This window comes from Pogona vitticeps, chromosome 2 (assembly GCF_051106095.1).
Source record: "Pogona vitticeps strain Pit_001003342236 chromosome 2, PviZW2.1, whole genome shotgun sequence".
NCBI lineage: Eukaryota > Metazoa > Chordata > Lepidosauria > Squamata > Agamidae > Pogona > Pogona vitticeps.
Window position 1 is genome coordinate 220295 of NC_135784.1, and position 60948 is coordinate 281242.

Sequence of the window (60948 nt, forward strand, 5' to 3'; positions counted from 1 at the left end):
TAGGCAATTTTTTAGGCAGTGGAACGATGATGGAAGCCTTGAGACAGACAGGAACTGCACATAATGTCAGGGATCGATTAAAAATTACAGTCCATATCCCGGCTAGCTGTTCAGCACAGCCTTTTACCACCCGGCCAGGAATTAAGTCGGGTCCAGCTGCTTTTCTGGAGTTAACCACTGTCGCGACTGCCACCTCCTCCTGCGTCACCACAAGAGATGACAGGTCACGATCCTTCACACACACACACACACTACTTCGCTGCCACCAACCACACATAAACCTGACACTTCAGACTTAGTATGGATTTAAAAATAAAAATGATGGTTTATTGAATACAAAATAAAATGTAAATCACTGAGTAAAAGAATCACTTGTCAAACTATATTTCTCAGACCTTAACCCTGCACAGTTCTTTATTACTTGACACTCAGTTACTCAATTACCTAACCTATATCTAACCCTCTCACTCTCCAACTCTCTAATTCCCCAACAACAACCTTCTGAACCCTTTCCTTTGCACTCCCCCCCTTATATACAAAAACTCCACCCCTTTTAGACCCACCTCCTGCCTTGCCATAGGCCAGGAAACTCCAGCCTTAGCCAAGACAGGCAGGTGACGTCATGGCATACGTCACATACCTTCCCCCTTTAATAAGTTGTTTTGTGGGGGAAAGCTAAGGTGCTTTTTCCCCAAAACAACTGCAACCAACATCAAGCATTACATTTCTTAACACAGTTTAATACAACTACAGTATTCAAATATACTTACACTTCCGCCATACAGGTAAATACAAACATGCAATGCATAACATTCATCATAACACAACACATAACTGTTCAAACATTTTACATTGCCATATACCATTTACAGAGTCCATAAGTTCTTCAGATGTCGTCTTCCGGTCTTCTGGATAAGGCGTCAGCCACACAGTTTATAGTCCCTCTGACCACCTTAACCTCGAAATCATAGTCCTGCAAAAGAAGCGCCCACCTCATCAGTTTACTGTTCTGTGATTTCATAGTCCGCAACCACGATAGAGGTGAGTGATCAGTGCACAAGGTAAAATGTCAACCCCAGACGTAAGCCTTTAACTTCCGGATCGCGAAGATGATCGCCAAACACTCTTTCTCGATGGTAGAAAGACTCTTCTCCCTGGGAAGCAACTTCTTGCTCAGGTACGCCACTGGATGTTGGTCTCCGCTGTCATCCTGTTGGCACAGTACCGCTCCCACACCGGCATTAGACGCATCTGTGTAGATGATGAACTCTCTGTTGAAGTCAGGAGCATGCAGCACTGGATGGTTGGTTAGAGCATCCTTCAGCTGTCCAAACGCCATCTCGCACTTTTCCGACCAGGAAACGCTGTTGCTGCTCTGCTTCTTTGTCAGGTCTGATAAAGGTGCAGCAATCTCACTGAAACCGGGTATAAACTTTCTGTAATACCCTGCCAGACCTAAAAAGGATCTCACTTTCTTTTTAGTGGTAGGTCTGGGCCAATTCAGGATTGCTTCTACCTTGGCCTCTAAAGGTTTGATTAGGCCTCCTCCCACTATGTGACCTAGGTACTTCATCTCTGAGTTACCTAGCTGACACTTACTAGCTTTAACGGTTAAGCCAGCCTTTCAATCTTTGTAGCACTAACTTTAGATGATGTAGGTGATCTTGCCAGGTGTTGCTAAAGACCCCTATGTCATCGATATAAGCTACTGTGAAGTCACCAAGCCCTTTCAGAGTATGGTCCATGAGCCTTTGAAACGTTGCTGGTGAATTTCGCAGGCCAAAGCTAAGGACTCGAAATTCAAACAGGCCAAATGGACTACAAAACGCAGTCTTCTCTTGGTCCTTAGGATCAATTCTCACCTGCCAAAAACCTTTAGTTAGGTCTAAGCAAGAAATGTACCTACACCCCCCAATGGTTTCTAAGAGGTCATCAAGCCTGGGCATAGGATATGCATCAGGTTTGGTTACTGCGTTTAGCTTTCTGTAATCTACGCAGAACCTCACACTGCCCTCCGGCTTGTCCACCAAAACTATCGGGGCTGACCAAGCACTAGAAGAAGGTACAATAATCTGATCCTTTAGACATGTGAGAATCAAAATCAGAACTGAAAATGGCAACATCATCAAGATAAGCACTTGCAAAAGGTAAACCTTGTAAAAGTTTGTCTATCATCCTTTGAAATGACGCACCGGCATTCTTCAAACCAAATGGCAATCTGCGGAAACGGAAAGTTCCCACGTGCGTGATGAAAGCGGTCTTATCTCGTGAATCTTCAGCTAAATCAAGCTGCCAATAAGCATTCTTTAGATCGAGAATGCTGATAAACTTAGCCTTTGAAAGATGTTCAATTAAATCATCCATTCTAGGCAATGGGTATGGATCTGGAACAGTAACACTGTTTAACTTTCTGTAATCAACACAAAATCTTACTTCCTCGAGAATTTCACCCAAAGCGTTACGTTTTGGCACCAGAACCACCGGAGAAGCCCAAGGGGAGAATGACGGTTCAATCACCCCCAAAGATAACATCTTTTGTATCTCTTGTTCAATTTGGATAGCATGATTACCAATTGCTCTATATGGGCTAGACCGTATGGGCTGGGCATTGTTCTCAGTAGTTATCACATGACTGATCAATTTGGTGTAACCTGGTTTATCTGAAAACACATCTTGGTATTGTTCTAAAATTTGAAACAACCTTTCTTTTTGATCAACGGTACCTGTTAAAACAAGATTATCAGACCATGTACCTGCATCTTGCAATTCAGATAACATATCAATAGGCTCATTTGCAGCATGAAAATATTCAGCATGACATTGGAAAACCATTGCAGATCTATCTTTGTACAGTTTCAAACTATTGACATGGTAAAGAACAGGTTTCTTATTAGAATCCAACATTTTGACAAGATAATTGACATTTCCCAGTTTTTGAACAATTTCACCTGGACCTTCCCAGACAACTTCTAGCTTAGAAGGTCTGAGTGGGTTCAGAACAAGTACCAAATCACCCACAGAAAATTCCCTGTGTCTGGATCTCTTGTCATGGAAGAACTTCTGACTTGCTTGAGCGTCCAACAAATTGTCTCTGGCTAACTCCTGGACAGCCAAGAGTTTCTCTTGAAGTTTTCTAACAAAATCAGCAACTGGCACAGTACTACTTTTAACCACACCTTCCCAATTGGATTTCAGGAAGTCCAATGGTCCTTGTAGATTTCTTCCAAACACCACCTCACTTGGAGAAAAGCCACCTAGTGAAGAATGGGCTGAGCTACGGTAAGCAAACAAAGCAAAAGGCAAAAGCTCATCCCAAATGTTTCCATATTCTTGGGTCAAAGTTTTAATCATCCTAAGCAAAGTTTGTTGACCTCTTTCCACCATACCATGAGACTGAGGATGATGGGCCGTGGAAAAACTGATGGTTATTCCACTTATCTCGCAGATCTTACGCATAAGTTCACTTGTAAAGGCTCCTGCTTGATCACAAATTATTTTGGATGGTACTCCAATACGCGAGCACAAGTCCACGATGATTCTAGCTATGGTGGTAGCTGTCAGGTTGCTAATAGCGTAAGCCTCGATCCACCTACTGGCAGAACAGATGAAAGAAATGATGTATTTCTTCTTAGATTTAGTAGGAACAAAAGGTCCTAGCACATCCATTTGCAAACACTGGAACACTTGGTCAGGAATTTCCATAATCTGCATTTCGGCCTTTACCTTGTCAGTTTGATGGCCTGTGCGTTGGCAATAGTCACAAGAACTGACATAGTCCTTTACAGTTTTTGAAATACCAGGCCAGTAAAAATGTTGAGAAATCCTCTTTAGGGTTTTTTGTATTCCCTGGTGCCCACTACTCGGATGGTCATGAGCCATTTCTAGTATTCTCAGTCTATATTCAGTAGGCACGACTAACTGTTGAACAGGTTGGGCATCCAAGTTGGATTTGGGGAAATATTCTCTGTACAAAAGTCCATTTTCTCCCCACAGGAAACTAACTTGCTGATGCGCAGGACGTTCAGCATAGTTGTCTGCTTGTGACCTCAAAGAAGCTAGAGAGGGATCATTAAGTTGCTTCAGTCTAAAGTCCTCTGATCCCTTAGGTATCACCTCCTCCATTTTAGTTTCAGTTGTAGCTGCATTATCAGGTTCGGTCACAAGAGGCTGCTGTTGGGTAAGGTCTCCATCTGAGCTATCCTCAGTGAATTCCTGCTCCCGTTCAGGATCATGCATCTCCCTACTTTGAGAACGCGTAACTACCGACATTGAAGTTGCATTTTGACTCTGCATGTGATCCAAAAAAGCAAGATCATTTCCAAGAAGAAAATCAGGTTTTCCCTCATGGGTTAAAATATGTTTTACACCTGACCAAGACTTATACGAAATTTTGACATAAGCTAAAGGAATAAAACGCTGATCAGTCTCTATAGATCCATAAGTTTTTACTGGACACCTCAGGTTGTTCAAGATTAAGGTGGGGTCTAGAAAACGTTTGCTTATCGAAGAAATGTCGGCACCCGAGTCACGAAAAGCACTTAAAGCCATATCACCTCCAGGTGTGTGAAGAAAAACCACCTCAGAAAATGTGCGGGTTGCCCAGTCCCTTTGTGCAGTTGGTACTATGCAATCAGGATCCATAACAGAAAACCTCTCTCCTGATGCAGTCTCTTTTACAATTTCTGAGGAAATTGAAGCAATTTGTAAGTCCAAAACTCTAGGCACATATTGGTTTACTGCTGCCTGCATTCCACTGGCTTGCGAAGGGGTTACAGTTAGGTTAACTCCTTCCTGACTCTGTGAAGGCACAATGCTTGACTGGTGAGGCACAGAAACTGCATTACTGGCAGCTGGCACTTGCTGAGTTCCTGCTGGCACAGAACTTACATACGCCATCTTGGGTGTGCCTGCTTTAGATCTGCGTGGAGCTGGCACAGGTGTTTTCCTAGCTGGCTCCTTAACTTGGCTAGCTGGCACATTCAACCTTGGGCAATCTCGTCGCAGATGAGAGCCACCACATTCAAAACATTTAAGAGGCGTTTTACTCTGGCTAGGAGCTAGACTCCTGCGTTGCTCAAATGAACTTTGCCTGGGCTCTTGAGGAAAAGACTTTCTAAATTCAGGCTGACTCTGTCTCTTAGGCGCTACTGGTGCAGTCTTTGGCCTAACAGCAGGTTCATGCGTTTTAAAGGAGAGAATTTCATCAGTCTTTAAAGCAAGGGTTTGCAAGTCTTTGTATCCTCTCTCCAACAAAGTACTCCTTATTTCTGAAGGCACTAAATTAAGAAAATGCTCCATGTACAACACAGTTCTTAAATCCGCAAAAGTACTGGCGCCCAAGGAGCTCAACCACTGATCACCTAGATGTTCTATTTTGTCAGCTAGTGCAGAATAACACTCATTAGGCTGCTTTTTCAGTTTTCTAAAGTTCTGCCTCAGTATTTCCGAAGTGAAACCAAATTTTCTCTTTACCACCTCTTTAAAAGTAGGCCAGTCAGGGTCCTCATCAGATAATTTGGCTACCAAATTGGCAAGTTGCCCAGAACACTGAGTACGCAGTAGCTTGAGGTGCCAGGCCTCCGGTATCTTAAGGTCTCGACACGCCTGTTCATATATCGATAAAAATGATAAGATATCATCGCCATCATGGTAGTAAGGTAGATTGCTTCTATCAACACTGGCTATTGAGTTCTTAAACTCTTCTTTTTCCTTCAGCTCATTAACCAAACGCTCCACCTTTGCCTCTCTGTACTGCTTCAATAATTCATCAGCCATGCTCTGATTACGAATAGTTTGAGTGTGACAAGCAACAAAATCAGCAAACACCATGGCTAACTTATCCACTGGTGATAGACTCTTGTTAGGATCAGGACCCACAGCACCGGCTGCTGCTGCTGCTGCTGCTCCTGCTGTCCCATCAGAAATATCTCTGCCTGGCACTCCCCTCCCTACTGGAGTGCTGGCACTCGCCATTTCCTCTGCCTGATCCATCTGTTGCAATTTAGTCCAAGTCTGATCTGAATCAGATCTAAGTAGATCCTGGACGTCCTGTGCTGGGAGTTTAGCCATTATATCTCCCTTTTGTAATTCCCTTCTCAGTTGTGAAGAATCATAAGTAATCCTTTGCTTAGCACCACTTGGAGTCAAGACGTCCTGTTCAAGAGCCTCCAAAAGCTCTTGGTGCCAGGGCTTCGTATCTGTACTAACCAATTTAGCAGATGCACTACCAATTTTAACTTTTCTCTGAGTCACAAACAGCTCTCCAGGCAATTCCAAAAATTCTTCTGCTTCTAAGTGTTGATCCATATAAGCTTCAACCAACGCAACCACCGAGCTGACCCAAAAAGTAAAATCTCTCTCTGCCCATGTAGCCGAAACTGGAGGGCGAGAGCAAAGCCATAAAACACTCTGGCAGGAACAGCCCTAAACTGGAGCTTCAGAAGGGCGACCGTTTACTTGCATGAAAATGCCCACTCAATAAACAGCCCAATTAAACAGATTTTAATGTCTGTTAAAACCTAAGCGTTGTTTCTTATCAGACCTCACTGCAGCTAAGTCTTTCCGTAAGATCCTTAGCTGGAAAGAGAAAAGCAATTTGGCTAATTTACAGCCTGTCAGCATGCACGCACTCCCTCAGCCAAGGCTTCCGGAAGAATGCCTGCAGCTTCACTTACAAAGCAAGCACCATAAATCCATAAATCACACTAAAGCACGTGTTTCGTCCGGCCGCTGCCAACCATGTAAACAGCCCCGTATCTCCAAAGAGATTTATGGGGGTGCAGGAAATCGGGACGAGTAAGAAAACCAGACAAACTTCTAACTGCTGAGCAGAGCCAATTAAACTCAGCCAAGTTCTGTCTAAATTTTCTTCCTCAGAGGCCAATCTCCTTATTAAGAAAGCAACACAGACATAACCATGAGATATACTCAGAATGATTTGGCTCTGAAAGTTTGGTAGCAAACCCACGTGGCCAATTAAACATTCAGCTAGTCTGCTCAAGAAACAATGCTTCCAGATAGAAATCAATCATTACTGTTTTATTAAAAAGAATTACTTTAGAAAAGGTTTCAGTTGATAGTAAATTAAGTCAGTAGGTACATTTTCATTCAAGACTAACGGAACACACCACTCCCCCCACTCCAGCTAAAAAAATAAAGAAATGAAACTATGCTAACTAACAAAAAGCATAAATCATCCATCTCACGTGTCTTGGGTCTTCAAAGGCTGATGCTAGATGAAAACCAGTCCATTATGGAAAAAACACGTGTCTGCCCCTTTCTCAGGCAAACTCCATCTTTCTTCTCCTACTCCTCACTCTTCTTCTTCCCAGAATGCCTCCTGGGCCTTGTTGTCCCGCCTAACTTTCTCAGGGAGCTTCAGTTGTTTTCATTCTTTGTGGCAGAATTATTTTGACTACGAAACTCTCTGCTCTCTGCTCATCTTAGCAACGAGATAACCAGAGAGCGAAGCTTCTCTGAAACAGCATTGAAAACTTTCCTACTACAGAACAGACTTTAAATCAAAATGGATGCTATTGGGACAATCTTAGGACTACATATCCCACTCTAATACACATAAAAACACAAATCATCACAAGCATTTCATCCAGTTCCTTCCTTACTTTCTCTACATATGGCCCTGTTACTTTATATGGAGTTACAGATTGAGGGGAAGCATTCCCTGTGTCAATCTTGTGTAACACTCCCTTGGCAACACCAGGTTTGCTTGAGAACACTTCACGATATCTTGTCACTAGTGCTAAAAGACTATTATGTTGTTCAGTGGATAGGGTAGGGCTGATCTGCACATCCTGTGGATTATATTTTTGCTGCCCTCTCCCTTCCCAAAAGGGTAATTCAGGCTCCTCCTTGCCAGCGGCTTTCATTGCAAACAGCACATGGTTGGTCTCTCTGTAATAAGGCTTCAGGGCATTGATATGAACAACTCTCCTGCCTGAACCTTCCTCGTCCTCAATAATATAATTGAGGTCACTCATTTTCTCAACCACTCTGTAAGGACCATCCCATTTAAGTTGTAATTTGTTCCCTTTTATGGGCTTCAGCCTGAGAACATCATGTCCTGGGTTGAACTGACGTTCTCTTGCCTTTCGATCATACCATTGCTTTTGTTCGGCCTTTTTAGTGGTTAAATTTTCCACAGCTAAATCCATATTCCGCTTTAGGCAATTCATTAGGGAGTCAATATAGGCTACCACGTTTTGTGGATCATCTTCAAAGCATTGCTCCCAATTTTGCTTGATCAAATCTAGTGGTCCCCTCACTTGCCTTCCAAATAATAATTCAAAGGGACTGAAGCCAGTGCTCTCCTGGGGTACTGATCTATATGCATAAAGGAGCAGCTGTAACTTTGGGTCCGTTATTTGGATTCTCTTGTAAATATGCTCTGATCATTCTCATAAGAGTTCCATTAAATCTTTCTGTTAACCTGTTGCTTTCTGGGTGATAAGGGGAAGTTTCCAGGTGTTTGATCCCACAAATTTGCCATAACCTCTTCATTAGTCTGGATGTAAAAGAGGTTCCTAAATCTGTGATTATCTCAGAAGGAAAACCCATCCTACTCATGTAATTTACTAAGGCTTCTGCTACAGTCTGGGTCTCTATATTACGTAATGGGATCGCTTCTGGATATCTCGTTGCATGGTCTACTATAGTTAAAATAAATCTGTTCCCCCGCTTAGTGGCGTTGGGCAATGGAAATATGATATCCACCCCTAGACGTGTAAAAGGAGTTGAACTCACTGGTAATGGGCATAGCTTTGCTCTAGTTTTATCACAGTTAGAGCCCTGTCTCTGACAAATATGGCATCTTTGACAGAAACTCTTAATATGTTTACCCATATCAGGCCAGTAAAAGTTTTGGGCTATTCTTTGTTTGGTCTTGTTTATCCCCATATGAGCTGAGAAAATGTCTGCATGTCCCTTTTCCAGAATCATAGGGCGATATTTCTCAGGCACCACCAACTGTCTCTTAACTTCAGGCCCCCCTTTTGAAATATTATTCAGTTTTTCCCTATAAAGTAAACCACCCTTAATAATAAAACGTTCAGGGCACTCAGGTGATAATTCTTTATCAGACACCTTTCCAAAACAGTCTTTTAAGGTGGGGTCTGCTGTTTGTTCCTTGACAAAGAGGCTTTTCTGAGGTATTTCAACTGAGAATGCCTCAGGTTGTGGTACAAATTTCTCTGGCTCTTGAGAGTCTGTCTCATTACTGGCTTCACTTTGTACTGATTGTAAACGTGTTACCACCAGGGCACTCTTGACATGCTTTGTTAAGTCATTACCAATAAGAAAAGGGGTAGGAATCTCAGAAGACACCCCCACTCTCCACAATCCCTTCCAACCTTGATATTCAATTTTCAAGTCAGCTACAGGTAATGAAACTAGTTCTGACCCAATCCCTTTCACAGATAGAGTCTGGTCAGCAATCATACAACTTTGTGGTACTATGTCTGAGTGGCAAATAGAAATTTGAGAACAGGTGTCTCTCAAAGCAGTATCTTCTTCTTAGGCATCCTTCAGTCTCGAAAGACTATGGTAGCGTGCTCTGTATGGAGGACTTGGAACAGCGTCTAGTGTGGCTGAGGAGGCCAATTCGAGAGTGACAATCCCTTCCACACTGAAGACAAATCCAATCTGTCCCCTGTCCAGCTCCCTGGTTTTGCTGCTTTTGTGATTTCCTCTTTGCCTCGGCCTGCTGGGCAAGGGTCGCTTCAAATTGGGAGAGGCCACGATGCAGTGCCTGCCTCCAGGCTGAATGCTCAGATGTCAGGGTTTCCCATCTGTTGAGGTCTATTCCTAAGGCCTTCAGATCTCGCTTGCAGACGTCCTTGTATCGCAGCTGTGGTCTCCCTCTGGGGCGATTTCCCTGCACTAATTCTCCATACAGGAGGTCCTTTGGAATCCGACCATCAGCCATTCTCACGACGTGCCCAAGCCAACGTAGACGTCGCTGTTTCAGCAATGTATTCATGCTGAAAATTCCAGCTCGTTCTAGGACTACTCTGTTTGGGACTTTGTCCTGCCAGGTGATGCCAAAAATCCGTCGGAGGCAACGCATATGGAACGTGTTCAGCTTCCTCTCCTGCCGTGCACAAAGGGTCCAGGACTCGCTGCAGTACAGGAGTGTGCTTAGGACACAGGCTCTATAGACTTGGATCTTTGTATGTGTCGTCAGCTTCTTATTGAGCCATACTCTCTTTGTGAGTCTGGAGAACATGGTGGCTGCTTTGCCAATGCGTTTATCCAGCTCGACATCCAGAGAGAGGGTGTCAGAGATGGTTGAGCCAAGGTACACAAAGTCATGAACAACCTCCAATTCTTGTGTAGAGATGGTAATGGAAGGAGGTGAGTCCACGCCCTGGCCCATGACTTGTGTTTTCTTCAGGCTGATTGTTAGTCCAAAGTCTTGGCAGGCCTTGCTGAAACGATTCATGAGTTGTTGGAGGTCTTCAGCAGAGTGGGCAACGATGGCTGCATCATCTGCGAAGAGGAAGTCCCGCATGCATTTCAGTTGGACTTTGGTCTTCGCTCTCAATCTGGAGAGATTAAAGAGCTTTCCGTCTGATCTAGTCCGGAGATAGACACCCTCGGTTGCAGTTCCAAAGGCATGCTTCAGCATGACAGCAAAAAAGATCCCAAAAAGTGTTGGTGCGAGGACACAGCCCTGTTTCACTCCGCTTTGGATGTCAAAGGGGTCTGATGTTGAGCCGTCAAAAACTACAGTGCCTTTCATTCCCTCATGGAAAGATCTGATGATGTTAAGGAGACGAGGTGGACATCCAATCTTGGGAAGTATTTTAAAAAGACCATCCCTGCTAACCAGATCAAATGCTTTTGTAAGGTCTATGAAGGCCACTAAGAGCGGCTGTTGTTGTTCCCTGCATTTCTCCTGCAGCTGTCGGAGGGAGAATACCATGTCAGTGGTGGATCTATTAGCTCGAAATCCGCAGTATAGTCATTTTCAAAAACTTTTATCCTGTCCCCAGCAGATTCCAATAAAGCATAATTGGTCTCTATGTAATAACAGTGGACAACTTCAGCGAGAGGCAGCTCCTTCAATGTATCCAATTCAGAGCTCCTAACTGCCTCTGCCTGGGTTTCCATGGTAACAGAACTTTCATTAGAAGAAGCTTGAGGTTTACTCTGTACACAAAATACAGCCTTTGCTTCTTTTACATTAACTTTCTGAGGTGGAATTTCTTTATTTTGCCTTGTATTAAAACATTGTGCAGCAATGTGGCCTTTCTTTTTGCAAATGAAGCAGATTCTCTCCCCCCATGAGCTTTTCCCATCAAATCTTTCAAGTTTCTCTTTTCCCTCCAAAACTTGTTTACTGTGCTGGCCCTGTTCTGAGGGCTTTTCACTAAAATGGCCGCCTACTTTAGTCTGTCTCTGTGCTTGTTCCTTAGAGAACTTTGGGTCCCATGTTTTCCTCACACCTCTCCCCTCATAACAACCAGGACCCCTTATTTGAGAAATAAAATCAGCTATTTGTGCAGCGTTTCTAACGTCAGTTGGTTTCTGTTCTTGAACTAAATATTTAAGTTCCCCATGGAGTAAGGAATAAAACTGCTCCAGGCCCACAACATTTTTCAATTCCTGAAAAGTTTTTACATTCTCCTGTTCAAGCCACCGATCTAAACACTTTTCTAAGTTAAAACCAAGTTGGGTATAAGATTCATCTGATCTTTTAGTAAGTTTTCTGAACTTCTGCCTAAGATGTTCTGAATTAATGCCAAATTGATTGTAAACCATTTTTTTGAACTCTGAATAATCTTTACTGATCTCAACTGGCACATCAGCATACACATCAGCCATTTTTCCACTCAGGAGAGACCTCATAATTATCATTTTCTCTGTTTCCCTCACAGAAAAATCAGCACAACTTCGTTCAAAGATTTTAAGGAAGTTTTCAGGACAATCTCCCTGTTTATATGTAGGAAATTTCTTCAAATCTGATTTTGATAACTGGCTTGGTTCAGTACCAGAATCTCTTTTGTTGTTGTTGTTTTGGTTCAGTATTTCCAATTTCCTTAACTCAAACGCCATCCTCTCTCTCTCCAATTCAAATTGTCTTTGTCTCTCTCTTTCTCTTTCCTCTTTTTCTAGGGCAATTCTTTCCCTTTCTGTTCTTTCCTCCTTTTCTAGTTTTTTCATTTGAAATTCATGTGCCTGGGCTAACTGAATTTTCCTCAGTTCTGATAACTGTTCACCATTAGCTTCTTCCTGCCCTGAGGCAACTCTTTCCTCACCATTTGACTCATCCCCAGACCAGTCTGACATTGCTTGGTCTCTTTGTTCACTCACTTCTGCCATTTGACTGCGTGTGAGAGGCATTTTACTAACTTAAAAAGGCTCCTGTCAATTTCCACGCCTCTGTTCAAAAATACCCCTCTTCTTGCTGTGCTTTAGGTCTGACACTCTTTAACAGGGTATACCAACAGATACGGCTAGGCTTGTTACTGTAGTCTCTAATGGCTTCTGCCCCTTCACTGGGCCTCTTGCCAGATTTAGAGCTACTTTAATTTTCTGCCCTTGGCTCTACTTCCCAAAATCCACCACAGCTTCACCCTCTCTCAGGTTCTGTAGCTCACTAGAGAAGTCCCAAATCTTCGCTGCCCTTGGTCTGTCTGTCCCTTCCGAGTTCTCCCAACTCTGGACTCTCAGACCACGTCACAACAGCCTCCTACTTTGGGCCAATCTCCCTCACAAAATGGACCTTCTAGAGCTCATAAGTCAGTTCCCTCACTCTGAAGTTTAGGTGCCTCTCTACTAGATCTGCTCCCCCCTGGAGACAAATCCTAGAGAGTTACCCACACCCCACTTCAGGTGCACCTAACTGAAATCCTTTTGCTCTGGTCACACTAGCCAAGGCTCTTCTGAGCAACTGGGCAACTGGACCACTCGTATCCCACACACTGGCACCAGTTTTGTCGCGACTGCCACCTCCTCCTGCGTCACCACAAGAGATGACAGGTCACGATCCTTCACACACACACACACTACTTCGCTGCCACCAACCACACATAAACCTGACACTTCAGACTTAGTATGGATTTAAAAATAAAAATGATGGTTTATTGAATACAAAATAAAATGTAAATCATTGAGTAAAAGAATCACTTGTCAAACTATATTTCTCAGACCTTAACCCTGCACAGTTCTTTATTACTTGACACTCAATTACTCAATTACCTAACCTATATCTAACCCTCTCACTCTCCAACTCTCTAATTCCCCAACAACAACCTTCTGAACCCTTTCCTTTGCACTCCCCCCCTTATATACAAAAACTCCACCCCTTTTAGACCCACCTCCTGCCTTGCCATAGGCCAGGAAACTCCAGCCTTAGCCAAGACAGGCAGGTGACGTCATGGCATACGTCACAACCACGTTCACAGTCTGTCTCACATCCTGCTCATTCACAATGAAGGGGGGACTCTGCTGAGTAAATGATGGCAAACGAACAGTTTCAGTTTGATCGATCTCGAATCGAGCGAAAAAGTTGTTCAGCTCCTCAGCCACCTCCACGCCTCCGCCTGAGGAAACCTTTTTTGCTTTATGGTTTGTTAGTTGTTGAACCCCCTGCCAGACTTGCCTCATGTTATTGCTGAGAAAACAGTTTTCAATTCTCCTCTTGTATTCGGCCTTAGCTTGCTTAATGACTCTCCTCAAATTCGTTCTTGCTGCACTGTAGTCTAGATCATCCCCAGACTTAAAAGCCTTATTTCTAGCATACAACAGGCGTCTAACCTTCCCGGTCATCCAGGGTTTTTGATTGGGATAAACTTGGATACGTTTATCCACTGTGACAGTGTCAATACAGTGTGCCATATACCCTAACACTGCAGCTGTATGTTCTTCCAAATCAGGATGATCAAAAACTTCCCAATTCGTCTGTTCAAAACAGTCCCTTAACTGCTCCATTGCTCCCTCTGGCCAGCTTTTCACTGTCTTGACTACTGGCCCTGACTGTTTTCTCAGAGGAATATACTCCGGAGCTAGAAACAGGGACATATGGTCAGACTGGCCCAAATGTGGCAATTGTAGTATCCTGTATCCATTTGCAATATTCGTGTAGACCTTGTCTAAGCTGTTCAACCCCCTAGTAGCACACCTTACATGTTGATGGAATTTAGGGAGGACCGCACGTAGGTCTACATGATTAATGTCTCCTGCAATAATGTATACAGCATCCGGAAATTTACTTTGCAAGTTGCCAATTTCATCGCCCAGATGGCCCAGCGCCAAATCCACATTTGCATCCGGCGGAATATAAACAACAAGAATAATAACAACGCTGAATTCCCGTGGAAGGTAGAAAGGTCTGCATTTAACAGACAACTATTCCAGCTCCAAAGAGGAATGACGTGTTATAATCTCTGAGTTTGTGCACCAGCTCTCTCTAACAAACACGCACAATCCTCCTCCTCTGCACTTCCCCACATTCCTGTCCCTGTCCAAACGATGTAATAAAAAACCTTCCATATCACTAACAGTGTTTGGAATAGTGGGGTTCAGCCAGGTTTCAGTGATTAACAACACGCAACCGTTTTTCACAAACTTGAGGAGACCTGTAACCTTAAGTCATCCATCTTGTTTGCCACTGATCTGGCATTAGTCAGAAAGAGACTTGGGAGTGGTAGTCGCTTCATTTGTTTTTGCAGCCTATACCAAACACCAGCCCTACAGCCCCTTTTCTTCTTCCTCTCCTTTCGTTTTCTTTTCCTTCTCACACTCACTCTTGCCGGAATTGTAGTCCACAGAGAGCCGGGGGACCTTGCAATCTCTGATGGCATGCCATGTTTCCAAATAAACTTAGCTGTTATCTCTTGTTTACATTGCAGTCCAATCTTCATAAGTTCACAATTGCTGTAGAGTATATTCACTCCGCCGGAGGTATTCACAACACAAGATAATACACACAAAAACATCCATAAAGAACGCCAAGTCGAAGAGCACTGAGCTGCAGCACCTGAATGCGCGGCCATTGTTCTAAAATGGCGGCGCTATGGAGGAACTTCGCTGAACGGTGAGTTTGGGCCCCATAGGAACGCATTAAATGAAGTTTAATGTGTTCCTATGGTTTTTTCCATTCCGTTTAGTGATGTTTCCACATAGCAACGATTAATCCGGAACAGATTAACGTTGCTATGCGGGGCACCACTGTATTCAGTTTGTTGCCTAAGCATAGCATAGCTTACATTCCCAAAGAATATTGCAGTTAAATGAATAACAAAATCCAGCTAATTAAAAAATAACTAAACTTCTAAAAAGCTTTTTTTTTTAATGGCCATAATCAATGGCTACATGCAAGACAAGCAAGAAATACATGCATGGAAAAACATTGTGGAGAACCTCTGTCTCCTAAAATATCTGGTAGTTTATACCCACTTATACATCAGTGAGAGCAAGTATAAATGTTAGAGAAGAGAGATCATGATTCTGGCCGAGGAGGAGAAAGGGGATAAATAAAGGTGGGGAAGAAAGAGAAGAAGAAAACAGCCAACCTGATCTTCCGGTGGGGGTAGGAGAAATGCAGCATCTTCAGCTAAAGGAAAGACAAAGGGGTCATGTGATTGGCATAATCCGCAACCAAGCAGGACGGAGCTTCCCCTGTGACTGAGCTTGCTGGGGTTGTGAGCTGTTACTATTTTAAATTTTATATAAAGGGCCTATTGCAATTTCATTACTTTGATGTCATTCCTTCCATTCCTTAGCAGTATTAGAAACCATTTGAGCTACTAATTCAAAATAATGGAAAAACAATTTGAGGTGTTTCACATTGTGGGTTTGGATGACCATTCTATGTATCATGCTGTGGTAGAACACGGAGAGTAGCCCTAAGCAATAAGTCAGCAGTATAGAAATTCATGAAAGGAAGAAGCTGGTTTTAAACAAGTAGATGTGAATATTGTGCCAATGTTTTAGATTTCATGCCTCTTATATTTCTGGAGGAAAGTCTGATGAATCCCAAAGAGAACAAACAGAATCAGCCTGTGAGGACGAGTCAGAGAGTGATTCGTCCCCTCAAGCAACTAGGGTAGAACAAACAAGGGAGACACTAAAATCAGAATGGGAAAATGGAGAACAAGGGAAAGAGCAAGTGGCAGAAACACGCGCTGGAGAAAAGGAAGATGATCACACGGAGGAGACAGGGTTGACACGAGACAGAGAAAGCCAGGAGAGTGAAAGACTGTTAGATCCGTTAGAAACAACCAAGGGAGGAGCAAAGAAGGAGTTAGGAGGTGTGAGGGAAAGGATTGACGTCTTTCTGACGACCGAAAAAGGTGTTTGGTCTAAAGAGATTGTTATTAATGAAAACCTAACAAAGAAACTAGATAAAGAAACTCAAGTATTCTCCGTGCCTAGAAAAAGAACATCAACGAACACAGATGAAGAAAGAGAGGAGGTACTGGACAAAGATAAAGTGAGACCCATAATGGTCTTAACTGACCAGGACACTGTTAACCATGCTTTCTAAGGCCCACTTGACTTCACTCTTTATGATGTCTGGCTCAAGGTCAGCAACTACACTATCTGGGTTGTAAGTTACATCCAGTTCTTTCTGGTATAATTCCTCTGTGCATTCTTGCCACATCTCTTTGATGACTTCTGCTTCTGTTAGTCCCCCCCATTTTTGTCCTTTATCATGTCCATCTTTGCACAAAATGTTCCTCTAATAACTCCAATTTTCTTGAACAGATTTCTGGTTTTTCACTTTCTATTATTTTCCTCTATATCTTTGCATTGTTCATTTAAGAAGGCCCTCTTGTCTCTCCTTGCTATTCTTTGGAAGTCTGCATTTAGTTTTCTGCATCTTTCCCTATCTCCTTTGCCTTTTGTTTCCCTTCTCTTCTCTGCTATTTGTAAGGCGTCATTGGACAGCCAGTTTGCTTTACAATGTAATGTGCCTCTATCCAGTTCTTCAGGCACTCTGTCCACCAAATCTAGTTCCTTAAATCTGCACTTCCACTGTGTATTCATAAGGGATTTGGTTTAGATTATACCTGAGTAGCCCAGTGGTTTTTCCTAATCTCTTCAGTTTAAGCTTGAATTTTGCTATGAGAAGCTGATGATCAGAGCCGCAGTCAGCTCCAGGTCTTGTTTTTGCTGACTGTATAGAGTTCTCCATCTTTGGCTGCAGAGAATATAATCAATCTGATTTCGATATTGCCCACCTGGTGATTTCCATGTATAGAGTCGCCTCTTGTGTTGTTGGAAAAGAGTGTTTGTGTTGACCAGCTTATTCCCTTGACAAAACTCTATTAGTCTTTGGCCTGCTTTATTTTGAACTCCAACGCCAAACGTATCTGTTGTTCCTTTTATCTCTTGACTCCCTACTTTAGCATCCCAGTCCCCTTGAATGAGAAGAACATCTTTCTTTGGTGTCAGTTCTAGAAGGTGTTGTAAGTGTTCATACAATTGGTCAATTTCAGCCTCTTCAGCATTGGTGGTTGCTGCATAAACTTGGATGACTGTGATGTTGAAAGGTCTCCTCCGGATTCGTATTGAAATCATTCTTTTATTTTTGAGATTATATTGCAGTACAGGTTTTCCCATGATTTTGTTGACTATGAGGGCTACTCCATTTCTTCTACGGGATTCTTCCCCACAATAGTAGATATGATAATCGTCTGAACTGAATTCACTTTAGTTCATTGACGCCCAGGATGACAAGGTATATTCTTGCCATCTCCTGTTTGACCACATCCACATGGTCTGATGGGGGGGCAGGGTTTCAGCTTTAAAGCAGCAGGAGCAGGAGCGTGCCCCTAACGACGTGAAATTTTCTAATTCTATTTTTTACTCTAATTTGGAAAACAGGAAGCAATTTACTATTGCATACACCTGGGGGTAGGGAACTTTTAAAGGGTCAGATCATACTTCTGCTCTATTAAAGAGCAGGCCGGGTAGGTAGGGCTTGTCAGCCTGGAAGGCAGCCCATCTAGGAGAAGGAAAACTCCAATTTCAAACCTCCAATGCCTTGTGGCTATATCCATTGATGGAAAAGGCTTCAGGAGTTAATCTCGGGGGGAAATCTGGAGCCAGAGTCCTGGAGGCAGTTCGTATTGTTCTGGCAACTCCTGCGACATCGCTGGAACCAGTGGTATTCTCCCTCAGACAGTTGCAGGAGAAATGCAGGGAACAACGACAGCCACTCTTAGTAGCCTTCACAGATCTCACAAAGGCCTTTGATTTTGTTAGCAGGGATGGCCTTTTTAAAATACTTCCCAAGATTGAATGTCCACCTCGACTCCCTAACATCATCAGGTCCTTCCATGAGGGAATGAAAGGCACTGTAGTTTTTGACGGCTCAACATCAGACCCCTTTGACATCCGAAGCAGAGTGAAACAGGGCTGTGTCCTCGCACCAACCCTTTTTGGGATCTTTTTTATCTGGCCTGTATCCCACAGACTGTGACTCAGGGTAGCTAGTAATAACATCTAAGAAAAGAAGCACAGTTAAAATTAAGATTAATTAGAGCATGGCCTCCCCTTAAAAGTCAACGCCCCATCAAGAAGGGGGGGAAAGCCAGCCCCTCGCCAGATTAAACACTTATTTCTGGGGAGGGGGGCTGATCCACCATCCCCATAAGAGCAGGCTTTCCCAAGAGAGTTCGAAGCATAGGAGTCCTGACTGACCAGAAGCACCTTGGGCTGATTTATTTTTATTTTTTATTTATTTTATTAGATTTATACTCCGTCCATCTAGACCAAAGGTGTCCTCTGGTTGGATGTTCATCCTCTTCCAACTTATCAGAGGGCCTGCAATTACATCAGTTCCACTCAATTGAGCACCTGTTCTCTCCCCTCCTCCATACAATTTTATTGTTTTTTTAAAAAAGTATGCTTGCCAAAAGGCAGTGTTGTTTCGAGATAAATTAGAGGATGAAGGAATTGGCAATCTCAGCAGGGATGGCTCTTTTCGCAGGTTTCCGCTTCTGCTCTTGCAGACTCCTGCAGCACGATAACTGACGGTATTCGTGCAGGTGGCTACGCTGGTCTCATAGGCAGAGGCCAGCAGGGACCTGGTTTGGAAAACTTCAGAGCAAACTCCTAAGTCCCCACCCCCAACGTCCTGTAGGTACTTGCACCTTAGGACAAATTCCTTGAATTTCGACAGGAAGAAAGAGAGCAGGATTCCCTACACAGGTAGCTTCTCAGCACAAGCATGACTGTCAGTGGGGGGGGGGTTTCCAGGAAAGGCTTGCCCCCCCCTTTTCCTCTCAGTCTGTTGTCTATGGAGGGGAGAGCATTTGGAGGCCGGCTTGGCTGTTGAGCCAATATACTCAGAGTTGGAAAACTGGTCAGGCTTGGAGGGGCAGCTCCCCTCTAAGGCAATGAAGTCCCCCTTTTTCCAGCTGAGCCTCCTTGGCGTCTCTGAACGTAGATCAGGTCTGGGACGGAAGGTCACTAAGACAGCCCCCATGCTTGGTGCTTGCCAGGGGGGGGGGAGTGGCACCAAACTCCACCAGAGGTGACTTCTGAGCAGAGACTAAGGAGGCCCAAGCAGCCGATAGTGGCTGGGGGGGGCTTAGTCATTTTGTAAGTGCTGGGTGGGGAATCCACTCCTGTTTTAATCTGTCTGTTATAACCAGATGCTCTCCAAGGTGCTGAATCCCACCCACAAACTACCATCAGCATCTCAAATAGTAGCTCAGACAAAGGGCGAGCTGGAACCTACGGTGGATACAGAGTCACCACCACCACAACCACCCACCGCTCCCGTGGAGTCTCCAGTTGTCTCTGGCTCAAGCAACTCACGATCTAATGCAGTGGTCCCCAAACTTGGGCCTCCAGATGTTCTTGGACAACAACTCCCAGAAGCCTTCATCACCACCTCTGCTGGCTGGGATTTCTGGGAGTTGAAGTCCAAGAACATCTGGAGGCCCAAAGGTTTGGGGACCACTGCTCTAACGGAAGTGCAGGCTGATGGAACGCCCGTCTCCTCCCAGGACCCATGGTCTGCTGTCGGGAGTGCTGAGAATTCTCGCAGTTAGATCTACGCCTTGTCTAACAGAATCCCCCTCTCATGGGTTCCCTGAGGCAGAGCAAGAAGGGAAAGCGCTTAACGTTATTCCCTCCACCCCGTTTTTTCTGGATGATGTTCTGCCATATTGCTTCCAACATATAGAAACCCTGTGAATTAACTCATATTTTCCCTTCTCTATCAATCTCTCTCTCTCTGACTTGGCCTTTGTTTTCCATTTTAAAGGTGCCTGCAAAATTTAGGATGGACAGATACTTTTAGGAAGATGATGAAGGGAGATTTTTTCAACCTTCCGGTCTCTGAAGATTGCCTCTACCTGAATGTTTTCACCCCAGATCTGAAGGCCAAATCACCTGTAAGCAAAAATCCCCTCCAGTTTTCACATCATATTTATCTTTTCCATAAACAGCCACATTGTTTTTTTCAAAAATGTTAAGGTTGCAAATGTTCTAGGCAGGGGCCGACAGCAGCCAGCTCAGTGCTGTTAGCCGTTTGCTTTTCTTCTGTGTTTTTCCAGGTCATGGTCTGGAACCATGGAGGCGGATTGATACTGGGGACAGCTTCCATGTTGGATGGATCAGCTTTGTGTCACCGCTGCCAATCATGTCAGCAATCCCCCATCTCCAAGGAGATACCGGGGATGCCGGAGAATGGAGAGATTCCAAAGTTTAGTCAGTCCTTTAGGAGCTAAGATGAGCCCAAGACTCTCAGCTAGGCCCTGACTAACACTTCTTCCTCAAATCCACCTCCTTTATTAAGAAAAGCAACACACACACAGACAAATCCATGAGTTTAAACTCAGGCTAATCTGGGCTCTATATCAGGTAGCAAATACACATGGCCAAATCAGAAAGAGTAGTCTGTTCAAGAAACCAATGCATGCAATTCTAAATCATTACTGTTTTATTTAAAAAAGAATGGTTCAGAAAAGAATTCAGATTATTGCAAAGTAATTCAGTTAAAAACATTTTCATAACAAGGTAGAGAGATCACCCCCACCACTCCAGCTGGAAAAATAAAATAATTAAAAGCATTCTAAACTAGAATAATGCATAAGCATAAGCATTCTTACGTTCCTGTGATTCCATAGTCCACGATCCACCAGGAAAAGTTAGATTCCAGTTATAATCCATTTTGAGAAAAAGCACGTCTGTCCTTTCTCAGTCAAACTCCATCTTTTTTCAACTCCTTACCAACTTCCTTCTTGTTCCCAGAATTCTTCATAAGGAACACCCCCTCCTGGGTCTTGTTGTCCCGCCTAACTTTCGCATGGGAGCTTGAGAGTTGTTATCATGTTTTGTGGCAGAATTATTTTGACTAGGAAAGTCTCTGCTCTCTACTCATCTTAGCAACGAGATAACCAGAGAGCGAAGCTTCTCTGAAACAGCATGAAAAACTTTCCTACTACAGAGCAGAACTTAAATCAAGATGGATGCTGTCAAGACAATATTATGACTACAAAACCCATTCTAGCATCTCATAAAAACACAAATCAAAAAAACTAAGATCATGGCCACTGGTCCCATCACGTCCTGGGAAATAGAAGGGGAAGACATGGAGGCAGTGACAGATTTTATTTTCCTGGGCTCCATGATCACTGCAGATGGAGACAGCAGCCACGAAATTAAAAGACGGCTGCTTCTTGGGAGGAAAGCGATGACAAATCTTGATAGCATCTTAAAAAGCAGAGACATCACCTTGCCAACAAAAGTCCGAATAGTCAAAGCTATGGTTTTTCCTGTTGTGATGTATGGAAGTGAGAGCTGGACCATAAAGCAGACCGCCGAAGAATTGATGCCTTTGAATTGTGGTGCTGGAGGAGGCTCTTGAGAATCCCCTGGACTGCAAGGAGAACAAACCTATCAGTTCTAAAGGAAATCAACCCTGAGTGCTCCCTGGAAGGACAGATCCTGAAGCTGAGGCTCCAGTACTTTGGCCATCTCATGAGAAGAAAAGAGTCCTTGGAAAAAACCTTGATGTAAGTAAGGAAGGTGTGACGGCAAGAGGAGAAGGGGACGACCGAGGATGAGATGGCTGGACAGTGTCTGCGAAGCAACCAACATGAATTTGACACAACTCTGGGAGGCAGTGGAAGATAGGAGGGCCTGGCGTGCTCTGGTCCAGGGGGTCACCAAGAGTTGGACAGGACTAAACGACTAAACACACATAGAGTTTCTCTATCTTTGCCTGCAGAGAACATAATCAATCTAGTGGTTTTACAGGTTTTAAACCCAAAATTGTCCCACAAATTTTATATGGCATCCCAATCTGGTTAAATGACATGAATAGGTCAATTGAACGGATACAATCTCAATTCTTCCATAAAGTGCTAGGGCTACCAAACTGTGTTCCCTACTAGGTGCTTTGTCTGGAGATCGGATTTTCCTCTTTGGAAACAATGGCTTGGCTGAGATCATTTCAATTCTGGCTAAAAAAAATTTCAAAACTCTGACCTAGATAGTTGATTATATCAACTATTTCTGGACTCTAAACCTCCCTTTGGGAATACTGCCCTCTTCAGAACACTTCAGACTTCCTAAGAATACAATAATAAAAAGGAGAAAACTTATAATTTTCAATAAAAGACATGCAAAATTATTTAAATTTCTAAAATAAATATATACAAAGTAAAAAAAGCACTGCTTGGCTCTACGTTCTTCTTCTCTCCCAGGTATGAGTAAAATCCATTGCTGGCTGTCAGTGCCTCATGGTTATCATCCAGCATCAGTTCCATTTTCTTGTTCTCCTTGAAAACAAACATCTACGGTACTCTGTTCCATTCTAATAACAGTTTTTGTGAGATATCTCCCAATGTTAATATTCCTCTATTAAGTCAGCAAAACCAAATCTTCCCAAGGCTTGGGTTTCCCAGTCTCCGAGAAGCTCAGATGTTAAAGATCAAAGTATTTGGTCGCCTCCGACCCAGTGCAGTCCAGGGCCCGAAGAGACCAGAGCTTGAAAAACCAAAATTTCCACTCCAACAATCCTTGCCAATACAAAGCAGAAAACTCTCACTACAATAGCATAGAAATGCCTAGTTCTTCATAAATAATACAGAATACAAATTAAATGGTACCCTTTTAAAAACTCAATTCCTATTATTATTTATGAGGGTAAAGCCCTATAAAACAAATGACAGCTTTTCTCTCTTCATTACTTGCTTTTCTTTTATCAGTTAGCCTTAGAATGTCCATCTTTTTCTTTTTACACTAATTTTGTAAAAGTTTCCATTGCACAATATATGCTTATGTTCATTTTTTATCACAAGGCTCAAGTGTATTTTGTGATATCTCTCTGTCAACTAACAATAGAAGTAAAATGAATCACAAATGGTACTTCAAAATACACTCCATTTTTTTCTATTTTCTTTCTGTTTTGCATTATGTCAGCATTTGGTTGCTTAGTCTTTTCAATGGAAACCAGAAGAAAACAGAATGAGCTCCTTCTGCGTACTCAACTTCTCAGGAGCTCTTTCCACATTCTGTGCATTTCTATAGTTTCTGCCCAGTGTGAGTTCTTTCATGTTTCCTAAGGTTACTACCACAACTAAAGCTCTTTCTGCATTTCATGCATTTATGAGGTTTCTCCCCAATGTGAGTTCTTTTATGTGACCTAAGTTCATAACTTGAAATAAAGCTCTTTCCACATTCCATGCATTTATATGGTTTCTCCCCAGTGTGAGTCCTTTGATGTGACCTCAGGTTACTGCTTTGACTAAAGCTCTTCCCACATTCCATGCATTTATGTGGTTTCTCCCCAGTGTGAGTCCTTTGATGTGACCTCAGGTTACTGCTTTGACTAAAGCTCTTCCCACATTCCATGCATTTATGTGGTTTCTCCCCAGTGTGAGTCCTTTGATGTAACTTAAGTGCACCATTTGAAATAAAGCTCTTTCCACATTCCAAGCATTTATGTGGTTTCTCCCCAGTGTGAGTCCTTTGATGTAACCTAAGGGTGCTACTCTGACGAAAGCTCTTTCCACATTCTATGCATTTATGAGGTTTCTCCCCAGTGTGAGTCCTTTGATGTAACTTAAGTTCACCAGTTGAAATAAAGCTCTTTCCACATTCCAAGCATTTATGTGGTTTCTCCCCAGTGTGAGTTCTTTGATGGAACCTAAGGGTGCTACTCTGACTAAAGCTCTTTCCACATTCTATGCATTTATAAGGTTTCTCCCCAGTGTGAGTCCTTTGATGTAACCTAAGGGTGCTACTCTGACTAAAGCTCTTTCCACATTCCACGCATTTATGTGTTTTCTCCCCAGTGTGAATTCTTTCATGTGACCTCAGGTTACTGCTTTGACTAAAGCTCTTTCCACATTCCAAGCATTTATGTGGTTTCTCCCCAGTGTGAGTCCTTTGATGTAACCTAAGGTGACCACTCCGACTAAAGTTCTTTCCACATTCTATGCATTCATGAGGTTTCTCCCCAGTGTGAGTTCTTTGATGTAACCTAAGTTCACCACTTGAAATAAAGCTCTTTCCACATTCCAAGCATTTATGAGCTTTCTCTCCAGTGTGAGACCTTTCATGTAACCTAAGGGTGCTACTCTGACTAAAGCTCTTTCCACATTCTATGCATTTATGAGGTTTCTCCCCAGTGTGAGTCCTTTGATGTAACCTAAGTTCACCACTTGAAATAAAGCTCTTTCCACATTCCAAGCATTTATAAGGTTTCTCCCCAGTGTGAGTCCTTTGATGTGACCTAAGTTCACTACTTGAAACAAAGCTCTTTCTACAGTCTATGCATTTATGAGGTTTCTCCCCAGTGTGAGTCCTTTGATGTAACCTAAGTTCACCACTTGAAATAAAGCTCTTTCCACATTCCAAGCATTTATGTGGTTTCTCCCCAGTGTGAGTTCTTTGATGGAACCTAAGGGTGCTACTCTGACGAAAGCTCTTTCCACATTCTATGCATTTATGAGGTTTCTCCCCAGTGTGAGTCCTTTGATGTAACCTAAGTTCACCACTTGAAATAAAGCTCTTTCCACATTCCAAGCATTTATGTGATTTCTCCCCAGTGTGAGTCCTTTGATGTAACCTAAGGGTGCTACTCCGACTAAAGCTCTTTCCACATTCTATGCATTTATGAGGTTTCTCCCCATTGTGGGTCCTTTGATGTAACCTAAGGGCATCACTGCGACTAAAACTCTTTCCACATTCCATGCATTTATGTGGTTTCTCCCCAGTGTGAATCCTTTGATGTTTCCTAAGATTACTACTGAGACTGAAGCTCTTTCCACATTCCAAGCATTTATGTGGTTTCTCCCCAGTGTGAGTTCTTTGATGGAACGTAAGGGTGCTACTCTGACGAAAGCTCTTTCCACATTCTATGCATTTATGAGGTTTCTCCCCAGTGTGAGTCCTTTGATGTAACCTAAGTTCACCACTTGAAATAAAGCTCTTTCCACATTCCAAGCATTTATGTGATTTCTCTCCAGTGTGAGTCCTTTGATGTAACCTAAGGGTGCTACTCCGACTAAAGCTCTTTCCACATTCTATGCATTTATGAGGTTTCTCCCCATTGTGGGTCCTTTGATGTAACCTAAGGGCATCACTGCGACTAAAACTCTTTCCACATTCCATGCATTTATGTGGTTTCTCCCCAGTGTGAATCCTTTGATGTTTCCTAAGATTACTACTGAGACTGAAGCTCTTTCCACATTCCATACATGGATACATTTTCTCCCCTGCATGTGTTCTTTGATGTCTACTGAGGTGACATGCATTTACGTGGTTTCTCCCCTGCGCTACCCCTTTCATGTGAAGTCCATGCCTGGTCATTCCTATTTTCAGTTCTCTGTTTTCTTGCTTGATTGCAAGTTCCTTCCCCGGTTGCCCCAGATGTTACTGGGCAATTCTTCTCCTGGCCATCATCTGGTAGATTAGAAAAAGAAGAGGATCAATCACTTCCAAAATCTGGAGGAATCAATGATGAGGTGTTCAGGTGAGATCATTTCCACACCCAAGTAAGTACATCAAATTCAAAGTATTTTAACTTTTTTTCCCTTCTCAAATTCTCCCCAATGATTGTACTCAAATTTCCAAAAAATTAGAAAGGAATTTCTCAAAGTTGATTAAAGAGAAAACAAATAATTGAATTAAAATAATTTTATAAGCACAAAAGGATAACGGGGGGAGGACAGTTAGAAAGGAAGTATAAAAGTTGATGAATGTAGCTAGATTATTAGACTCGAGAACTGGTAAAGATAAGTTAGTGGCAAATGCCAGGAACTGACAATGTCTGCAGAGATTATTATTCAGAAGGTGAAGAGAAAGGACAGGTCCACAAAAGAGATGGGATGTAGAATTTATAAAATGCTATTATGTGTAGAGAATCATCAGGAATTTCTGAAAACAGGATAGGAAGCAGAGATGGTAAAGGAAATAGATAGTATAATCTTAGAACTGCAGAGCTAGAAGGGAAGTCAACTCCAAACGTCTGGCTCCAGAGTTAGGTACTTAAACCAATGTGTATGGAAAGAGGGGAGCGAAGAATTTGATAAATCACATCTGTGAGAATAAAAGCAAAAATTTAAACATTGAAATTCAGAAGGTATGTGACCCCAGCTAAATTAAATATTACAAAATCTAAATGCTACATATTAAAGTTGTACCTCGGTTTACAAAATCAATGTGTCCTCCAGGACATTACGTTATGCAAAAACAAACAAACAAACAAACAAACAAACAAAAAACCTGGAACATAGGTTGTCATAGGATAGTCGTGGCGCTACAAGCCTCCAGGCACAGGGAAACTTCCTTCACAAAGTGAACGAAATGGGGGAAAAGACATTTAAACCAAGGCATTATTTTGAACTGATTTCCGTTCGTGAACCAGAAATTATGTAAACCAAGGTGTACATAAAACGAGATCCTACTGTACCTCAAAGGTATTGTTCTTGGAAGTGCTACCTGTTAATCGCACAGGGCCAGCTATTTATTTATTTAATTATTTAATTATTTAATTATTTAATTATTTAATTATTTAATTATTTAATTATTTATTTATTTATTTATTTATTTATTTATTCATTCATTCATTCATTCATTCATTCATTCCGCGCCCATCTAGACCAAAGTCTACTCTGGCAGCTAACATTAAAAATAATAAAATAAAAAACAACAATAGTAATATAGTTCAAGATGGAGGGGAAGAAATTCAAGTGATGACAGGAGGGAAAGCCTGCCTAAATAGCCAGGTCTTACATTTGCTCTTAAAAACACCCAGCGAGGGAGCCAGACAGATCTCGGAGGGGAGACTGTTGCAAAGGCGAGGGGCCAGTGCCAAGAAGGCCCGGTTTCTTGTTCTTTCTTTCTGGACCTCCCTCTGTGTTAGGCCCCACAGTCATCCTTCCTGGCTAGAACAAGCGATTCGGATAGATCTAGGTGGGAGGAGGCGTTCTGCTAGATATCGATGTCCTGAACCATTTAAGGCTTTATGTCATCATTAACACTTTGAAATCAATGTGGAAACGAACAGGCAGCCAATGCAAGGCATCCAGAGTGGGGGAAATATGCTGATATTTTCTCATCCCACTGAGAAGTCTGTCCACCGCATTCTGTACCATTTGAAGATTCTGCATCAATCCCAAAAGTAGCCCCACGTAGAGTGCATTGCAGTAGTCTAATCTCGAGACTACAAGTGCATGGACCAGAGTGGTGAGCGCCCCAACATCAAGATAGGAACGCAGCTGGGCAATCCGCCACAGATGGAAATAAGCAGAGCGGATCACAGACGCCACCTGGATTTCCATGGTGAGCGCTGGATCCAGATAGTCCCCCAAGCTGTGAACCTCACTAATCATGGTGAGAGTCACTCCCCCAAAAGAGAGGGAGTTTCCCAAACCACCAATGGAGGGGACGACCACCATCAGGAGCTCCGCCTTGTCCGGGTTCATCCTCCGCCCATTCTCTTGCATTCATTGCAGTACAGCCTCCAGGCAGCGCTGAAGGGACGGAACGGCATCCACTGTGGTTGGAGAAAAGGAGATGTAGAGCCGAGTGTCCTCAGACAGGTGGAGTTCAAGGGTCTCCACATCTGGTTGAGACGGTGGTGTCAAGAGGAGGGGTTTAGATTCATTTGGCACTCGGGAATTTTTTGGGACAAGCCAGGCTTGTACAAGAGGGAGGGGCTCCACTTGAATGAACACGGAACTGAACTGTTGTCACGTAACATTAAAAAGGTGGCAGAGCAGCTTTTAAACTGAATGCCAGGGGGAAAGCCAACAGGAGCCGAGGGGCGTTCGTTTCGGGACCCCTCATCCCTGTGGGATGAGGGTGGAGAGGACAGAGAAAAACAAAGTGATGATAGTGTAGGAATTAGGACTGGGAGCGTGATGGGATGGGATTGTTGGTCCACTGGAAGGAGAAGCAAACAAGCCGCCCTTCTTGGGGGACCCCGTAGGCAGGTGCTTTTAGGCAAATCCCCGAAGCGCCTGAGCAAAGATGAGAGAACTGGAACATTTTATTCATTTTAACTTTTTTATTTACTTAACTTTTATTTGGAGGGTAGATATAAGATTGATAGAGTGGCCATAACAGAAACCTGGTGGGATTTGTAGAGCCAGTGGGATTCCACAATCCCAGACGATGAACTCTAGAGGAGGGACAAGGAGGGCCGTGTGGGAGGCGGGGTGGCCGTCTAGGTCAAGGAAGGGGTAGAACCCAGCAGAATGGGGATGGACGGCGGCTCTGACTCCATCATGGAATCACTGTAGGTTAAACTGCCAGCACCAAGGAGCAATGTGATAGTGGGTTGGGGGCTTGCTATCATCCTCCAGATCAAAAACTTGAGGGGGAAATGTTGGGAAAAATTTGAGGGGGAAAATGGAGTGGAGAGAAATCAGGGAGGTGTCCAAAATGGACAGGATTGTAAACATGGGGAACATCAATCATCCTCACATCCACTGGGTCAAGGCATGCTCGGGTCAAGAAAGAGAGACCGGATTTCTTGACATGCTAAACGACTACATCTTGGAGCAATTTCTCATGGAGCCCAAAAGAGGACAGGTGACTCTGCTTCTAATATCGTGTGGTACTCAGGGCCTGGTTAGGGACAGGAATGTCACTGAGTCGCTAGGGAATAGCGACCATGCTGCCATCTCTTTTGCCGTGCATGTTGGGGGGAGAGTGTTAAGCAAATCTGACACAAAAAGCCTTGATTTCTGAAGGGTGGACCTCCCTCAGACAAGGAAGCAAGTAAGAAAGAAGTTGAAAGGGAAGTTTACAAAAATAATCTCAAGAGTGCATAGTCTTTTTAAAACAATGGTAGTAGAGACCCAGTGGAATTGTATACTGCAAAAAAAAGGGGGGGGCTCAACTAAGTCCAAGAAAGTGCTGGAATAGTTAACAAGCAAAGTTACAGACGCCTTAAAAGGGGTACAAGAAAAATGCAGAGAAATTAAATGAGGGTTTTTTTGCAACTGTCTCTATGACAGACTTTGGGCAGATTCTGTTTCCCGAACGGCCCTTCTTGAATAATGAATTAAATCAGATACAAGTTACTCTACTCACGCCACACGTGTCACCAGGAGGTCTTCTCTGGAGGCCTGGAAATGGTCAACAGGGACTCAAATGGGAAGGAGCCTTTTTCCAGCAGTCGAGGTGGCAGAAGCCTATAAAGAGATTCACGCCTTGGTAGAATTGGTATGTAAGACTTCAGGAGCCATAGATCTCTTGGGGAATGTCACTATGGAAACACAAGCAAAATTAAAGGCTTAAGTAGTTTCCCTGAAGAATATGGTTTGCAAAAGAGGTTAGCCACTCGTAGGATGCTCCTGCATCATGGCGGCCTGTGTGTGTATATAAATCAAACACGTCGTATGTACCAGGATGCCTCAAAAGGACTAGCATGGGATCATAAGGCGCTAGCAGTCTGCGATTAAGGGACAAGTGTTAGGACCTTCAGATTTCCATCACAAAGTCCATCGAACCACTTGATAAAAATAAAGCATTTGATAGATTAATGGAAAATCTCCACTGGGAATTAGGACAAACTCCTTCAGCCCAAAGGCGCTGCAATCCCTCAAAACAAAGCACTTGGGTTTGATCCTGATTATAGTGAAAGTACAAATCCACCATTCATATAGAGAATATAGGAGGACTGAATCTGCCCAAAGCTGGCACAAATATCTCTTCCTAAAAACTCAATTAAGGAGTTGTGTAAAACACTGGTTCTTAACCTTGGGTTACTCAGGAGTTTTGGACTGCAACTCCCAGAAGCCTTCACCACCAACTGTGCTGGCTGGGGTTTCTGGGAGCTGCAGTTCAAAAACATCTGAGTAACAAAGGTTAAGAACCACTGGTATAAAAGAACAAAAGGCAGACATTTATTTGCGAACAATAGAGCAAGCTCCAACAGGAAGTGACCCAGAAAAACAATGAAACATTTGAAGCAATTGTGGCTGGTTCCTCCAGGCTAGAAGTACCAAACCCTGCCATAATATCTCCACAAATATGGGCTGTGCCGTGCGGGGCCACCCAAGATGGACAAATCATAGTGGAGAGTTTTATTATTTATTTATCAAGAGGCGACTCTATACATGGAAATCACCAGATGGGCAATATCAAAATCAGATTGATTATATTCTCTGCAGCCAAAGATGGAGAAGCTCTATACAGTCAGCAAAAACAAGACCCGGAGCTGACTGCGGCTCTGATCATCAGCTTCTCATAGCAAAATTCAAGCTTAAACTGAAGAGAGTAGGAAAAACCACTGGGCTACTCAGGTATAATCTATACGAAATCTCTTATGAATACACAGTGGAAGTAAAGAACAGATGTAAGGAACTCGATTTGGTGGACAGAGTGCCTGAAGAACTTTGGATGGAGGTTTGTAACATTGTACAGGAGGCAGCAACAAAAACCATCCCAAAGAAAAGGAAATGCAAGAAATCAAAGTGGCTGTCCAACGAGGCCTTACAAATAGCAGAGAAGAGAAGGGAAACAAAATGCAAGGGAGAAATTGAATGCAGACTTCCAAAGAATAGCAAGGAGAGACAAGAGGGCCTTCTTAAATGAACAATGCAAATAGAGGAAAATAACAGAAAAGGAAAAACCAGAGATCTGTTCAGGAAAATTGGAGATATTAGAGGAACATTTTGTGCAAAGATGGACATGATAAAAGACAAAAATGGGAGGGACCTCACAGAAGCAGAAGACGTCAAGAAGAGGTGGCAAGAATACACAGAGGAATTATATCAGAAAGATTTGGATATCCCGGACAACCCAGACAATGTAGTTGCTGACCTTGAGCCAGACATCCTGGAGAGCGAAGTCAAGTGGGCCTTAGAAAGCCTGGCTAACAACAAGGCCAGTGGAGGTGATGGCATTCCAGTTGAACTATTTAAAATCTTAAATGATGATGCTGTTAAGGTGCTACACTCAATATGCCAGCAAGCTTGGAAAACTGAGCAGTGGCCGGAGGATTGGAAAAGATCAGTCTACATCCCAATCCCAAAGAAAGGCAGTGCCAAAGAATGCTCCAACTACCGAACAATTGCACTCATTTCACACGCTAGCAAGGTTATGCTCAAAATCCTCCAAGGTAGGCTTCAGCAGTATGTGGACTGAGAACTCCCAGAAGTACAAGATGGATTTTGGACAGAAGAACTAGAGACCAAATTGCTAACATGTGCTGGATTATGGCAAAAGCCAGAGAGTTCCAGAAAAACATCTACTTCTGCTTCATTGACTATGCAAAAGCCTTTGACTGTGTGTACCACAGCAAACTATAGCAAGTCTTTAAAGAAATGGGAGTGCCTGACCACCTTATCTATCACCTGAGAAACCTATATGTGGGACAGGAAGCAACAGTTAGAATTTGATATGGAACAACTGATTGCTTCAAAATTGGGAAAGGAGTACGACAAGGCTGTATATTGCCCCCAGCTTATTTAACTTATATGCAGAATATATCATGCAAAAGGCTGGACTGGAGGAATCCCAAACTGTCGGAAGAAATATCAACAACCTCAGATATGCAGACGATACAACTCTGATGGCAGAAAGTGAGGTGGAATTAAAGAACCTCTTAATGAGGGTGAAAGAGGAGAGTGCAAAAAATGGTCTGAAGCTCAACATCAGAAAAACTAAGATCATGGCCACTGGTCCTATCACCTCCTGGGAAATAGAAGGGGAAGATATGGAGGCAGTGACAGAGTTTACCTTCTTGGGCTCCATGATCACTGCAGATGGTGACAGCAGCCACGAAATTAAAAGACACCTGCTTCTTGGGAGGAAAGCGATGACAAACCTAGACAGCATCTTTAAAAAAAGAGACATCACTTTGCCAACAAAGGTCTGCATAGTCAAAGCTATGGTTTTTCCTGTAGTGATGTACGGAAGTGAGAGCTGGACCATACAGAAAGCTGACTGCCGAAGAAATGATGCTTTTGAATTGTGGTGCTGGAGGAGACTCTTGAGAGTCCCCCTGGTCTGCAAAGAGATCAAACCTATCCATTCTAAAGGAAATCAACCCTGAGTGCTCATTGGAAGGACAGATCCTGAAGATGAGGCTCCAGTACTTTGGCCATCTCATGAGAAGAGAAGACTCCTTGGAAAAAACCTTGATGTTAGGAAAGTGTGAAGGCAAGAGGAGAAGGGGATGACAGAGGCCGAGATGGTCGGACAGTATCACTGAAGCTACCAACATGAATTTGACAGAACTCCAGGGGGAAGTGAAAGAGAGGAGGGCCTGGCGTGCTCTCGTCCATGGGGTCACAAAGAATTGGACAGGACTTAATGACTAAACAACAAAGAAACATAGACGAGACCAAAGATCTAATCACTCAATTAAAAGCTGGAAAAGCAGCCGGCCCCGATGCTATCCCACTGGACCTATTGAAATGCAAACCTGACTGGTGGGCTTCCCTTTTCACACCTACAGATAATACTGAGATCTTGCCAAAATTCTTGACCAATGCAATTCTTGCCCCAGTTTATAAAAAAAAACAGGAACCTCACCTCCTAGAAAACTTGAGACCAATCCGTTTATTGGGAACTCTATGCAAAACATCTTCTAATTAAACTTAATTCCTGGAATAATAACCAGGCATTGCTAGGCCCTGAGCAAGCTGTTTTCAGGAAAGGTAAGGCCACAGTCAATGAACTGCTAAATACTTTCGCATCTTATTAACAAGACAATTAAGCATGAAAATTCTACATTGTATGTGGCTTTCCTTGACTTAAAGGCAGCTTTCAGTTCTGTAGACAGAGGGTTTCTCTTGGAAAAACTTGAAAATATGGGCATTGGTAAAAGACTCCTTTCCCTCATGAGAATGTTATACTCTGGCACAACATGGCAGGTTTGTGTCTCTTGGAAAGGTAAGTTATCTAATCAATTTCCAACCAACAAGGGAGTGAAGCAAGTCTTCATTCTTCCTCCCGCCCTATTCAACCTCTTTATGAATGAACTAGCCCCTTTTCTCCAGTGTGGAGGGCCATCCACCGAAATTGGGGACACATTGTGTCCCGTTATTGCTTTATGCGGATGCTGCTGCTATCATCTTGCGCTTCCATCCAGGTTTGAAATGTTCAATTAAGAGAACTGTGGAATACCTGGACAAAAAGAAATGCAACTAAATTATGATGAATCCAAAATTTTGGTTTTCTCAAAGTCGTGGAAGCAATTGCAATGGAATCTAAATATAGTATAAAGTATAAAGACCTAGGCATCCTGTTCCATTACAAACATTCCTGGTCTCCCCATCGGAAAATGGTTATACATGGAGCTAGGTTCACTGGTCAGGGAATACCTTGTTTCTACTATAATCCTGGCAATTGTTATGTTCTGGTGGCTTTACAGGTTTTTAAATCCTAAATTATCCCACAAATTATGCACGGCATCCCACTCTGGTTAAATGCCATGGATAGGTCAATTGAACGGATGCCATCTCTATACTTACATAAAGTGCTGGTGCTACCAAATTATGTTCCCTACTCGGTGTTTTGTCGAAAGACCGGATTTTCCTCTTTGGAAATGATGGCTTGGCTGAGATCATTTCAATTCAATTCTGGCTGAAACTTTTTAAAAACTCTGACCCAGATAGTTTATTATATCAACTATTTCTGGACTCTAAACCTCCCTTTGGGACTACTGCCCTTTTCAAAAAACCGATATATATTGGCTTAGATAGTGACTCCTTGGGCTCACTAAATCGAGGGCAAGCCTTCCAAATGATTGGAAAACCAGCTGCTTTCCTTTCCCTGCTTAAATGTCCACAAAAATGCAGGGTATTTTCTCTAGCCAGATGCAATCTCATGCCTGCAACCTTTCATTTGCTTTCCCCTTTTCAAAGTTCCCCAAAGCAGAAGCGGCTCCTTTAGTTCAATCTTCAAGATCCCAAAAGAGGGAAAGAAGAGACTCACAAGAGGCCCCATGACAGAAATGGGGGGGGGGAAGGGTCCCACCCTCCACCCAAAGAAAGTGGAGGGAGCCCAAGCCAGCGAAGAGGGGAAAGGGGACGGTAGCGAGCAGCCCTGCCCTCACCTGTCCGTCACCGCAGAACATTAAAGCAGGGAGCCTATGAGTGGACAGAAGGCGGAGCCAAGTCGGGAGGGAGCTGGATATATAAAGGCTGGTGGATGAGGTCTGAAGGAGAAGATGCTGAGAAAGAGAGAGACTGTGTGTATCTTGAAAGTGACTAGAGAGTGAGTTAGAGATCTGTATGATTGAAACAGAGGGTGAAAAGAGTTTTAACGTTATATCAGATTTGATTCAAATACAAGTGATTGGCAACCTGTGACTGATCTAATGAATATTTATCACCTAATAACTTCCTTGATCAAATAAGAGCCTTAAGTTTTAAACAGCACACTTGTCTCTAAACATATTTGGTATTAAAGCATTAATACCTGGTGGCAGCGAAGAAGAAAGAAGGGCGAGAACCTCGTGAAAGCCTGGGGGCTTCAGAGGAGATCGCCACAAGTAGGAAAGGTATGGCTAGAAGGGATGGAGAACGCATGGATTCCTATGTGGGAGAGGATGATGATACCAAGAGAAGAGGCAGGAAGGGGAAGGAACATTGGCTTCTATTCCAAGATGGCACCGGTGGCAGTTGACTACCACCTTTCTCCACCGCACCGGCTTCCCTCTTAGGCCCCCTTTTCTATTTTTGCTCTTTTTCTCTTCCTTTTTAAAGTTTTTCCCAGTCTGCCTTCCCCCTCCTCGTTTTCTTTTTACTCGGTCGCCAGATTGAAAGTGGGACCGCGGGAGCTAGAGCTGGAGCTCAAACGCAGGGCTGGAGCTGAGGCTCGGCTGTAGAGCCTCAGCTGTTTTGGCGGAGCTCAGAGCTCAGAGGCTCGGGAGACTTTTTCTCAAGAGGAGGTGGATGAGCACTGGTGGGGAATGTTTTTTTTGTGTGTGTGTATGTGTGACCAAACCCAAGCCCAGAGCGGAGACTACCACCAAAGGGGAGAGGACTTGAGAGATCTGGAGGCTACAGACCCGGCACCCCCTCCCGACGAGCTTGCCCAAACTGCCCGATTTGAGATGGACTTGAGGTCCGGGAGCCCCAAAAGTCTTGGCTGTTAGTGAGGTGGAACCGACCATCCCAGGCTCTGGTGGCAGGACGGCAGGGAAAAATTTCTGGATGGCCGTGGAGGAGAGAGAGCTATCTACATACAGTGGATCTCAGCTGGGCAGTTCCCATCTTGGGTGCCCTAACGGCAGCCTTCCTCCTAGAACTGATCTGCTCATCCTGCTGCTCTTGGACTTTCTACAGAGACGCCACACTTCCTTCTTAAGGAAGGGTAAAGAAAAGCCAGTATGCTCAATTTTAAGACCTATGTGATGCAACCCGTGAATAACACCCTCACTCCACTGTTTTTACTACTAATAACATCAACTTTAACAACTTTAAAAATAACTCTAATAACATCAAGACCAGTAAAAAGGACAAGATTAAGAGGTGGAGGAGGACAGACCTGGACTATATATAGGGGGTAACCTCTTGGAGTTTTTTTAAAATTTAATTTTATATGTATGGTTCTTGTATTGAGATTTTAATTATAATACTGTATAATATTGTATTTATTTTTGTATTTGTATTTGTCATCCACTTTTCTTTAAGATGCGGTATTATTTAAGGTTCTGTTCTTTACTTTTCTATTGACATGGAATGGAAGACCTGTTTGCCCAGCGAGGGGCCTTTTAACATTCCGGTGATCACGGGTACAGGGAGATATGGCGTTGGCACAGTCCCTACTCGTGTCAGAAGAATAGCGAACAGATGTCTGAAGGCTGTCTGTTGTTCTGAGACTATGACCAACCCTCGGTATCAAGGTAGCCAGCCCAGCCTACCCTCCACTCTAACTCTGGTACTGTTGAATGCCAGGTCTATAGCCAACAAGCCTCAGGTGATTCACGATCTTATCCTGGAGGAGAATGCAGACCTGGCATGCATAACCGAGACGTGGATCAGCGGGGAGGGGGTCCTCCCCTGGCTCTTATCTGTCCGCCCAGTTATGCTGTCCAGCACCAGGGTAGACTGGAGGGGCGGGGGGGGAGTAGCCATTGTTTATAAATCCAGCTTGGAGGTTACTAGGCGCTCCTCGGTAGTAAAGCCGGGTCTAGAGGCACTCCACGTGTCGATTGGGGCCAGTGATGGTTTTGGGATTTTGCTGGGTTACTGCGCTCCCTGCGATCCAGCCACTTCCCTTCTGGAGTTGACTGACTTTGTCTCTGCGGCACTATTGGGATCCCCGAGGCTTTTGGTCTTGGGTGATTTCAATGTGCATGTGGGGGCAGGGCCATCTGGGTCAGCTCTTGAGTTCTTGGAAACCATGGCTTCCTTGAACATGTCCCAACATGTCAACGGCCCCACCCACTGGACCTGGGCTTTTCCTCCAGTTGGAGCGAGTGTGATCTGGTGGTGACAGACCTCATGTCAGTCCCCTTGTCATGGTCAGATAACCACCTAATAAAATGTAACCTCACAGTGGCTCTCCCACCTCGCAGGGAGCTATTTCTATGGTCCGCCCTTGAAGGCTACTGGATCCGGCTGGATTCCAGGACGTCATGAGAGGGGTCACGGCGGACCTGGCTAGCGCTCTTGTCGACGCTCTGGTTGATAACTGGTCCACCTTCGTAACCAGGGCTATAGACACAATCGCACCTAAACGCCCTCTCCATTGTAGAGCTCGTCCAGCGCCCTGGTTTAACCAGGAGCTTCGAGCGCTGAAGCAACATAGGAGAAGGCTAGAGCGTAGATGGAGGAAGAACCCAACGGATTATAATAGGATAGTTGTCAAGGTCGCAACTAACCTTTACCTGTCTAAGGTAAAGGCTGCTTGTCGAACTTACTTTGCTAACCGGATAAGCGAAGCGTCCAACCTTCAGGCGGAGTTATTCCGTATAGTGCGCGACCTATCCGGAACTGATCTGGATGATAGTCCTCCCCTTAGTTTTTCACCTGACCAGTTTGCAGTCTTTTTAAAATCTAAAGTGGAGGCCATCCGACGGGACCTCTCTCCTTTTTTGAACACAGTAAGTCGAGCAGAGATGTCCAGTGCTCCGTCTTGCCCGGTAACCTTTGACTCCTTTCAGCCTGTCACGCCTGATTCTGTGGCCAGAGTACTTGACCGCTGTCGAGCCACACCTCCTCCTTGGACCATTGCCCGGCCTGGCTAATCAAAGCAGCCAGGCCAATAACAACAGAATGGGCCACTGCAATAATAAATGGGTCTTTCCTTGAGGGCAGGTTTCCCTCTGCCCTCAAGGAGACACTCATTAGGCCCATAAGAAATAAACCTAATTTGGCGGCGGATGAAATTGGCAATTATAGGCCCGTCGCCAATATTTCTTTTATGAGCAAAGTGGTCAAGAGGGTGGTGGCTGACCAGCTTCAGGCACATCTGGATGAAACAGATGCCCTGGATCCTTTTCAGTCGGGATTCAGGCCATGCCACGGTACAGAGACGGCATTGGTCACCCTGTACGATGACTTGTTGAGGGAGGCCGACAGCGGTAAAATTTCTTTGTTGGTCCTCCTCAACATCTCAGCAGCCTTCGATACCGTCGACCATGGTATCCTCCTGGGGAGGCTCTCTGAGTTGGGTATCGGTGGCTTGGCTCTGGCCTGGCTCCGTTCCTTCTTGGAAGACTGCCCCCAGAGAGTGCAGCTTGGGGAGAGTATTTCAGCCCCATGGAGTCTCAATTGTGGGGTTCCACAGGGGTCGATCATCTCCCCAATGCTGTTTAACATCTATATGAGGCTGCTGGGTGGGGTCATCAGGGGATGTGGAGCATCGTGTCATCAATATGCTGATGACACCCAGCTCTATATTTCCTTTTCACCAACTGCAGGTGATGCCGTCCTGTCCCTCCAGCACTGCCTGGGGGCCGTACAGCAGTGGACGCAGGAGAACGGGCTGAGGCTGAACCCGGACAAGACGGAAGTTCTGAGGGTGGGTGGCCCTGTGGATGGTGGCTTGGGAAACTCCCTCATGTTTGGGGGGGCCCTGGCTGCGAAGAGTGGGGTCCGCAGCCTAGGGGTACACTTGGACCCAATGCTCACCATGGAAATGCAGGTGGCATCGGTACTCCGCACCGCCTTTTTCCACCTTTGGCGGATTGCCCGGCTGCGACCTTACCTAGACATGGGGGCGCTCACTACCTTAGTACTTGCACTCGTAATTTCTAGATTAGACTACTGTAACATGCTCTACGTGGGGCTTCCTTTGAAGCTGATGCGGAAACTTCAAGTGGTGTAGAATGCGGCGGCCAGACTCCTTACTGAAGTGAGAAAACACCAACATCTCTCTCCTACTCTGGCCATACTACACTGGCTGCTCATCCGTTTCCACATTGACTTCAAAGTGTTAATGCTTACATATAAAGCCCTAAACGGTTTAGGACCTCGATACTTGGCGGAACGCTTACTCCCAACTAGTTCTACCCGTGCCACCTGCACGAGCCAGGAGGTGAGGCTGAGGAGCCTGACGCCGAGGGAGTCCTGGAAAGAAAGAACTAGAAACCGGGCTTTCTCAGCGGTGGCTCCTCGTCTCTGGAATGACCTGCTTCCGGAGATTTGCGCTGCACCCTCGCTGGGTACTTTTAAGAACCAACTAAAAACGTGGATGTATAGGCAGGCCTTCCCTTCCAGTTAATTCCTGTCCTTTTTCCTTTTTCCCCCTCTTTATTTGATTTATTTTTATTTTTCCCATCTTGTAGAATCATTTAATTAATTGTTATAAATTTTTTAGAACTTGTTATCCATATGTTGTAAGCCGCCTAGAGTGGTTGAAATGACTAGGTAGGCAGGGTATAGATACAATACAATACAATACAAAAATAAATAAATAAATAAACAAACCATCGCTCAGCCCGTAAACCTTTCTACTGGGGCAAACGGGAGAGTAGAGGCGGGAACCGAAAGTTAAGGGAAGAGTGGAGGCAAACGGAGAAAAGAGAATGCGGAACGGAAGAGCCATCACCCACGCAGAATTGTGGAATCGCTTTCCCAGAGGAGACGACCGGAGGGGGAGAGCGGTGGACTGAGGAGATGCTGCCCCTCTTGCATCGGCTGGTGTCACCCTCAAGGGAAGTCCCACAGAAAGAGGGTTACGGTAGTCTATTATTGAAACTGAGTGACCAATCCGGGGAGTGATAATTGCATCCAGGTAGGGGCCCAGCAGCACAACCCGTCTAAGAGGGAAGTAGGCGGGCCAGACCACGGGCGCCACCTGGTTCTCCACTGACAGCGATGGCTCCGGAAGGACGCCCAGCATGCCTTAGGAACCCCTGAAGTCACAGACATCAGGGGCAGCCAGTTGGAGGACCCTCGTGTTGTTTGGGTCAGCCTTTGTCTATTGTCCCTTTTATCCTCCCAATGAAGGAGAAGGTGGGAACAGAAATGTCGTTCCCTGTTAATCAATTATCATCAGAGTCCAAAGTACAGGTGGAGGGTGAAAAGCAACCCCCCCCCAGTCTGGCTTGTCTGTCGAGGGGGAACCAGAAGGGAGGCTTGAAGGGGAACCCCCCCACACACACACACGTGCCCCAAATCAGAATGACCAAGGTTTGCCTTTTGTCAAGAGGACCTGCCCTTGGGGAGCATGGGGTTGGGGTGAGCAGGATTGAGATTTTATTTTAAAAAATACACCTAAATAAGAAAACCATACCCCCAAAGGCCAGCACTTTGCACATGTTCAAAGAAGAACTGTGGTGTCATGGATGGAGGACCGGACTGGAAACCAGGAGGCCTGGATTCAAATCCATGCCGGGCCAGGGAAACTGAGAGGAGAGTGAGTATGTTTGCAAAGACTACTTCAGCCACCTCTTGAAATCTCACTGACCTGGCAAACGTTGGGAGGGATCTGGGATTTGGTCCTTCGTTTTTGGTCTCAAAAACTGCCAAGAGAACTTCTCCCAGTCTCACTCCTTCCAGGGAGAAAAGAAAAATAGAAAAGATCACCCTGGAGGCTTTGTGGATAAAGCAAATCAAAGGCATTTCCTTGCAGGGGGTGTCTTCCTCATGCTCACATTCAATGGGGGCTTCCTCCCCATCTCTCTCTCGTCTTCAGGCAGCACAACAAGACAAGCGCAAAAGCAGGCAGGCAGGAAGGCATGTCTTCCCTCTGACACATATGGCATGTCTCTCACTGTTTATTTAAAATATTTTTATTTATTTATTTTTCTTTTTTTTAAACTTATTTAGTCAACTGACTACTCTGGGAAGCTAACAACATAAAATAAACAATTTAATATATAGGAAGAAAATAATGCATCAATAGACAAGAACTCAAGAAGTGGCTGGAGGGAAGGCTTGCCTAAATAGCCAGGTTTTCAGTTGGCCTTTGAAGATGCCCAGCGAAGGGGCCATACGGATCTCAGAAGGGAGGCTATTCCAAAGGCGAGGAGCCACTGCCGAGAAGGCCCGGTTTCTTGTTTTTTTCCTTCTGGGCCTCCTTCGACATTAAGCTCCTCAGCCTCACCTCCTGGCTAGATCGAGTGATACGAGTAGATTTAGGTGGGAGGAGAGGTTCTGTCAGATATCGAGGCCCTAAACCGTTTAGGGCTTTATATGTAAGCATTAGAACTTTGAAATAAACGCGGAACTGAACAGGCAGCCAATGCAAGGCAGCCAGAGTGGGGGAAGATATGATGATGTTTCCTCACCCCACTAAGAAGTCTGGCCACCGCATTCTGCACCATTTGGGGCTTCCGCATTGATCTCAAAGGCAGCCCCACATAGAGCGCATTACAGTGGTCTAACCTCGAGATTACGAGCCCATGGACCAGAGTGGTGAGCGATCCCCCATCTAGATAGGGACGCAGCTGGGCAATCCGCCACAGAGGGAAATAGGCGGATTGGACCACGGACACCACCTGGGATTCCATGGTAAGCGCCTGGTCCAGGTGAATCGCCAACCTGCGAACCTCACTCTTCACAGTGAGAGTCACACCCCCCAAAAGAGAGGGAGTCTGCCAAACCGCTGATGGTAGGTCTGCCCACCCTTGGGACCTTCGTCTTGTCTGGGTTCAGTCTCAGCCCATTCTCCTGCATCCATTGCAGTACAGACCCCAGACAGCGCTGCAGGGACAGAGCAGCATCCACTGCAGTTGGAAAAAAGGGGATGTAGAGCTTTGTGTCATCAGCATATTGATGGCACGCCACTCCACAACCCCTGATGACCTCGCCCAACAGCCTCATATAGAGGAGATGGGCTCTGCGGAACCCCACAATTGAGGGTCCATGAGGCCGACTCACTCTCCCCAAGCTGAATTCTCTGAGGACGATCCCCCAGGAAGAATCGGAGCCAGGCCAATGCCGAGCCACCAATTCCCAACTCAGAGATCCTCCTCAGGAGGATACCATGGTCGACGGTATCAAAGGTGGCTGAGATATCAAGGAGGACCAACAGAGAAGTTTTTCCCTTGTCAGCCTCCCTCAATAGGTCATCACACGGGGCAACCAATGCCGTTTCTGTATCATGGCACAGCCTGAAGCCCGACTGGAATGGACCCAGGGCATTTGTTTCATCCAAGTGCGCCTGAAGCTGATCAGCCACCACCCTCTCGACCACTTTGCTAATGAAAGAAACGATGGCGACGGGCCTATAATTGCCAATATCGTCCACCGCCTGAGTTTCTTTCCTGCCCTCCCGGAAAGACTCATTAATTATTGCTGTGGCCGATTCAGTTGTTATAGGCCTGGTTGCTGGGATTAGCCAGGCCGGGCAAGGGTCAAGGGAGGAGGTGGAGGCCCGAGAGCGAACTAGCGCCTTGTCCACAATGTCTGGCGTCACAGGCTCAAAATGGTCAAAACTCACTGGGCAAGGCAGAGCGCTGGACATCTCTGCTCGATCCACTGTCACCAAAAAAGGAGAAAGCTCCCGGCGGATGGCCTCCACTTTCAATTTTAAAAAATTTGCAGATTGGTCAGGTGAGATACTTGAAGGAGGCCTTTCTTCTTAAAAACGACACAAGGTAGCTTACATGAGTTAAAAACAGCAAGACTACAAACATCAAAATGAATCAAACCAAAGATACACTATGGATAGTAAACAAAATCAACATCTAGAAAACACCAGAGCCTGTGTAATGTAGTGGACTGAGGGTTGGACTAGAACCATTTCTAATTCAAATTATGATTTTGGGATTATTTGTATGTGCGGTATGTAGACTTTTGCCTCTGTTTGTTGTTTTTTGTTCAACTCCAAGCCCAGGAACAGCTAAACAAAGAGGAGCATATTTAGATTCATCGTCATTTCTATTGTCTGAATTTAAAAGGGGGGAGTGATGCCTGGATATGGCCAACATTAGTTTTATTCTTGGTCTTGGGGTAGAAAATCTTATTCTACATTTTTTCCAATATTACGTCTCTCTTGAGCTTTGTATTAAGTCAAAGGCCTGTATTTCACACCTTCAGACCCCTCACCTTTCAACTAGCAGATGGCCCAGTTAGGAATGCTGCCCAGAGGCCAGACACAGATAGAACCTGAAAACTGAAGTTGGAAGGGGCCTATAAGGCCATCAAATCCAACCCCCTGCTCAAGGCTGGAATACAGTCAAAGCAGCCGCCTAGAGTGGTCCTCACCCGACCAGATAGGTGGGATATAAATAAAATAAATAAATAAAATAAATAAATAATCTGCCAGCTGATGATCCAAAATAGTCAAAACATAAAACACAGCAGGGACCCAGAGGCTGAAGGCCATAAATCTGGTTCCGATCTTTTCCAGTCCTGACCACACAGGCAACATACGGGCCCTTTTTTGTTCTCTCTGTGCTCTCAGTTTACTTCTGTGTAACCAGTGGGCTGTGGAAAAAATACCATCTTATACATGGAAAACTACAGCTTGTTAGGAAGTTGGTAATGTTACAAGGGAGTATTAAGTTCCCCAATCTCCCCTCTGACCAAAGTGGTTGAGAAGTTCTCCAGAAAATCTTGAATGGGCTTATAAAAAACTGGACGAAGTAGATACAAGATAGCAAGCAAATAGGAAAGACGGTGGGAGAAGAGAGGATGTCATGACTAAACATAGTTCAATTAGAAAAATGGGCAAAAGAATAGAAAAGAAAGGAAGGAGAAGGCAGAAAAATTAGGAAAATTGAGGAGTCTATTGAAAAAAGACTGAAGGTAGAAGCAATGAAAAACAGGAAGGGGATCGTAAATGAAATGACTTGCCTCTTAGTTCATTTTCCTTCTGTCATTTTCCCCCTCAATACTGAAGAGGTCCATCGGATCCTATACTCTCTGTCTCCATGTATCTTTCACCCCATGATCTGACGTTGGCATTCAGAATGGAAACATTTTCCCTCAATGTCCTCTCCTTATGACCAAAGATCATCAACCCCAAACTTTATTTCAATGACGTTTCTGCAATAGATTCAGTAGGTTTTGGGGAAATGATGGACAAAGATCTTGACAAAATGTTTTTTTAAAACTCTGTGGGAACCTTAGGGGAGAAATCCTCAACCCGCATTGATGTACGTATGCATGTAGTCTCTCTCTGTGTGCATGTGCTCCATCTACCATTTGCTTAAAGCAAGTGGCACTTTCTCTAAAGTCCATGCCTGGGGCCCGATAAATGCACAAACGCCCACACGCCCGCACCCTGCAATCTCGCCACCTCCTGTTTCTTTCCAGAGGCTGTGCAAAGCTTTCCCTTCCCTTCCTTTCAAGGGCAGCTGAGGCTCCGCGCCCGGCCAGGGGAACCCTGATTTTGTCATTGCAGGAACAAGCCAAAGAGATACAGGAAGAAGGTTGGCAGGTGTTCTCTTGGGACAGCCTCAATCCTGCAAAAACTATTCTCAGAACATGGAAGAGGTCATCAAGGATCACTTTCCCTCTCAAAGTGGGAGAAACAACATCCTTTGGGATATTAATCCCCTTAATTCTGCAGGAGAAACTCACGGAGAATTAAGATAACGTGTCTCTCTCTTAACAATGTGCCTGAGATGTCACACGGAAGGATAACGGATGCTCCCCAAATCGATCCATCAACTGAAACCTACCAAAAAGATACCATGGATTGAAGCGAGAAGAAGAAGGCGGCTCTTTTCCATCTTTCCTTCCCCAAAAATCCCCACATGCAGGAGTGAATTCTTCACTTCACCCTCTTGGATCCCAAAAGAGGAAAGGAGAAATTCCGGGGAGGCCCCATACTAGGCTGTCCAGGGTTGGAATCTCACCGACAGCACCTGCTCTTGGTGACCACAGGGTTGAGCCAAGCAGGACTGGGAATCAAAAGAAAAACACTCTGCAGATGTTCAGAGAGGCCCTGCGGTAGACAGTAAAACTGGGACTTACGTAACCCAGATTGAAACCTCCACTCAGCCAGGGGAACTGACAGTGTGTGCTTGTTTTCACAAACCAGAGGTCTCCAGAACTGGGCGACAGAAGAAAGTTGACAGAAGAGACTCAAAGTGAACCTCAGGATATGATTTCACACCAACTCAGTCTCCTTTGCACTGTCATGCCCCACCTCGGTGTCCCCTCTGGCCCTCACCAGGCACCACGGAAGGTCTGGTGGAAGGCGCCTGTGACGGACAGGTCAAGAACCACTCCTGTCCATTACAATGGAACCCTGACTCGGGAGCCAATGGCTGTACAGAAGAGGCGGAACTAAGGATATTTAAGAGAATGGATGGCAGTTAGAGTGGGAGTTGAGGGACCATCCATGATTTACTTTATATGATTTACTTATGAATATTTTAATAAACTTTGATTAATTGAGCCGGGTAGGTGGGGCTCTTCAGCCATGGAAGGCAGCCCATCTAGGAGAAGGAAAACTCCGATTTCAAACCTCCACTGCCTTGTGGCTATATCCACTGATGGAAAAGGATTCAGGAGTAAACCTCGAGGCAAAATCCGGAGCCGGAGCCCCGGAGGCAGCATGTGTTGTTCTGCCAACTCCTGCGACATTGCTGGAACCAGTTGTATTGGCTCTTGCCTTTCCATTGGACCATTTCAGCAACGTGGAGAGGGGGGAACTGCTGCTTGGGTAACAGCCTATCCTCCATATTACCTTACCCGGGCTTCATGCTCTGGAGAGGACACTCCTCGATTCAGAGCATGTTACCATAGTCTCTCAAGACTGAAGGATGCCTATACATACATGATTAATTGAATAATACTTGATTGAAGAATCGTATTTGATAGAGTGAGGATAAATCCTCTGCTGGCAGTGAAAAGGGTTGAAAACAAGTTTCAGTCCCAAAAGTGAACCTGGGTTGTGGGGAGAAACAAACGGGGAAACTGGGTGCGTCACAGCGCCCTCCAAACGCTCCTGATGCTTCCTGCGATTGGGCTAAAATTTTCTGAAATACTGATGTCACCTTTACAACATCTTGCAACCTGCTAATCATAGGGTTATTGTTTAATAAACAAGCAACCACAACGGTGCTTCTGGTCCCAAAGAATGAAAGAGATCTTACCTGCTTTAAGGGGGGCTTTGGGTTTCTCTTTTTGTCCAGAAAAAAGCTGGGAGAGCATCAGCTGAGTCTCACCCCCTCCTTGGGAGAAAAGAAAGAACAAAACAAATCATTCTGGAGCCTTCTCGGATGGACAAAATCAAAAGCTTTCCCTTAGCATAGAAGCCTTTGTCTTTTTGACAATCTGGAGAATTCAATTATTCAAAAAATACCCTCTGGTTTATGAATGTGTGTGGGGGGGCTGTGTGATTCCAAAAGCCAGGAAATAGCCCAAAACTGCTGCACAATCTCATGCCCGCCTTGCCAGCAGGAAAAAGGAGGCCGAGCCTGACAGAGCAAAGGGTGTCTGTCTGAGGGGTGGCCATACCGAAGGCAGCCGTCCAGAGGGTCTACAGCAGGGGGTCCCCCCAACCTCGGGCTTCCGGATGTTCTTGGACTTCCGCTCCCAGAAATCCTGGCCAGCAGAGGCGGTGGTGGAGGCTTCTGGGAGTTGCAATCCGAGAACATCTGGAGGCCTGAGGTTGGGGACCCCTGGACTCTGCAGGAAACCCTCTTCTGCTCATTAAACTTCACAGCCCTGACCATGGCTTTGTGTCTGGGGGAGGAGTGGTCACTTGACAAAAAGGCAATTCAGCTTCTTGGATTTTCCCTCGTGTGGTGTCACTCTGCGAATGGCAGTGGTACTGGGGGGGGGGACTCCTGTTCAATCCCCCCCCCAACCCTCAGCCTGTGGAGTGTTTCAGGTTTCCATTAATTCCTCGTACTATTTCGTAAAAAACCGGAAAGAGGCTATGGAGAAGAATGTGGTGGTCCGGCACCCCCCGTGTGATGATGACACACAATTTCTGCCTGCTTTTTAAGACCTTCCAGGAGGCCCTTCGCTCAGCCTCTCAGGCCCCCAAGGTCTGGCCATCCAGCCGACCACCGTCCGCTGCGCCAACGAAAACAGTAAGACATAAACAAGCAAAGAGGAGAAAGGCAGGATAAAAGTAATTTTGAATGAATGAAAGAATGAATTCTAAGCTAATTATCAATCTAGTGACTGAATTTCCTGCCTCTAAGAAAGTCTCTTCCTGGAAACCAAGAGGAGAGTCAGAAAATTTTCTGAGAATATTTTTTAACCAAAAATCATCATCAGCAAACCTCACACAAGACTCCTCACAATCACACACACACACACACTTTTCCCAGTGCAGGAAAGGGGCAGCCCCTCTCTCCCCAGGGGCTCTCCTGCCTCCCCCATTGCTCTGGGTGGGAAGAAAGGGGGTGGGGGGTGTTGAGGGTCTGGGTTCAGGTCAGGGCCTGGTTCGCCTTCCAGGAACTTCCCTCCGTTGCAGGCTGCCATAGAAATGAAGAATCATCCTTATCATCCACATCCCTCCCTCCCAGCCGACCCCCTATCTTCTCCCTTCTCAAAGCCCCATTTCTCTGGGCCCCATCCGATTCCCCCCCACCCCCGACACCCACGCCCTCCCCCTTCTCCTCCACCCCCCACAAAAAGGGCCCCTTCCCCAAAGCTTTCCAACAAAAGTGGTTTTTTTGGGGGGGGGGGGTTGCATCCAGACTTCGGTTGGAGATGGTGGGGGGGAGGAGGGGGAACAACCACAACGGGGGGGGGGGGGGAAGAGGCGAGCCTGAGGGGGCTCAGAGGGAAAACACACACACACACACACAGGCACACAATAGGGGGGCCCGGGGGGGGCTTGCTGTTTGCCCCTCCTGCCCCTTCGGAGTATCGGGATCTCGCCCCCGCCCTGACCCCCCCACATACAAAAAGGACCCCTTTCCCCAAAGCTTTCGAACAAAAGGGGTTTCCTGGGGGGGGGTCCCGCTCAGACTTTGGCTGGAGAAGGTCTTTTGGGGGGGGGGGAGAGGCGAGCCTGAGGGGACTCCGAGAGAAGTCCGGGGGGGGGTATTTTTCTGCCCTTCGGGAGAGTGGGGGGACCTCTTTCTAGGGCCCCCCCACCCCACTGCCCTCCCTCCTCCCTCCCTCCCTCCCCCTCTCCCTCCCTCTCCGCCCCCCAAATAAAGGCCCCCAAATGGCCCCCACCTCCGACCGCCTCCTGAAGCGGGAAAGAGGCCGGAAGAAACAGCGAGAGGGAAGGAAAGGGAGGGGACACGGCCTCCACTTCCGGTTCCGGTGGGGAGGCGCAGCCCCGGAAGCAGCTCCCTCCTCCCACTCCTCTACCCCTTTCGTAGCTCTGCGTTCTCCTCTTCCCGAGGATGTTACCTCTTCTCCGCGGGGATTGGTTGGGAGGGGAAGGGAGGGGGAGAACGTAGAGCTACGAAAGCGGGAGAGGAGTGGGGGGAGAAGGAGGAAGGTCTGCTTCCGGCTCTGCGTCCTCCCCCCCCCCAGGAACTTTTCCTTCCACCTTCTCCTCTCGTGACCCTCCATCGATGGGAGAAAAAAGGGGTTCGAGACCCCCCAAGGGAAGATTGTTTTTTCATTTGCTTTATGCAAAAAGCCTCCAGGATGATGATCTTTTCTCCTCTTTCCTCTTAGGAAGGGCCGGGACTCACCTGAATCCCCTTTGCTCCTCCTTTTGGGACCCAAAACGAAGGACCCAATCCCAGATTCCCTCCCAACGTTTGCAAGGTCAGGGAGATTTCAAGAGAGGAGGCTTCAGTAGCCTTGCCCTCACCCACACACAAACACACAGGATTTGAATCCAGGTCTCCTGGTTTCCAATCTGGTCCTCCATCCACGACACCACAGTTCTTCTCTGAGCATGTGCAAAGTGCTGGTGTTTGGGGGGGTACGGTTTTCTTTGCATCTTATTTAAGTGTATTTTGTAAATAACATCTCAATCCTACTCACCCCGACCCCATGCTCCCCAAGAGCAGGTCCTCTTGATGAGATGCAAACCTTTGGTCATCCTGATTTGGGGTGTGTGTCTGTGGGGGGGGGGGTTCCCCTCCAAGCCTCCCTTCTTCTTTTTGCTTTTCACCCATCCACCTGTGCTTCGGACTCCGATGATATTTGATTAACAGGGAATGTCATTTCTCTTCCCACCTTCTCCTTCAATGGGAGGATAAAAGAGACAATAGACTAAGGCTGAACCCAAAGAAGATGGGGGGGGGGTCCTCCAACTGCCTTCCCTTGATGTCTGTGACTTGGGTGGTTCCCAATACACGCTGGGTGTCCTTCTGGACCCAATCCTGCCAATGGACAACCCAATGGCGTCTGTGATCTGATCTGCCTACATCCCTCTTAGAGCGGTTGCACAGCTGCACCCCAGCCAGGACGCCCTGACACTCGCTGGATTGGTCCACGCACGGATATTCTCAAGATGAGACTACCGTTATCCTCTTTCTGTGGGGCTTCCCTTGAGGCTGACACCGGCCGATGCAAGAGGGTCTCCTCAGGCCACCGCTCTCCCCTTCCGGTCATCTCCTCTGGGAAGGCGATTCCACACCCCCGCGTGGGTGATGGTTCTTCCGTTCTCCATTCTCTCTTTCCTCTGCCGCTATTTGCGCCCACTCTTCCCTTCTCTTTCAGCTCCATCCTCTACTCTCCTGTAGAAAGGTTTCCTGGATGAACGAGGGTTCCTTCCCCTTTCTACCTCTTCTCTCGGCATCCTCATCCCCCCCCCCCAGATAGGAATCCACGGGTTCTCCATCTAGAAACCTTCCCACCCTTCTAGCAATAGTTTACTCTGTTCCCGTCTACCGTTCTGGACCCCACTTAGTCTCTCTGCTTCTCGTCCTTCTGGCTCCTCGTCTCCTTCCATTTCTCTTCCCCTCATGTCCAATGGGGGTGGGTGAGTTTCCCCTTCGTCCCCTTTCCCCTTTTCGCTGGCTTAGGCTCCCTCCACTTTCTTTGGGTGGAGGGTAGGACCGTCTTGCCCCCTTTCTCCTGTGGGGCTCTTGTGAGTCTCTTCGTTCTCCTTTTGGGATCCTGAAGAGTGAACTAAAGAACCACTTCTGCTTTGGGGAACCAAAGTAAGGATTTAAAAATTATACAGTCATGCCTCGCTTTACAATTGCCCCGCATTACAACGAATCTGCTTCATTATGACGTTTTTGTGATCGCAAAACGATGGTCTAAATAGGGTTTTTTGGCTTTGCGATGATCAGTTCCCTGCTTCGGGAGCTGATTCTTCACAAAACGATGATTTTCTAACAGCTGATCAGTAGTTTCAAAATGGCCACCGTGTAATTAAAATGGCTCCCTGCTGTGTTTAGGGACGGATTCCTCTCTATACAGGCACTGAAAATGGCCGCCGTATGGAGGATCTTTGCTGAACGGTGAGTTTTAAGAAAAGGGGTGGAAGCCCCACTGATGGTGGGGTGCGGGTGGGTGGGGGTTTGAGTTCCCTCTTTTGGCTCTGCTTCCCAGCGGGCCGAACCCGAACCCGAACCCTAACCCCACCCCATGGTAGGGAGCAGGTTCGAATCCCTACTCCCTGTTCCTGCCCCTGCCCTCCCTGCCCCATATAGCTCTGGTCAGGACTTTGCACTGGCCAGGGGTCTTGCGGGGGATGTGGGGTGACTTTTTGCCCTTCCCTCCATGCCCTGCTTCTCCCATGGAAGAGGGTGTTGGTTTGGTGTGGGAGGGGGGCTGACGCACTGCTGTGGGATGGGGTACCACTGACCTTGGCAAGGCCACGGCCCACATCTCTGTTTGCTTTCCTTGTTCCACAGATCCCGTGGCGTCTGTCAGAGACGGGGTGTGTGTGTCTCGTTGCATGTGCAGAGACCTTTTCTTTCTCTGAGGCACAATCGCATTCCTCAGCGGCGCCTCTCCCGGGACGGTCCTTCCGAGCGGTTTCGGAGCTGCCGGGCGGGCAAAGTCCTCCCCAGACCGTGCCTGCTTTGAGTGCCTGCGGCCGAGGGAGGCCAGCCTCGCCAGGTCCAGGCGAGGGACGCGGCTCCTCCGTCCTCCAGCCGGCCGCAGCCATCTCCCTCCCTGGGAATCTTCCTGGAAGGAGGGGGGTCCGGAGGGAGCCAAGGGGCGGCTGGGGGGGTGCCTTGCTTTTTGCGTCTCTGCAGAGACGGTGGCCTGGAAAAGGGAGGGAGGGAGGGAGGGGGGCCCCTTGATGACCATCCACCCACCCCGCGCGGCCCTTTAAGCCTAGCCTGCGATGATGTGATGATGCTTGTATTCCCGGGTTGCCTGACCACTGAGAGAGCCGGACTGGCAAGCAGTTGGTGGGGGAAGCAGCCGGGGCACCTGTGAGGTCAGGATGGTGCCTCAGGGCCAGGGGAGGGGGCTGCCTGGCGTGGCCGGGCTCCTGGTCCTGTTCCTGGTGGGGGTGAGCCGCCTGCCCGCCCCTGAACGCCGCCTCCCCTTGCCTGGAACAGGGCCGCTGGGACCTGAACATCTGGCTTTGCCAGGAGCCGGACACCCTCCAGAGCCGGGCTCAGCTGTGCAGCCTGGAGAACTTCAGCGAAATGGGAGTGTTGTCTGCCCTGCTTGGCACCGGGTGGGGGGCGGGCGGGCGGTGGGATCAAGTTTTGGGGGGAGAAGGTGAAGGACACAGGCAGCTTTGAGGGGTTCCCCCCCCACGAGCAGCTCCAGCCTCCCAGGGGTTTCTCGTAAGAAGGGGAGAGGGCGGCAAGGGGAAGCTGCCGTGCCAGGCGGGGGCCCATTGGGGTTTGGGAGAAGGAGGCTACGCTGGCCACCGAGGCATTCTGGGGCCAGAAAGCTGGTGGACAGCGGCTCGGTTGGGGAGCCTGCTTTTTGGGGGGTGACACGGGGGGGCGGCTTTCTGCCCCTTGGCCTAACGCCGAGGGAGGCCCAGAAGGAAAGGACACATAATCGGGCCTTCTCAGCGGTGGCTCCTCGCCTCTGGAATAACCTTCCTCCGGCGATCCGTACGGCCCCCACGCTGGGCACTTTCAAGAGTCAATTAAAAACAGGGTTGTATGTTCAGGCCTTCCCTTCTGTCAATATTGAATTCTTTTTTCTTCCTTATGTGTTCTATTATTGTATGTGCTTCGATTGATTGTAATATTATTATGTTTTATTACAAATACACTTTTATTGAAAGCCGCCCAGAGTGGTCGACCAGACCAGATGGGCGGGACATAAATCAAATAAATCAAATAAATAAATAAATAAAATAAAATAAAATAAATAAATAAATAAATAGTAGGCATCCTTCATTCTCGAAAGACTATGGTAGCGTGCTCTGTATGGAGGACTTGGAACAGCGTCTAGTGTGGCTGAGGAGGCCAATTCAAGAGTTACAATCTCTTCCACACTGAAGACAAATCCAATCTGTCCCCTGTCCAGCTCCCTGGTTTTGCTTCCTTTGTGACTTCCTCTTTGCCTCAGCCTGCTGGACAAGGGTCTCTTCAAATTGGGAGAGGCCGTGATGTACTGCCTGCCTCCAGGCTGAACGGTCAGATGTCAGAGTTTCCCATCTGTTGAGGTCTATTCCTAAGGCCTTCAGATCCCGCTTGCAGATATCCTTGTATCGCAGCTGTGGTCTCCCTCTGGGGCGATTTCCCTGCACTAATTCTCCATATAGGAGATCCTTTGGAATCCGACCATCAGCCATTCTCACAACGTGCCCAAGCCAGCGTAGACGTCGCTGTTTCAGTAATGTATGCATGCTGAAAATTCCAGCTCGTTCTAGGACTACTCTATTTGGAACTCTGTCCTGCCAGGTGATACCAAAAATCCGTCGTAGGCAACGCATATGGAAGGTGTTCAGCTTCCTCTCCTGCCGTGCACAAAGGGTCCAGGACTCGCTGCAGTACAGGAGTGTACTCAGGACAGAGGCTCTATAGACCTGGATCTTGGTATGTGTTGTCAGTTTCTTATTGAGCCATACTCTCTTTGTGAGTCTAGAGAACATGGTGGCTGCTTTCCCAATGCGTTTATCCAGCTCGACATCTAGAGAGAGGGTGTCAGAGATGGTTGAGCCAAGGTATACAAAGTCATGAACAACCTCCAATTCTTGTGTGGAGATGGTAATAGAGGGAAGTGAGTCCACACCCTGGCCCATGACTTGTGTTTTCTTCAGGCTGATTGTTAGTCCAAAGTCTTGGCAGGCCTTGCTGAAACTATTCATGAGTTGTTGGAGGTCTTCAGCAGAGTGGGCAACAATGGCTGCATCGTCTGCAAAGAGGAAGTCCCGCATGCATTTCAGTTGGACTTTGGTCTTCGCTCTTAATCTAGAGAGATTAAAGAGCTTTCCATCTGATCTAGTCCGGAGATAGACACCTTCTGTTGCAGTTCCAAAGGCATGCTTCAGCATGACAGCAAAAAAGATCCCAAAAAGTGTTGGTGCGAGGACACAGCCCTGTTTCACTCCGCTTCAGATGTCAAAGGGATCTGATGTTGAGCCGTCAAAAACTACAGTGCCTTTCATTCCATCGTGGAAGGACCTGATGATGTTAAGGAGACGAGGTGGACATCCAATCTTGAGAAGTATTTTGAAAAGGCCATCCCTGCTAACCAAGTCAAATGCTTTTGTAAGGTCTATGAAGGCCACTAAGAGTGGCTGTTGTTGTTCCCTGCATTTCTCCTGCAACTGTCGGAGGGAGAATACCATGTCAGTGGTGGATCTATTTGCTCGAAATCCACACTGTGATTCCGGATAGACTCTGTCTGCAAGCACCTGGAGCCTCTTCAGCACAACACGGGCAAGCAGCTTCCCTACAATGCTAAGAAGAGAGATACCACGGTAGTCACCCCTGTCACCTTTGTTCTTGTACAATGTGACAATGTTTGCATCCTTCATGTCCTGTGGTACTCCACCTTCCCTCCAGCAGAGACAAAAGATTTCATACAGTTCGGTGATGATGATCTCCTTATCGCATTTCAGCACTTCAACAGGGATGTTGTCCCTTCCAGGTGCCTTGCCAGAGGTGAGGGAATCCAAGGCCGCATTTATTTCTGCTAGGGTTGGTTCGCTGTCCAGCTCTTCCAAGACAGGCAGGCGCTCAATGTTATTTAATGCTTCTTCGGTTACTACATTCTTTCTGGAATATAGCTCGGAGTAGTGCTGCACCCAGCGTTCCATCTGCTGTGCTCCGTCCTGGATGATCACACCTGTAGTAGACTTCAAGGGAGCAGATTTCTTCTGTAATGGACCTAAGGCCTGCTTGATACCATCATACATTCCTTTGATGTTACCTGTGTCCGCTGCTATCTGTATCTGAGAGCAAAGCTGAAGCCAATAGTCATTGGAGCATCTCCTGGCAGCCTGTTGGACTTGGCTACGAGCGGCTCGAAGAGCTTGCAGGTTGTACTCGCTAGGACAGGCTTTGTATGCTGCTAGAGCTCTTCTCTTATCCTCAATGGCTGGCATTAACTCCTCCGAATGGGCTTCGAACCAGTCAGCCATCTTTCTGGTCTTCTTGCCGAAGGTGGACAAGGCGGTGTTGTAGACAGTGTTCTTGAAGTGTTCCCATCGTTCAGGTGCATTTACATTAGCTGGACCTGGAAGGGTTTCCTCGAGTGCTTGGGCAAATTCCTTCACTTTTCTTTGATCGCGAGTCTTGTTGATGTCAATACGTGGTCTTCCTTCCTTTTTCATGTGATACAATTTCTTTGTTCGCAGTTTTACTCTACTACACACCAGGGAGTGATCAGTATCGCAATCAGCACTCTGGTAGCTGTGTGTGATCGTAACACTAGGAAGGCTAGAACGTCTAGTGAGGATCAATTCGAGCTGATGCCAATGCTTGGATCTTGGATGTCTCCAGGAAACTCTGTGTTGCAGCTTCGTATTAAAGAATGTGTTGCTGACACAGAGACCATAGTAACAGCAAAACTCCAGTAAGCGTTGGCCATTTTCGTTCATCTTTCCAATGCCAAAACGGCCTAGACAAGTGGGCCAAGAATTGTGATCAGCACCAACTCTAGCATTAAAGTCTCCAAGAATGAACAGTGACTCTCTTTCAGGGACTTTTTTGATAGTAGCTGCCAGATCGTCGTAGAATTTGTCTTTCACTTCTGTAGTGGATGACAGTGTTGGTGCATATGCACTAATGAGGGTTACTGGTCCTGCTGATGAGTGGAGCTGCAGAGACAGGATTCTTTCACTCCCCACAGTGGGTGGAACAATGCATCTCAGGAGAGTGTTTCTGATTGCAAAGCCAACACCATATTCCCTGGTCTCATTCGATGGTTTTCCCTGCCAGAAGAATGAGAAGTTTTTTTCTTTGACAGTTCCCGAGTCTGGCAGTCTTGTCTCTTGCAGGGCAACAATGTCCATCTGCAGTCTACTCAGTTCCATGTCAATGACAGCTGTCTTGCGCACATCGTCTATTTCTTGCAGGTCGTTAGGAAAGCCGTAGTCAGGAAAGCCAGGGGTCATTGTCCGTACATTCCAGGTGCCCAGCTTTAGGGCAGAAGTTTTCTTATGATTGTGCATGGTGCACGGTTGTCGATCTGCTTCTCGGGTTTCACCCTAAACCCCATGCACCCCGTGAGGTTAACAGACCGTGGCGAGGTAGCACCTTACTGGCTGGGGGCTGCCCAGCTTAAGGCGGGCGGTATCTACCTAGTGAGGTACAATGACCTCTCCCACCGTCAGAAGTAGCCCCTGGCGTCCTGCTCTACGCCAATTGAGCAGAGACTTATAACCGGTAACTGCTACTTCCCGTGTTGTTTCGACGCTGTATGCGAAGCTGGAGTGTCCTCTCCAGAGCACGAAGCCTGGGTAAAATAGTATGGAGGATAGGCTGTTACCCAAGCAGCAAATCCCCCCTCTCCACATCGCTGAAATGGTCCAGTGGAAAGGCAAGAGCCAATACAACTGGTTCCAGCAACGTCGCAGGAGTCGGCAGAATTAAAGAAAATGCCTCCGGGACTCCGGCTCCGGATTTTGCCTCGAGGTTATCTCCTGAAGCCCTTTCCGTAAGTGGATATACCCACAAGGCAGTGGAGGTTTAAATTTGGAGTTTTCCTTCTCCTAGATGGGCTGCCTTCCAGGGCTGACGAGTCCCACCTACCCGGCCTGCTCTCTTTTACCAAATTAAGTAAGAGATAGGATTAGGGAATTTCATGTGACACACTCTCCTCCTCATTCTCTTTTTAAAGGTGAAATTCTGCCCTCCTTCAGGACATCCATATTCAGCATATTGGGGTTGGAGATAGAGTTAGAGTATTTCGCGTGCCGTTAGGCGCGTGGTCCAGTAAAATCAGGATTCAAACTACTAGGCCCTCCCACTAGGCCATGTGATGAGCCAGAACAAAGAGACAGGAAATAACAGACTTCTCCACAAAATGCCTACCTTTCTCTTCCTTCCCAGCCAAAACCCTTAAGGAAAATGAACACAGGCGCCAGTAAAATCAGGATTCAAACTACTAGGTGTTACATACAGCACTGATGTTACCTGTCTGTCATGGGTTGGAGGGAAAGTTCCATCCTATGGGGGTGGAAGGCGGGACATCAGGAGGAGGGGCTGTGCTGTATATATATGTGGAGTTTGTGTGGAGAAGTTAGAAGAAGCTGGAGGAGAGCTGAGAGAAGAAGCTGGAGTGGGAGTCTGTGTGTCAGACAGGGTACTACTGTGTGTCAGTCAGTACCTACCTGATAGGTTCAGGTGTCTGTATGGGTAGCCAGAACTGATAGGTTCAGGGTCTGTGCTTTATTTAAAGGTGTTCTGTGTGAACCAAACTGGTGTATGTATGATTGAGACTAAGCCACGTTACTGTATCTTATTCACTTGATCATTTTATTTTCCCTGTGTGTTATTTAAATAAACCTTATTCCTTTATTTGTTAAAAATCCATCCCTGGTCTGTGTGACTTCTTATAGGGAATGGTTGGTGGCAGCTTAGTGAAACTGAGGCATCTCCCAGTAGGTCTGGGGTTGTCACATTGATTGGTGTCCAGCGTGTGGGATACGACTGGTCCAGTTGTCCAGTGGTCCAGCAAAGCCTTGGCAAGTGTGCCCAGAGCAAGGGGGGTCTAGTCAGGGACAATCTGAGAGCGCGTAGGTAATCTTCTAGGCTTACCTCACGGGGAGGTACGCTAGTGGAAGAACGTGTAACCTCAGATTGGGGACTAGATTAGGGAGCTCTGAGGCAACCTGTTTTGGCGGGAAAAAAGCTGAGGCAAAGCTGAGTGAAGTAGCAGTGATCTAGCCTGTCTGCTGAGAGGCCTAGCAGAGGGGGGTGGACTCTGGCTGGCAACAGTTGCAAGTTAGTGCTGAAAGAACAGCAGCAATCTATAGAAGGCTGGTTTTGAGGCAAAAGAGAGAGAAAAAAGTGGTCGCTTTATTTTGAGGCTTGACTTTTGAAAGCAGCCTGTTCTGGGGGGGAATTATGCCCTTGACTCGAAGCCAAATGGCAGAAATGGGTGAAGTGAGGGAACCCCAGGTGGACCAAGGTTCTGAGGATGAACTTGGCTCAGTGCAGGATGAGAGCACGGGAGAACAGAACCCAGAACTCAGAAAAATGCTCATAGCCCAGCAGCATGAACTGAGGATGAGACAATTTGAAATGGAATGGGAGAGAGAGAAAATTGCTCTGGAAAAAGAAAGGATGGCGTTTGAGTTAAGAAGATTGGAACTGATGAATCAGAACAATAATAACAATAGGGATTCTGAGGGGGGCCAATTGTCTAAAACTGACCTGAAGAAATTCCCTGTATACCACAAGGGAGATTGCCCTGAGGTGTTCTTTTCCCTAGTGGAAAGAGCGTTTGTGGACTTCTCAGTAAGGGAAACTGAGAAGATGACCATCATGCGATCTTTAATCAGTGGCAGCCTGGCAGAAGTCTATGCAGAGATGCCAGAGGAGTTGTTAAAAGATTTCGCTGAGTTTAAAAAACTGGTGTTTGCCAGACATCGGATAAATGCGGAACAGCTGAGGCAGAGATTCAGGTCACTCACAAAGAAACCAGAGCAGACTTTTACCCAAGTGGGGGCCCAACTGGTGAGGCTGCTAGAGAAATGGCTATCTCAGGAGGGGACAGAGACCTTCCAGCAGCTCAAAGACCTGATAGCGCTGGAACAGTTTTATTCAGTCCTGCATGGGGAACTGAAGTTCCAGGTGAGGGAAAGGAAACCGAAATCTGTGGCAGAGGCGGCCGAGATCGCAGATTTTATTTCCCAAATAAGAAAGCCCTTAGGTGAGGGGAAATCTATAGGTAAACCTAAAGAAACCTACAGCAAGTACTCTCAGGGACCAGGGAGAAGCCAGCAAGGGGGAGGGGCCCATGGTGAAGGGAAGCCCTCAGACATGAAACCAAGACCTCAGATTTTGGAGGGAAAACCAAAACAAGATGAGAAAGACTCAAAATACAGCAGAAAATGTTATTTCTGTCAAGGAAAGGGCCATCTAATCTCAGAGTGTGAGAAATTAAAGCAGCTAAAAGGAAATGTGCCTCATGATTTGAGTGGAACCAAGCCAAAAGCTGTGTTCTGTGTCCAGAAAGAGCAAAGCTCCTTGCCACTGAGGGAGCCTGTTGCCATGGCTACTCAATCTGGAACAGTTACATCTGCAGATCAGGCTGAGGAAAATGGTCCTCTTGTGGAGGTCAAGCACTGCTTGCTAGTGAGAACAGATTCGCAGTTCTTTGAAACCGCAGGGATGGACGTAGGAATACTTGACCATCAGTATAGGGGGCTGAGGGATACTTGTTCCCAGGTGACCCTGTGCCATCCAGATATTATTCCTAGGGAGTATATAATCCCAAATGAGAGCATAAAGGTGGCAGGGATTGAGGGACAGGTGATCTCACTGCCAGTAGCTGAGGTACCTGTGAACTTTCAAGGCTGGAGGGGAGTTTGGCGGCTAGCGATTTCATCGACTCTGCCAGCAGCCGTGCTCGTGGGAAATGACCTGGCTGAACATGTGAAACGGGTGCTAGTGATTACACGCTCACAAGCCACCACGGGGACAGTTCAGGGGGGTACTGATGAGCCCGAGACGGAAGCAGAGGGGAGTTCCGAAGCTGTGGTGGAAACCTTGACCACGGACAGCAAATTTGGCCAAGAGCAAAAGGCAGACGCCACTCTCCAAAAGTGTTTTGAACAGGTGACAGACGCCCAGCTAACACCTGAAACCCCAGTGAGATTTTGTGAGGAAAAGGGGATTTTATATAGAGAGACCCTGAGGAATATCTCAAAAGGGGGAGACGGGATCAGAAGTCAGCTGGTGGTACCTGAAAAATATCGCCCCATGATCTTAAAAAGGGGGCACTCTGACATGTTTGCTGCGCACTTAGGGGTGAACAAAACACAGCAGAGAATTACACAGAATTTTTACTGGCCTGAAATAGGGAAGCAGATCAAGGAATTCTGTAAACAATGTGATGTGTGTCAGAGGCAGGGGAATAACCGGGACAGGACCAAAGCAAAGTTGTGCCCTTTGCCTGTGATTGACACTCCGTTCAAATGTATAGGGGTGGATATTGTGGGACCTTTGCCCAAGGCCACAAAGAGGGGGAACAGGTTCATTCTCACCATTGTGGACCATGCCACGAGGTACCCTGAAGCCATACCCTTGACTAACATTGAAACTAACACAGTGGCAGATGCCTTGGTGGGGTATATGTCCAGGATGGGATTTGCCTCAGAAATAATCACAGATTTGGGCGCATCGTTTACATCGAAGCTCATGAAACGGTTATGGCAAATCTGTGGAATTAAACACAAGGAAACCACTGCCTATCACCCTGAAAGTAATGGGTTAACGGAAAAGTTCAATGGGACTCTGATGCGCATGATTAGGGCTTACTTGGCGGAGAATCCAAACAATTGGGACCAGAAGCTGCAATCCCTTTTGTTTGCTTATCGATCAGTGCCACAAGCCAGTACCGGGTTCAGTCCGTTTGAACTTTTGTTTGGGAGAAGGGTGAAAGGGCCCCTTGATTTAATCAAACAAAATTGGGAGCAGATCACCCAGGATGACCCACAAGACGTTGTGTCATATATAGACACCTTGATGAATGACCTAAAGAGAAACCTAGAGCTAGCAGCAGAAAACCTGCAAGCTCAGAAGGTCAGACAGAAAACATGGTATGACCACAAAGCCAGGGAGAGGCACTTTGACCCAGGGGAGGAAGTGCTGTGGCCTAGGCTCTGCAAAGAGAACAAACTGCAGCTGGGTAGCCCAGAAATAAAATACTTGGGTCACATAGTAGGGGGAGGAGTGATCAAACCCCTAGAGGCCAAGATAGAAGCCGTTCGTGATTGGCCTAGACCCAACACCAAGAAAAAAGTCAAATCATTTCTTGGGTTGGTGGGCTACTACAGAGGGTTCATCCCGAGGTTTAGCGAGATAGCGACTCCGCTGACCGATCTGACGCGGAAGAAGACTGATGACCGCATCCCGTGGACCAGCGACTGTGAGGAGGCGTTCCAGAGGTTGAAGGAGGCCCTCATCAACTATCCAGTGCTGCGTGCTCCAGACTTCGACCGGGAGTTCATCATCTACACCGATGCGTCTAACAGCGGGGTAGGAGCAGTTCTTTGCCAGGAGGATGAAAATGGTGACCAGCATCCAGTGTCCTACCTGAGTAGGAAACTCCAGAAAGGTGAGAGACATTTGGCAACCGTGGAAAAGGAGTGCCTGGCCATAGTCTACGCGATCCAGAAGGCCAAGCCTTACATCTGGGGAAGACATTTTGTTCTGTGCACTGACCATTCACCACTGCAATGGTTAAAGACAATGAAAACCCACAATAGTAAACTTATGAGGTGGGCTTTAAACCTGCAAGACTATGACTTTGAAGTGAAGGTGGCCAGAGGGTCAGTGAACTGTGTTGCTGACGCCTTGTCAAGAAGACCCAAAGAATGAAGACGGCGAAAGAAACATGGACTATGTATATATTTTGGTGACAAAAGGTTAAATGTACCTGTTTATTAAACATGTTGGTTTGTATGAATAAAGGTAACTTGATGTATTGTAAATGGTAAATGTTTAAATGCCTAATTGATATGTTTATCCTAGAGTAAGTATGGTATTGTATGTTAATGTATAACTGTTTTTGTATGTTTTGGATCCAGGTTGTTTTTTGGAGAAAAGCACTTTAGCTTTCCCCCTACAAAACAACTTATAAAGAGGGGAGGTGTTACATACAGCACTGATGTTACCTGTCTGTCATGGGTTGGAGGGAAAGTTCCATCCTGTGGGGGTGG

General features: G+C 46.1%; 1 protein-coding gene across 5 annotated transcripts; it reads right to left on the bottom strand.

Annotated features, from left to right (window-relative positions):
• Positions 1–20902: 20902 nt before the first annotated feature.
• Positions 20903–48040, bottom strand: LOC144582998 (uncharacterized). 5 transcript variants are annotated; one of them, XM_078386955.1, is made up of 5 exons: positions 47949–48039; positions 45902–45979; positions 40315–40399; positions 29533–29633; positions 20903–25893 (listed from the first exon to the last, which is right to left on the bottom strand). In XM_078386955.1, the coding sequence occupies exon 5, from the start codon at positions 25798–25800 to the stop codon at positions 23509–23511; it is 2292 nt and encodes a 763-aa protein (XP_078243081.1). In that variant the 5' UTR covers positions 25801–25893; positions 29533–29633; positions 40315–40399; positions 45902–45979; positions 47949–48039; the 3' UTR covers positions 20903–23508. The 5 variants fall into 5 exon arrangements, with proteins under 5 accessions (XP_078243081.1, XP_078243079.1, XP_078243078.1 ...); XM_078386953.1 differs by having other exon boundaries at positions 29533–29707; XM_078386952.1 differs by lacking the exon at positions 40315–40399 and having other exon boundaries at positions 29533–29707; positions 47949–48040.
• Positions 48041–60948: the final 12908 nt, after the last annotated feature.

What these genes read in the sequence shown, in the direction of transcription:
- LOC144582998 (XM_078386952.1), bottom strand. Translation starts at nt 25,800, where the DNA reads ATGACCAGGCATGGACTTCACATGAAAGGGGTAGCGCAGGGGAGAAAC.